The sequence below is a fragment of the Arvicanthis niloticus genome, chromosome 4, assembly GCF_011762505.2.
Source record: "Arvicanthis niloticus isolate mArvNil1 chromosome 4, mArvNil1.pat.X, whole genome shotgun sequence".
Lineage (NCBI taxonomy): Eukaryota > Metazoa > Chordata > Mammalia > Rodentia > Muridae > Arvicanthis > Arvicanthis niloticus.
In genome coordinates this window covers 102,057,462-102,129,550 of record NC_047661.1, presented here as the reverse complement: position 1 = coordinate 102,129,550, position 72,089 = coordinate 102,057,462, and the positions used below count along the sequence as shown (strand labels likewise).

The following is a 72,089-nucleotide window of genomic DNA, read 5'->3' as shown; positions in this document are numbered from 1 at the left end:
ACAGTCAAGGCAATTCAGCGGCTGATCGACATTGCCTGGAACCAACTAGGCCAAAAGAAATGGTAAAATGGAAAGATGTTTTGACTGGTCTATGGAAAGGCCCGGATCCTATTTTAATAAGATCCCGGGGAGCGGTCTGTGTGTTTCCACAGGGGGAAGACAATCCATTTTGGCTGCCAGAGCGACTGACGCGGCGACTCGCGGTTCCTGAAAAGGACCCCCCGAAGGATTCATCTGCAGACGCTCTCAGCTCCCATTTGGACTCTCCAAAATCGGGTTCCTAGTATATACAGTAAATTTAGATGGTTAACCTATCTGCTTCTCAAAAACCTATGCCCTTGCCTTCTTAAAAGGCGTTGCTGCTGCTAACTTGTACCAATGTAACTCGCTTTATATTACAGTGCTGGTCTGCTTTTCTATAAGCAGGTCTAATAGCCAGTTTACCACTCTGATCCCTATCCCCGTTCAGACGTCTGAGACCTTGATTTTGTCCTGACAAGAAAGGAGATTCTAATATAACTGCAGCCCTTATCGCTGCTATTACCATCCCTACAAATTGCAGCTGTAACAGCTGACTCAGACATGGTTAATCAAATCACAGCAGCTACTGTTGCTAATCAATTTTCAGAAAAAACCTCTGAGGCTTTTGACCCTCCCACAGAAAGTGGATGTGTTGGTCAATCAGAGAGTTTATTCGCTCCAAGCACACTTGATACAGCTCGCAGATATGGCTCAAATGAGCTGTGTCTCAATGACCCCATATCCAGGTATTTCACCTCTGAGATTTGTGAATGATACATTTATTTAAAGCCATAATCTTTCTGCTTACTTAAAAGGAAAGTGGAATGGGAAGTTGGACCAGATACAGCCGTGATTACAAGCTCGGATTTCCAGCGGATGAAACCTGCTGCCCGTGGAGATTTTACTTCTTAAAAAATTTCTTCTGCCTTTTCTTTCCTTCTTTCTTTCTTTCCAAAGAGCCGGAATAGGCCTGCGTGATACACTTCTAGGATGTGAACTAGTATTCATAGATGGATGGTTTGTAAGCTCAAGCCCAGCAAAAACGTGACAAGGTAGCTCTAAGCCTAAGCACGCGCAGCCCTTGGGGCAAACATCCTCCCTGAAATTTGATGATCTAGGCTAGAAATAGCCTATGACAGAGACATTCTCAGTCTATGCACCCCAAGAGCTCGGCTCATTTGCACTGGGTAGATGAGAAGTCTTGTCCAGTCAGCTCTTGCCTAAATAATTGTGATACCAGATAATAGGTTGACAGCCCTTGCACTCCTGGGAGCTATATATATATACTCCATTGCACAGGGATGGGTGTCAATTCTCTTTATATTTCCTTAGCCCATGCACCCAGAGGACTCGTTTCCATGGCACCTGGAAGGGTAAGGAAAAAATCTTCGGGCTATAAGCTCTTGATCGCTTACTCCCCCCCAAGATGGAGTTTGCTTGATCGGGTTTGAGTTCGAATCTTATTTGGTACTACATTTAATAGGCAAAAGGCTGTTTCATATTAATAATTTAAACAGGGAGAGATGTAGTGAGCCGCTGTGGCTGCACACGTGCGTTTTTCCATCATGGCGCTGGCCACATGTTTCCCCAGCAATAAACAATCATTCTGCGCAGCTGCTAGGCAGAAAGAGCGCCAAACCACTGGCCTATCCCGAGGCGTAATACTGGGTAGTGAGCAAGCAGCCATTCAGAAGTGAATACGTCACTCTAGGGTGTATTTAAGGGACCCTCTTCCGGTTTCTTGGGTCTTTCCGCTTTATCGTGTGCGGTAGTAAAAAGTTCCTCGTGGCAGTAAACCCGTATCGCCTCCTGTCCTTATTCGCGGGCGAAAAGGGATTTTGGGGGCGCGCGTTACAAAGTTGCAGTAAGACTGGGCACATTTTCTATTGAGGCTAGACAAGGGAGCCAAGTTAGGGGAAAGGGATCCAAAGGCAGGCAACAGAATCAGAGACAACCTGACTGATTTTGCTGTTAGGAGTCCCACCTGAAGACTAAACCGTATAATTGTTATATATGGGTGGAGGGCCTAGGTCTATCCCATGCATGCTTTCCTGTTGGAGATTCAGTCTCTGTGACCACCAATGGACCAATGGACCCAGGTTAGTTGATTTTATAGGTTTTCTTGTGGTGTCCTTGAATTCTCTGGCTCCTTCAATGTTGTGGCTAGCTCTGGTCTTGTATTTTGATGCTAATTCTGCTTTTCCCAGGAAGTGCTGCAGATGAGGAGTGAATCAGTATACAGATGACTTCTTGTGAACCTTCTGCCCACCTTCATTTGTAAAATAAAGGCTAGAGCCGGTGATTGGGCAGTAGCAGGGGAGGTAGAGAGGAAAGTTTGAAGAAGAGAGAGAGAGAGGAAGGAGGAAGAGAGAAAAGAAGAAGAAGCCAGAGAGATGGAGGCAGACCTACGTGTCTCTAGAAGTCTCAGGTAGTTATTCATATCAAGGTTAGGTAGTTGGATTAACAATTCTAATTGTGTGGGCATTTTGTGTATTGAGTATTTGCTGATATGTAAATCTATTGGATAATCTTTAAGCATTTAGAGTCTTCTTTCTACCAGGTACTGCGAGGATGGCAGTTATTGTCTGGGGTTGAGCTGAGCACTATGAGGGTGGTGGAGTTGCACTAGGGCCTAGGTCTAGAATCATGGAAGCCACTGAGCTGACCAGCGAAGGCAGTAGCCACTCCAGTGTTTCATGGGTCCTGGGATGGTGGCACTGGCCAGCTGGCCGCCAATAGTGCAGGAACTCAGAGCAGGAACATGATGGTGGCCAGGAACTAGCCGGACCAGCCGCATTTTCTAACACCTCCTGCAACACTTCAATTCCTTCTCATCATCATCAACAGGATTCTCCAGGCTCTGTCTAATGCTTGACTGTAGGTGTCTGCATCTGTTTCCATCAGCTAGGTAAAGACTCTGATGAGAGTTTCTGTCTCCAAATATAGAAGAATATCATTAATAATTTTAGGAATGTGTCTTAGTTAGGGTTTTAGTGCTGTGAACAGACACCATGACCAAGGCAACTCTTATAAGGACAAAATTTAATTGAGGCTGGCTTACAGGTTCAGAGGTTCAGTTCATTTTAATCAAGTTGGGAACATGGCAATATCCAGGCAGGCATGGTGCAAGTGGAGCTGAGAGTTCCACATTTTCATCTAAAGGCTATTACCAGAATACTGAGTTCAGGCAGCTAAGATGATGGTCTTAAAGCCCACACCCATAGTGACACACACTTACTCCAACAGAGCCACACCTTCTAAGAGTGCTACTTTCTGGGCTGAGCATATACAAACCATGACAGAATGGCATCCATCCCTCTTATCACATATCAAGTTGGGTAATCACTGGTTGGACATTCTGTCAATTTCTGCTTCATCTTTTACCCTGCATATCCCTTTATTTATTATACCCTTGTAGGCATAATAAATTGTGGGTCAAAGGTTTTGTATCTCAGTCAATACTCTAATTCTTCCATTGGAAGTCTTGCCTGGTTATAGGAGATGGCAATTTCAGGTTTCATATCCCTTATTGCTAGAAGTCTTACCTGGGAGTTTCCATTGTCCTATGTTTCTAGCTTGTTCTAGAGATGCCTCCTGATTCCTGTTATCTTCCCCAGTACTCTCTTCCTCTGTTCACCCCTACTTGATCACTCCTGATCCTATCTCCACTCCCAATCCCCAGTCAACTGTTCTGGCTCAATCTCCCCTCCAAGAGGACTGATTCAGTTTGACTTCTCTCAGCTTTTCACTGAGTTGCTCTTCTTGGCCTCAAACTAACTCTGACAGTCTGTACTAATCTTCTAGCTCCTTTTAATTCTCTGGCTCTTTTTATTTTCACTTGTGTCTAGTTTGTTCTCTCTGCAACCTGTCCCTGTAAAACCTCCCTCTGGAGTCTATGATCTGAACTCCCATGAATGCCACTCCACTGCAACTCACTGACTCAACCAAACTGAAGGACTAGAACTTAGAGATCTGCGTACCTCTGTCTCTTCAGTATTGAGATTAAAGGCCTGTACTACCACACCTGTATCTAAACTTTTCTTTACCTAAAACATGTTCTATACCAGGCTGGTTTTGAACCCAGAGATCTGCTTGCCTGTTTTCTGTAATTAAAGCTATATCTGTATTCCAGCTGGATCACATAGACCTAGAAGGTCATTGGATATGATCCCTTGACAGAGCAGCCATGTTGCTAGATTAAAGTTTCTCTAAACTAACCACTCATCAAAGTAGCCACTTTTTAAAAGCAAGTGGAGAACATAAGGAAAAAAACAAAACAAGTCTGTACACAACGAAGGGAACTCATGGGGCATGTTGTGTTTCCTAAAAAGAAAGAGAATACCAAAGACATGTTTGGTGGATGCGTGGTATGTTGTGGGAAAAGGAGGTGCCTCTGCAGGCTCATGCTGAGGCATCCCTTCCCTACTGAAATACCAGCCATACAATGGTATAGTATAGAAGAGAAAGAGAGAGAGAGAGAGAGAGAGAGAGAGAGAGAGAGAGAGAGAGAGAGAGAAGAAAGAAGAGAGAAGAGAGAAGAAGAGGGAGAGGGGAAAGTAGAGACTGGCCATGAGCAAATTGAGAGAGAGTGGGGAGGAGAATGGAGACAGAGGGTAAGGGAACAGTTGTAAAAGGAGAAGAGAAAAGAGCAAGAGCAAGAAAGCAAGAGAGTGAAGAGGGGGCAAGCAGTCCCTTTTATAGTGAGTCAGGCATACCTGGTTGTTACCAGGTAACTGTGGGCAGAGCCTAGACTAAGTGCCAACAGGAAGCCTAGCTCTGATATATACAATGTATTTTCTTTCTCTCTTTTCTTTTCTCGTCTCTTTTTCCTTTGTTTCTTTTGTTTTTACTTACTTTCTTCTTTCTTCCTCAATTTTCTTTTCTTTTTAAAACATGATTTTATGTAAACCATGATGACTTCAACTTCTCTGTGTAGCAGAGTCTTGAATAGCTGATCCTCCTCCTCCTTTTATGTCCCCAGTGATGAGGTTATAAGCATGAACCACACATCTAGCTGCAATGCATTGCTAGCAATACTTCAACCACCCCAAGTAAGATCTTTCCAGTCAAATAGTAATACTTTATTTACCATACAAGTGACTGAACAGAGTATGATGATCTAAACTCTGCATGAGAATCTGATCCAGATGGGGTCATTGTTGAATGTGGTCAGCTAAATGCAAGTTCTATTTTGAAAGAAAATCACTCAGTGAATTCTTGTTATGTATTGACTTTTCTTCCTTATGTGTTTATGACTGTATGATGGTCTTAGCCTAACAGTAGACATGATATCAATGTTAAGATATATCTCATATTTTTGCTAGCATCAAATGCAGTGCAACCACTAGGATCATTTTTTATCCACAGGAGGCATATAAAATAGTTACAAACAATATTGTTAGAAATCTGTATATTCAGATAATTTAGAGTTAATAACATTCATGTTATCTGTTTCTTAGTTTGTGGTATGTGTGTGTATGTGTGTGGAGGGGGTGAGTATGCGTGTGTGTGCGCGTATGAATAACAGGGGAAGAAGAAACAAGAGACCATATGTACACAAAATAAGTAATGCTTTCTCAATTTGAATCTGCATAATTGATAATATAAATTAAATAATGACTCATGTTACCTAGATTAACAAAAATTAATTTATTAGATCAATGCAGATGAAAGTAGAATGTCTATTAATATCATTTTTAAAGTTAAAAAAATACTTTCTAGACCAGTTTCTGAATTATAGAGAAATTGAGTCTGTAGTGTTGAAAGCATTTGCACACTCCTTTCACTTATGTAATTGTCCCTAAGCTTAATGTTTGAGCTACTTTTATGCTACCTTTACTACTAATGAACCCACATAGACAGATTCAACTGACTTCAGTATGTAACTAAGGTTTAGTGTCTTGCAGGCTTGTGTTTGTGCCATACAGGATGCTGTATCTACCCCACTGCTGTATCACCAGGCAGTTTCACCTTCTTGTCTCCTTCTGAACTCTTGGGGACCGTATCTGCACAGATCTGATTACTGTCTCCATAGCTTTGTTCACCTTCTCCATAAATGAAAATCTCCTGGAAAGTGACAGCTTTAATCATCCATATGTATTGAATTTGTCACTTTCCCCTGCTACATTCAGGTTTGATGACTTATGTCTGAAATCTTATCGCTTGGGAGGTTGAGGGAGGAGGTTCAGGAGTTCCAGGTCACCCTCCATGACCTACCCGGTTTAACAGCAGCCTGAGATAAATAAGACCATGTCTCTAAAAGCATAACTGTTTTCTTTCTGAAGATGTTGGCATTTCCTCTTGCCTTTTTTTCTTAAATAGTACCTCAAATGCATTTAGTGTAAACAGGATGAATAGTGATCACTACTTTTTTATTTCTTATACTTAAAATTTTGTTCCTTTAGTGATTTTACTTGCACGTCACAGTTAAAAGTCTCTTTCCTCTGATTTTACTTGGATGACTGTACTTGGCATCTGGCCAGGTCAGAAGTTATTCCCTGAGATTCATAGTCACTTGAAGAACAGGCTTATCAAAGATAGTCTCCATTTTCATCTCAGAGATTATCCAGATTTTTTGAGTTTTGACTAATTCTCAAATTTTCTATCTAAACACTTATACTCCCTGTCTTATATTTTGTTTATATTTCAATTAGAGCCCTAGTCTCCTAAGCTGAGATTACCAGGTACATTGGTTAGGCATGCTGACTTCTCTGAAAGGAAGGACACTAAGATGTCCTATAAACCAGAAATCTCTCTTTTCCTCTGTCTCCCTTTTTTAAATTACCACAGTCAGTAAAACTTAAGAATTCTTCTTTAAAGTCCACCAGAGAAATCAGAGCCCCTATATCCCAGAGCCTGCCATGAAACCTAGAAATATTACATTAACTTTCTCTGTCTTACTTTTCTATGAAGCAGCAGGTAATAATGAAATTGTCTGAGCTATCTTGTCAGATATATTAAAAAAAAAAAAAGTCTCATTGCAAAAGCAGGCCATACTCAAGAGGAAATACCACATCAGGATGCCAGGAACAATCAGACCAGGCAGTCCTAGCCATTTCTCTAGAGCCTAAGGCACGCCCTGTGTTGTTCAATCTTAATTTCATACACTGTCCAGTTGCTTCTTCCCCAGTGTCTTTGGCTCTTGACTTATGCTAGCTGCTGGCTCTTATGTTATACAAATTCTGATTAAATACATCTATTTTGATTCTTTTTTCCCCACTGTCTGCCTAACTATGGCTACAGAAGTGTCAATGATGACCCTTGCAATGAGGAGGACAGGTTACATATTTTTCTACTATAATATATTGGGTTTTTCTTTATCTTAAAATTTGGAATATCTATGTCATGTCTGAGCTTGACCTGATGCATATTTTGTGTCTTTAGGCTTCATCCCTTTTACTTTTGTTTGCTATTATGTCAACAAATTATTTAGTGTTGAAAGTTAAATATGATGTTTATGCAATGGGGACTGAAGAAATCAAGAGTTTCCAGGGAAGTTTTGAGCTACTTTGTTTAAGACTTGTACTGTTAACGCTTCCTACAGCTTTCCTGCTAAATATTCCAGTTTTGTGTCACTTCCATTTTGTTTCATTTTGTGCATTTCCTAAAAACATCTTGAATGGCCCCTGTTTGCCACCAACTGGAGCTCTGTTAAAATCCTGGGGAGGAAAAGCCTTGTGTATGCCTCAAATTAAATCCCGGTCTGCTTACCTGGCATACACTCCCGATATTAATTCTTAACTCATTTCTCCACAAAGCATTGCTAGAAAGAAGAGACCGTAGCTAGCAATACTTTTTCTAGGTCAGATAAAATTCTTGGATGTAGCTTCCTTTGATGAGATGCCCTCTTTATTGAGAACACCTTTTGACATTTCAAATTGCTTCTTTCCTGAGCTTTCTGCTGGAGTGCACATGTTTTTTGTTTTTTTTTTTTTTTTTCTTCCCCTCTCTTATCCATAAGAACCTTGGGAAGTTCTAGTAATACCCATGCAGTTTCAAGACTTTATGTAAGAGTGACCCCAAGATCTTGAGACAATGGGCATTCAGCCCCAGCAATCGCTCATTTCTGCTTTAATTTAAATGTTCCTGCCAGCCACGGCCCCTATGCTTCTGCTGTGGCTGCGCTGATCTCAGTGATGATGCTGAATTTGCTCACCTTTCAATTGTCAGGAGGCTGGATTTTTCCTATGACCTCAGTTATCTGGTAAACTTAAGAAAGGAACATGGACCCTAACTGGACATATGCCTGTTTTTCTTTGAACTCAGTAAACATTGAATTCCATTTTTTTTTAACTACGTTTAAGTAGAAATCACACAGGTCACAGTTTTCTTGCTACAGATCTTAAGCAATAGAATATTTATGTAGAAGACTTCAATATATTTTTCATGTTATATTCATTAATTGTAACTTATTAAGCAAGTAATTTTATGCACCTTAGTATAACTAATATACACTTATAAAATTTAGTATTTTAAAGCATAATAACATTGTTTTGTTTTTAAAATACTGTTAGTCATAAAGCTGAATATAAGATTTGTTATTTTCAGTACAGTAAAAATAATGCCTGCTTTTATATCCTTTAACTTCCTATATTCTACTAAAGACACTCACCCCTTTGTGCATTAAAGATATTGCTTTCATACTTACCTTCTGTAGGGAAAAAAATAAGGCTGGGGATCCCAGGGTTCCTCCCACCATGCTGTAGGTAGTTGGCTGGGAAAGCTCTGGGTTCCTCCAGCTGGAAGTTGGGCCCGGCTGCTCATTAACTAAAAGCCTCTCCCTGGCTCCTCACAGTTCCTCATGGCATTGCGGCCCCAACACACGAGGAAGTCCTTGGGTTTCCAAAACCGGTTTATTCACATGGCGGATGGTGGATGGATCTGATGCATACCCCCTAAAACCCAGGATTGACCTGAGTTAAATAGGAAAGGGGAGAGGGGGGGAGGAGCTGGGAAGGCCACCTCTGGCCTTCAGGTACCTCATTAGTATGTAAATCTCTCTAGGGCCTGTTCATCACACCCTCCACCTGTGTATGTGACTGAAGGGAGAAGGTGGAATGGTGATTAGACTTAGTGTTAGGCCCGACAACCTTCCTCTGTTGTCTTTTTTATTTATTTTAGGGGATACTAATCAGTTTCACACAATGTGCTACGGTACTCTAAACGACTATAAAGAAATGCTTTGACAAATAGGTACATTAAATTGAAATAAGTCAAACATGCCATTGTATTTATGAGTAAATTTATAATTCTGAAATAAGTGAGAATATTATTCTAACGAATAGATATGTTTGCTTTAATGTTACAAGATATGGCATTTGGGGACAATAGATTGATCCTCGCAAACTGTCTGATGTGTTCTTATATTCAGCAAGATTACTGCAAAGTTCACTGAGCTGTATTAATTTTCATATCCCTTTCAAAGCCCTTCCTCTCCCCAGCTGGACTGTACTGCCTCCTGAGTCTCTTCTCTTTCCCATCACCTTCCCTCCCCACGACCCAACTGCTTCTCAAAAGCTGCCATTGTTACCACAGCTCACATAAGACTGCCCCATGTCTCATCCTACATTATTCAAAGCTTACATATGTGTAAGTGACTTGTTAGAAATGATAGTCTAGCATAGATTTTTCTTACTTTTCAAATGTATTTGTCCCTGTTTCATTAATTCACATGGATCATCTTTTTCAATTTGTTTAGAACATTCAATTCGAGGCCCAGACTTGAAATGTCTTCTGTTTCCCCCCAGAACTGTAGCATTATATATTAGATTTTTAAGTTTATGGTTTTAGAAGGTTTGGACCATGACTACTTGGCCCAGGGCTCTCCGGAAGAACCTCAGGCTGGCAGAAGTACATGAGAGAAGAGAGCTATTCGTTTCATGACATGGAGAAGCCGACAGAGTGGAGGTGAAGGATGGGGGATTGTCCACTGAATGATGCCAGCCTGTTGACCTAGGTCTTTCAGTTCTGTTCCATCTCCTAAGATAGATTTTATAACTTCTCAAAGCATTCACAGTCGTATGGGACCAGGCACTCAAAGCATGAGGTTTGAGGAACAAATGTTCTCCAAGCAATAACACAATGACTTCTTTTGTACAGTTTATTAATTACATGTTTACTATCCAATAATTAGTCTAAAAGTTAATGATGCAAAAGTACTGGCACTTACTTCTTACAAAGCTGCAGCTTTACCCAGAGGTCTCTTTGGTCTTTATCTTCTTCGGAGGCTCTCAGTTTTCTCCCAAGGATTCAACTATACTTGCCTGTTTTTTACCAACACAGCTGACATGTCTGTGATGCCCGTCCTCCAGCCTGAATGTCTTTTATCTTTCATGGGATTAACTAGAGGTTTCCATACAGTGGACAATGTCCATACCAAAAGCTCCCCCACACAGTTTTCAATTTTTTGTGTGTGGTCATCCAAGCTATCCTTAAGTAAAAAGCTAATTTCTCCCCTTGGCACATATAAGCAAAAATAGGAACCAAACACACATAAAAAAATGGAAATCAAACCCATGCTTCAGTAAAAGTGGTAGGAAATTCAAAACACAAAAGGAATTTGAGAAATTATTTCACACTTTTGAAAATAATCTTCCTCATAAGATTATAATCTCACTTCAATTCCTTGTCCTTGAGAAAGGATGTCATAAAATCGTTCAGTTCATCTATAAGCTTTGTATGGTTTTGAACCTTCATAGAATATGTCATGTTCCCCACTATCATTGATTATATGCTAATTATGCACAATTACTATACTATATCCACTTATGGATTATATTTATAATTATCTTAAATTAGAATTAATTTATTTTCATGCTTATAGCAGTATAATCAATAGCTACTGCTGTACTTACTGAACTGACTAAGCTTGTTTATATAAATGAATGACTAAAGGTTATCTGGAGGAGGCACATATATTTTTGTGGGATTAAAAATCTCTAAAATGTTAAAAAGCAAATGTTATTATTATCTAGATATAAAATGAACATTGACATAGTGTTCACAAGCAAAATTTCGGTTCCTCGTAAGTTATACAATAACATATAAGATAACATTTAATTTTTGTAGGAGAAATAGAATGCATTAAATTTGAAAGTAATGTACATAAAAAGATGACTAAATAAAATTATTTTGAACTAGGAAACGGGATGTGTCTTTTAGACTCTTATTTTATTTGTGGCATAATGTGCTTACTCTTCGATAAAAAAAAAAAACAAAAAACAAAAAAAAAAAAACAAAAACCAGGAGGACTGTGAGCTATTATGTGTTATCTCTCTGTGCCTTAAAACCAAGCAGTATAGGAACCACAAGTCTTCCCGGCTGTGAACTCTGTCACTGTCCTGACAAAATATGCCCACTGGTGCAATAATGGTGCAAACACCATGGGGTTAATTAACCACTCCCTGATTGGATTTAAGGTCCGTATCATAAGGTGAAAGCCATATCTGCCCTGTTATACCGACCAAGAGCCCTGAACAGCAGCCCTAGGGTAGAATCGACAATTGTGATTTTAGCAAATGGCATACTATTGAACTCGTTCCTAACGATTTGCTATAGTATGCGTATATCAGACCATCTTTTCCACTCTCATTCTTTCTGCAGTAGATGTGGACACCGAGACCCGCAACTGATCAAGGAGACTGTAAGATGCCCAGCCCGACATTGGCCGTCCACAGTAAACTTCCTCCTCCCGAGTTTCAGTGATTATCGTGGAAGCAAGCGTGCAGTGATTGTAGCGATTGAGGCAGCTGGTTGTCCACAAGGAAACTTTTCTGGACGCAGCGTGACATTTGTATGTATAAATTCACCACAGTTGAGAATGCGTTGGTGAAGCTTGCATAGGGAAGAAAGACTAGACTAAATGCTAGCCGATGAGTGACATAGGCAAGAAATTACTCCTGGAGCAGCAACAGGACGGAGCTATTGGTAATTCATAGTAACCGGGAGGTGGAAAGTTAGTTTTTTGTTTGTTTGTTTGTTTGTTTGTTTGTTTTAAGGATGAAGGGCATACATTCAAGAGTATATATTGCCAACATACACTGTACTTGATAGGTTTATAGAAAAAGAGGACATGAATGTATCTGTGAGAAATGACAGGAGAGGTGGATATGATCAAAACACTTTGCAGGACCATTGGACTGAGCACGGGGTCCTCAGGGGAGGAGTTAGCGAAAGCACTGAAGGAGCTGAAGGGGTTTGCAACTTCATAGGAAGAACAACAATATCAACCAACTAGACCCCCCAACGCCCTTCAGGAGAGCTCCCAGTGACTAAACTACCAATCAAAGAGTATATATGGAGGGACCCATGGCCCCAGCAGCATATGTAGCAGAGGATGGCCTTGTCAGGCATTAATGGGAGGAGAGGCCCTTGGTCCTGTGAAGGTTCGATTCCCCAGTGTAGGATAATGCCTGGGCAGAGATGTGGCAGTGCGTGGGAGGGTGGAGGAGCACCCTCATAGAAATAGGAGGAGTGGAGATGGGATAGGGGGGTTCTGGAGGGGAAACCTGGAAAGGGGATAGATAACATTTGAAATGTAAATACAGAAGATATCCAATAAAATAAATAAATAGATAAATAAGAAGAAAAATGAGAAGAAACAAATAAATAACATGTCTTTGGTTCCTTCTAAATAATAACACAATTTACAATGTCTGCTGAGTAATTCAAATGTTTCATCGTTTCATTGAAAGACAATCGATCATTATATAAGCCATGGTACAATTAACGCAATCCAGTATTAGTTCTTGACAAGTGTCTTTAGCAACACTGTTACAGCTTTCAGGACTGGTTCCTCAGCACCTTAAACAATATTAGCTGCCTGGTTGACATATAATTATTAAAAAAAAAAAAAAAAACCTCAAGTTGGTGAATCTGCTGTCAGTCATCTACTCGTTTTATCGCATGTTTGTAACCATGGTTGATTACACGTATTTTTGAGTTCCTCTTCTGAAATACTCACTTTGTTGAGTGATCTTTGTAGAAATACAAACTAAGTCCATCCAAAGAGAGTAATACTAAAAAAAATTATTGTAATACTGTGAAGATAGTGGATAGACGGTTACAGGGAAACACGGAAGGGTTTCTGAGAGGAACAATGGTCCACACTGGGAAACAACATCTGCCATCAGGACTTAAAATAAAATCTTAGAGCAATATCTGATCTTGAAAAGTTAATGTTTACAAAAAAAAAAAAAAAAAAAAAAAAAGTTTCTTAAGTAGTTCAGTTCCAAATAAAAAAAGGACCCAAAGTTTAGGTATATGTATGTCATTAAGGCTGAGAATACATGTTATAAATGTCTGTAAGTCAACTCAAGAAATTAAATAACTATACATTCGATTAGTTGTAGTATTTATAATGAAATAAATTTTAGATAATTTCACATTACTAAAGTTGAAATTTTAATATCAAAGCTTGTGCAAAGTAACAAATCTATCTATAAAGGAGCAAATATATAAGATATAATAAATATTGCCAATGTGTCATTATTTTCTCTAAGAAAAACAGTCTTCATGAATACAAAGTGCAAATTTGCATGACACTTAATCTAATTACTTAATAGTTATTATTATGTTTAAGCACACAATTAGCTTTTCTTTTTATTATTTCTTCATCACAGGATTGTTAAATATTTAATTATATTTTCAGTAGCCTGAGGCTTACATCAAATAGAAAATAATTGTCACAACAGCTTTGTGAAGAGATTACCAAGACGTGAACTGCCTTGTTATATTAGGCATGGTCCAGCAGATGGCGATCTTACAACAGGTATTCTCTGATTTTGTATCTACATAGGAAAAAAAAATGAATATGTAAAATCCTTTGTGTTGTTGGAGCCAAAGAGACACCGCCACCTTATCTATATTCCTTTCCTCAATCTCCAACGAGGAATCTTCACATCTCTGTAATTAGTTGCTTCCTTATACAAGAATTCTGGTGAATTCCTGTCTGCAGCCAAAATATATATACAAGCAATCTTTTACTGAAATCTTATTTTGCCTTAGATTCCTATATGACTCTGGTAGTTTGCTTATTCTCGGCAAAATAAAGCACAATTTATATAGTTGATTCCTTGATTTCTTAATTTTCATTTGATTATGTGCTTTTATGTCAGTGTTTTTTTCTGATGTTTCAGAAATGTTCGTAATGCTCCTGAAATATGAATTACCAATTACACTCAGGGAGGTGTCATTAGTTATGTAGGTTGTTTGCTCTTTTAAACAGTTTCATATTTATTTATATATAAAGTTGGTGACTTTATGTTTAGTATTTAAAGTTGTGTTTGATCTTAAAATGTAGCAGTTATAATCAATATTGTCACCTCATATTTTTTTTATTTTCTTTCTTATTATGGCAAACTCTTAAACCAACCCTTTTCTTTAATTCATGTCTGCTCCTAAACTCATTCATATACTAATCAATGAATTTATCAGTCTATTAATGGTTTTATTCTATATTTGTTCCATGAATTCATATGGATTTGAAAATAGATTACAATGAACTGAGACTTATAAACTGGACAGACTGGATTCTTTCTTTTATTAAATATCTTATTTATTTACATTTCAATTGTTATTCCCTTTCCCAGTTTCCCCTCCAGAAACCCCCTATCCCATCCCCTTCTCCCCTTATTTTTATGAGGGTGCTTCTCCATCCTCCCACACACTGCCACACCACTGTCCTGGCATTCCCCTACACTGGGGCATAGAGCCTTCACAGGATCAAGGGCCTCTCCTCCCATTGATGCCCAAAAAGGCCATCCTCTGCTACATATGCAGCTGGAGCCATGGGTCCCTCCATGTGTACTCCTTAGTTGGGGTTTAGTCCCTGGGAGCTCTGACGGGTCTGGTTGGTTGATACTGTCATTCTTCCTATGGGGTTGCAAACCCCTTCAGCTCCTTCAGTCCTTTTTTTAACTCCTCTATTGGGGACCCCATGTTCAGTCCAATGGTTGGCTGTGAGCATATGCCTCTGTATTTCTCAGGCTCTGGCAGAGCCTCTCAGGAGACAGCTTTATCAGGCTCCTGTCAGCAAGCACTTTTTGGCATCAGCAATAGTGTCTGGGTTTGGTGACTGTATATGGGATGGATCCCCAGGTGGGGCAGTCTCTGGATGACCTTTCCTTCAGTCTCTGCTCTAGACTTTCCCCTGCATTTCCTTTAGACAGGAGCAATTTTGTGCTAATTAGGTGGCCCCATCCCTCAACCAGGGGCCTTGCCTAACCTCTGGATGTGGTCTTCACAGATTCTCCCTCCCCTTTTGGGGGTATTTTAGCTAATGTTTTCCCCTTCAGTCCTGGGAGCCTCTTGCTTTCTTGGCATTTGGAACTTTCTAGTGGATAACCCCAGCTTCCCAACCCCCATTGCTACACACCTCTGTTCAGTTTCCTGACCCTCTGCTTATCGTCCTCATCTCCTCCCATAGCTGGTCCTGTCTCCCTTTCCCCTCTCCCCTTCCTCCCAAGTCCCTCGCACCCTCTACCTTTTTTTGAGTATGTTGTCCCCACACTGAAGCATCCACACTTTGGCCTTCCTTCTTCCTGACCTTCATATTGTCTGTGAGTTGTATCATGGGTATTCCAAGCTTTTTTCTTAATATCCACTTATCAGTGAGTACATACCATGTGTGTTCTTTCTAACTGAATTACCTCACTCAGGATATTTTCAAGTTCCATCCATTTGCCTAAGAATTTCATGAAGTCGTTGTTTTTAATAGCCGTGTAGTGCTCCATTTTCTTATCCATTCCTCTGTTGAGGGGCATCTGGGTTGTTTCCAGCTTCTGGCTATTATAAACAAGGCTGCTAAGAACATGGTGGAGCATGTGTCCTTGTTGTATGATAGAGCATCTTCTGGGTATATGCCCAGGAGTGGTATAGCTGGGTCCTCAGGTAATGCTATGTCCAATTTTCTAAGGAACCTCCAGACTGAATTCCAGAGACATTGTAACAGAGAAAAAAATTAGGGAAATGACACACTTCACAATACTCACAAATAATATAAAATATCTTGATGTGACTCTAACAAAGCAAATGAAAGATCTGTATGACAAGAACAGACTGTATTCTTGGTGTCAGTTGGTTTAAATTATAACTGTGCTTACCCTAAGTGAGTGAGCTTCATGGGAGATAGCCAATAATGTCATGAAATATATACGAGGATCTCCAGGAGGACATTGGAATGTCAAGTCTGGTTAATCTGGCAAGCAGATGATGGAGGAAATCACTTGTCTCAGAAGTAAAGGAAGTTAGAGAGACTGAATAGGAAAGATGTCCAGAGTCCATTTTGGAGGCTTCCACCATTATTGAGGCTGTTTTTCTCCCAGTTCGAGTAAAGGCAGAGGGTCAGAAGTACAAATCAAGGCAAAAGGAAGGACTAGGAAAATTTATATTACACTTCCCGTGATGAGAAATTTTTAAAATACTTATTTGAAATCATGGGTATTTGTGTATGTGATGTGAGGGTAATTACGGCCACATGTGAGGGCATGTGCCCATATTGTCCAGCAGAGGGCGTCAGACTTCTATTTCACGGATTTCAGCCCACATTTGACTATTGCTTCTCATTAACTCTCGTTGTGTATTATTTCTTCCTGTTGTTTTAGAGCCTGCAGGAATTTCATTAAATTACTAATATGAAATGTCTACAGTTATTTTTTTTTTGATGTAAGGGGATTAGTGTTAAGAACTTGTCTTTTAAAACTGCCTTCTGTATGCTCTATAGGTTTGGGTATGGTGTGTGTTTAATTGTATTGAATTCTTGAAAAATGTTAAGCTTCTTCTTGATTTCTGTCTTGACATAATTTTCATTCAGTAGTGAGGTGTTCGATTTCTGTTGAGTTTGTAAAGTTCCTGCTTCTTCTGTTGTTGTTGTTTTCTGGCTTTACTCCATATAGGTCTGGTAGAATTCAGGGTGCTGTTTCAGTTTCACTGTACATGTTGAGACTTGTCTATCGTCCTTATGTGTGGGCATTTTGGGAAAAGTTCTATGATCTGATGGAAATTAAGTATATTCTTGAGTGTTTGTGTTTTATATTTTACATGTCTGTTTGGCCCGTTAAATAAATTTATGGTGTTATTGACCTCGGCTTACTTTTTGTTTAGAGGAACTCTTTATTGAAAATAGAGGAGTATCGAGGTTACAAATTATTACTATATAATTATCAATATGTGATTTAAGCTGTAAACCATTTCCTTTATGAACATAGGTGCCCTTGTGTTTGGGTCAAATTTTTTTTTTACAATTGCAGTATCTTACTGGTGGATTTTCCCTTTAGTAAGTATTTAATGTCCTTCTCTATATCTTCTGGCTGTTTTTCATTTTCTTTCTTTTCTCTTTTTGAAGTCTATTTAGGCAGATATTAAAATGGCTATACCTACTGGCTTCTTATGTTCATTTGAAAAATATCTTTTCTACTTTTAGCTTAAGGCAACGTGTATTATTTATGTTGAGGTGTGGTTTTGTTTGTTTGTTTGTTTGTTTTGGGTTTTTTTTTTTTTTTTGGTCCAGAAGAAATATAGATCATGGGTTATTTTCTTGTTTGTTTGGTTGTTTGGTTGGTTGTTTTCTTTTAAAGGCAAGACAAAGTTTTACTTTTAAATGATTATAAGCGCACCAAATAACATGTAACAAGTTGAGTCCTAGCATCTAGTGATTTGGGTTAGGATACACTAACAGCAGCCTGAACAAGCATATTCACTGTTCTAAATTATCCCGGATAGAGTGCTATAAGGCTGGCTGCTTCTTCACAGGAGTTACAAATAGCTAGTTACTACTTTTTAATAACTAATGCTCCTGACCTTTAAGAAAGGAGAGGGTACAATTTATTACCTTTTTTTCTTCAAAGAATTTTTTTTTCTACTAGACTAATAAAAGAAAAGTCAACATTGATACTTGCACGAACACACAGGAAAACAGGTGTCATATACTCCTTAAAGACACACAAAGTAAGAAGATGAAACTTCAGGTGTGAAGTAAGTCTGTACAAAAGCTAGATTTGACACTCCCAAAGAGTGAAGGGTCCCACAACAACGTAGAAAAATAATTGAATGCCTTCCAGAACAGAACTTGTGCTCTGTGGAGGTTTCCTATTCTATGAGGGCAGATCTCATGCCAACCCACAGACAGGCACTTCGGCCTCCTATCTGTTTATGTGGTAGTTTTCATGGATTTCTAGCAGGATGTCACACACAAAAGCCAAGAGGTTATCCAGGACTTCATCCCTGTTCTGCTCGAAGTAGTTCTGGAGGATGGTCATCTTCTCCTGGGTCTCCTTCTCCACCTCACTGCTACCACTGCCATGGGACCCCACTGCCGCAGCTACCTTGGCCTTCAATTCCTTCTCCCTCTGTAGGCTGCACTGTTCAATTTCAGTCTGGGCTGTGTCTTGGGCCTGCTTCAGCCTCAGGTTCTTTCGCTTGTAGGCCTCAGACACTGCTGGATGCCCTGGGACTGACTGGCCATTGCTGCGGGGACTCTGGGCCCAGAGAATGGCCCAAGTCGAGGCCTAAACATACTCCATGGTTTTGTTTTTTAACTCAGTCTCTTTATCTTTTTATTGAGGGAACAGAGGCCATTAATATTGAGCTATTGATGAGCTGTGTTGTTGTGGTTTGATTTCTCTTTTGATTTACTATTCTGTTATTATTTATTATCTGTGTATTCTTGGCTGAGACTGACCTCTTCAGACTGAAATCTTTCTTCTAGTGCTTTCTAAGACCTGGATTGGTAGATAGAAATAGCCTAAATTTGTATTTTTGTGGAATGTGATTCTTTCTCTGTTGTCTGAGATTGATGGTTTTGTTAAGTAGAGTACCTTCTATGACATCTGTGGTCTGTCAGGTTTTTAGAAAATCTCTCAGGCCCTTCTGGATTCAAGGTTTCCACTGGGAAGACAGCTGTCGTCCTAGTAGTACATCATTTAGTATTCCTTCTATTTCCTTCACCTTGTCTTCAAGACACAGAACTCTGTCTTCCACATCCTTTAATTTGTTGGTGAGACTTAACCCAGATGTTTGGTTTAACTCCCCTAAGCTTTTCCTTTGTAGTTTTCTTTTGGGTTGTGTTCTCTTTAGTTACTCTATTTCTTTGTTAAATTCTGCTGTCATGTCTTAGAATGCTTTCACTGTTTCATTCATTCATTCATTCATTCATTCATCTGTTGCATTATCGCCCTCTTCCTTGAGGCATTTATTTACATCCTCTTTGAGATCCTTGAGCATATTCGTGCTTCCTTGTCTTGTGCTTCAGCTAAATTGCTTTTGTCAGAGCCTTTAGTAATGGGCTTGCTTGCTTCTGGAAGAAGCCTATTGTCTAGGCTGTTCATGTTTGTATTTTGGTGCAGGAATTTGTGTTTCTGCAGTCATAATGTTTGAGGGTTTTTGGTTTTTTTTATGTAGTTGTGCGTGCTTGTCCTTGTTGCATGGGTGTTCTTTTGATATTGATGTGGCAGGGACACAGGTAAGTGATAGACTGAATTATTATAGAAAATGTTCTTTTTTACTGAGTGCTGCCATCATAATTAAGCCTCACTGTAAAAGGACAATTGCCATCCATAAACATGTCACACATGGAAGTGTAATGCCCATGAAGCCTTTGTCTGCCTTGTTTGAGTTAGGCACTTGGACAGCTCCTGTTTTCCTTCACTTTCATCTATGAGGTATATTGTTTCTATTCACTGCTCCCGTGTTTTAAAAAGATCACGTTAAGATTTCAAAAATTATTTCTAATTCTATTATCTCTACTCTAAAATTTGCTTCATATTGTAATACCCTTATTGCCTGTCACAATTTAACACCATTATTAGATGTTTATACGAGAATCGCATTTAGCGTCACTATTTTGAAAACAAGTGCGGCCTGATCATTCACAGAAAAAAAATGACATGCTCACCACTCATTAAAGTTCACCATTCTGAGTATAAACTTTTAGAGAATAATGCAAGATCCTGGCCTTTCTAAAATCAAAGTCTTATAGGGAGAGAAAAGTACAAGCCAAAAATCTGGTAGTAGCTTTATAGACTCACTTTATTATTGTCTTTGTTATATCATTATAAACAACTTCCTGCAATCTAGCTGTATGCTGACTCAGAAAAGAGATGGAGCTTTACTGCCATCCCAGGCAGTACAGTACAGGACTGATTTCATTATTTGACAAAGCGTCTAGTGAGGGCTGATATGAAAGGCCACTCCCTAAAGCTCTCTGGAAGCTCCACATTCAAAGGTGGAGAGATCATCACAACACTTGAGAGAAGCAATCAAGTTCCACTGGGAAGGGTATTGAAACAGGGGTAGGCAAAAACCTAGACTTCAAACCGAGAGTCAAGTGTGTACACCTAAGATTTCAGGAAAGGTAAAAAGGGAAGGGAAAAATACAACACAGAATGACCTTGACATTAAATTTATTTTATTCTTTGGAAATATGTATGATAAGTTTCATATGAAACAGTGACATCTAAGAAATATTAAATGCATTTTTTGATTATAAATGAGAGTAATAAAAGATTGAGCCCATGGAAGACACTTCACAAACTAGCAATTAAACTCAGGGCTATTGATTCCAAGGGAACACAGATGAGAGCTGGAAGACCTGTAGAGTCTAATGGCCAGTAAATGATACACATTCAAGTAAGTATTCAATGTGACTGAAGGAAATCTGTCTTGGTCTTGGGGTAAATTTCAGTCTTGCTCCATTTAGTATACTAGGCTGAGAGGTAAGCCAGTCATGAGAACATGCACTGCAATTAGAGCAAAGATATGTTTGTCCTTAAGGTGCATGCGTTAGGGAAGGACCTCATCCCTGAAGAAACCAGAGAATCAGGAATGGGATCTTCATAAATCAGGAATGGGATCTTCATGCAAAGCTCCAGTCTTGTGACTCTGGTCCAGCATTTCTCAACCTGGCGGATGAATGACCCGTTCACAGGGGTTGCCTAAGACCATGGGAAAGACAGATATTTTTACACTACAATTCATAACAGTATCAAAATTACAGTATGAAGGAGGAATGGGAATAATTTTATGGTTGGGGGTCACCACAGCAGGAGGAACTGTGTTACAGGGTCACAGCCTTAGAAAGGTAGAGAATCCCTGCTGTAGTGGAGAAATGCTTGAGGTGTCTTTGCAGGAAGAAGGGCTGAATGGAGAGACAAGGAGGATGCTGGAGCTTCTACAGCACTCCACAGCCAAGCCTTCTCTGCCCTTTTCAGTGATGAGTGTACAACCACAACATGTATAATAGTTTGTATATGCTCAGCCCAGAAAGTAGAACTCTTAAGAGGTGTGGCCTTGTTGGAGTAGGTGAGTCTCTGTGGGGATGGGCTAAAATACTCTTAACATAGCTGCCTGGAAGCAAGTCTTCCACTGGCAGCCTTCAGATCAAGATGTAGAACTGTCAACTCTGTCTGCATCATGCCTGCCTGGATGCTGCCATATTCCTTGCTTGATGATAATGGACTGAACCTCTGAACCTGTAAGCCATCCCCAATTAAACTTTGTCCTTTATAAGACTTGTCTTGATCATGGTGTCTGTTCACAGTAGTAAAACCCTAACTAAGACACCATGAGAAGCTGTTAGTACTGCAGTGGCTCTGGAACCTAATACTGTGTGAACTGGAATCTGCAATTCATCCAGCTTGCCAGGATGGAACAGTCTGTGGCAAAGCACTCTAGCGTTTTGCACTGAAGCTTTGTAATGTCCACCAGACCAAGCTGAAGCTGCATGTGAAGGGAAAAGGTTGGTCAGATGCAGGTGGCAGCTGCTTGAAGTGCCAATAGTATGACTTGTTGGCTTTAAAAAGGCTCAGGGCCAGGACATTTTAACCCGTCCTGGTCCAAGTTATAGGTTTCCATAAGCCTTTGCCACAGCTGCTTCTCAAGCTTGCTCAAAAAAGTCCAGGGTATTTTGTGCTAGGCCAGCCATTAGGCTATCTAAAGGGTAGATACTTACATAGAAGCAAGCCACTGAGCCCCTTCAAAGAGTATATATCCAAGAGAAAGAAGGCTGGGACCAGGTACAATAACCAATGGGCCATATAGTGCTAACACAATGTGGTGTCTTCCTGTAGTTTCTAATATGTCCAGAGGTCTGAAGTAGGGCCAGAGGAAAGCTCAGAGACAAGAGAAAATGGGCACCAAGTCTTGTTTGACCCTGAAAATTCCTCTTGCTATCCATTTTCACTTAAGACATTTTTTCTCACATTCTCAGTTCTTTTGAAACAAATCAGTAGATAAAATATGAAATATTAATACATAAAGGAAAAGCTGTTATCATGTACACACTGGTAATCATCCTCAGTGGGGTAAATGTTACAAAATCAAACACCCATGGCATTTTAAAGATCAGGGCAACCTCTAAACAAATTATTCTAATAACTATATTTACAATATCACCAAACTGGGGGCAACCACAATAATTTCAATAGTGAAATTATTAAACAAAGAATAATATCGAGGAATATGTGTTACATGGGCATGACGTATATGTGATACCCTATAACTGAAACTTCAGTGATACACAGTAATATAAATCACTGAGTGAACACCCAATTATATTGATTGAGAAAAATTACAAAAAGGTCTAGTATGACCTTTGTTACTGACATACTGCGTTCTTGAAAAGACAGTGCTAGAGAAAGAGAATTAACATGTGATGACAATTGAAAGGGTGGTCAACATTAAATGTCATTTGTTATGATTGTACAAAAATAGAGCATTTTCTTTGTAGTGGGAGCATCCTAATCTTATTTGTATCAGTATTAAAATCCTGGGCCTATAATCAGGATATGTTTTGGTCCCATGGGCTCATGTGATAAAATTTAGGACCCCATGTGGCTATATTGAAGGATGGTGGCACTTGGGAGTGTGGCCTTTTGAATGTTTTTTCTAGAACCCATCTCAAACTTTACATAGAGGTTATTTTTCATAAAGACTTGTCTCTCCTACTCTGCCTAGATTCCTGTCTCATCAGGTGGTCACCCATTCCATGGTGACAGTTCACTCTGATGTGACCATATCAAAACTGCTCTTATTAGATGTCAAATTATTTAATCAAATATCACTTACCATTCCAGCCATCCAACAGGAATTAACACACTATAATATGTACCAGGTTATGAGAGTGCACTAGTGTTTGGGGATAAGGTTTACTATTGATCACTATAAATACTGGGAGATTCTGTGTTACTCCTTACAACTAATGTGAATCTCAAATTTTCTCAGACATAATTTTTATCAAGCTAAAATTGAACAGAAATGAAATAATTGTGACACTTTGTCAGTTACAACATGAAGCTTAGAACTATGACATCACTTTGGTCTGTCACCCTGACTACTGCAGAATTCTCACACGTTAGCAGCTGGTTTAGCCATCTTTGGTATTCAGTGCCAAAGAAAGAGATAAGAGTTTCAAGTCCTTTGAAAAGTTATCTATTCCAGGATCCCCCGTGAAGGTATTCTTTTACTACCCATTTTCAACCTCAAGAAAAACTGGTAGTTTCAGGAAGTGTTTTTGTTTTCTTCAGAGCATGCAAACTAATTCTTAACATAACCACTAGCCTGATAAAATGTAACGTTTGTTAATGATGTTCAGTGCTGTTCAGCTCAAGAAAGCTACCTGTATACTGTTGGGTGGGTTGGGACATGCTCAGGGCTACAAGTCAGTTAAATATCTAGGGAGACATCTGAGTTACGAGAGAGGTTTTATGTTCTGTTCGATCTAGTAGTTTTACCTATTGTGACAAAAGACTCTTGTTAGAAAAAGATGGGATTTCAAGAAATATATTAAGATTTCTTTTGTTTCCAGCAACATTTTGATGTTTCCAATGTTACTTGATTTTCTTTCCAGCTATTTCCAAAACCTTGGTGTTGTTTTACTTAAGATATAATTGAAATTCCAGTAATTCTCACTTATCTGTGTTGCCAAATAACCTGAAACCAAATTAGAACTATTTCTCAATTGTCCTATCAAAGTCTCACATGTGTATAGACAGTGACTGTCTTATGGCCCCCTTTACTGTTTTAGTTTCACTGGTTATTCAAAACTTAACTTATAAAAACTGCTGCATCTATTTATGTCTCCTTTGAAGGTGTGGCTTGTGATTGGGCAAAGTAAACCTTTTCTCATGTAAATATTGATTTTAGCAATACAAATTAGAAAAAAATCCAAAATGTGGATTTTATTTCCTTTAAAGCTTCTTAAGACAATATACAAAGTAATGGATTTCACTGTAGTATTTTTGATATATAGAACTTATTTTGTTATTTAACCTTATCCAACATATCACACCATTTAAGTAAGAATTAATTCAAAGGCTGTCTTTATGTAGAATTTAGTAGATATTCCTATTTTTGTTAATTTAAATATTAACATATCAGTAAACACACATAGTTTTCAGACATCAAAATCTACTGTATCTCCATCACCAGGATGTAGACATTTAAAGACATACTTTATAAACAGAGACAACTTCTCAGTAATGAGTTTCATTATGGTATTTTGATACATTGATCTAATTTTATTTTATTTCTATTCACCTCCATTCAACACACACACACACACACACTTAACAATTGAGATTATGTTTTAATTATATGTAAACCTTTAAATTTACCATGTAAAATGTATCCCATAAATTATCTACTGACTATCTGTTCTGTTAGTGTTTAACCTGTACCAGGAAAGACCTTTCTCCTGCCGTGGAGAGACCCTTGGTGAGAAATCGATGTTGTTGGATGGCATGCGTGAGTTCTTTGTGGTCCAAGGCCCTGTGGCTCTCAAAAGAGGCTGGAGAAGGAAGAAGCACCATCTCTTCTTGTGCAATGATATTTTGGTTATATCTAATAATATGTACGTACTTATATAATCATTTTCTCATTAGAAAAGGCTACTACTTCACCAGTCCTTAAATGTACAAAAATATAAAGTTTCCCCCCTTTTTTGGCAAGCAATTTGTCCCCACTTACTAAATAAGAATTAGTGAAAGATCTGTTCTTGCTGTCTACTCCTGTGGAGAACAAAATCAAGAATGAAGAAAAAGAACCAGGCATGCTGGTATATGCCAATAATTCGATCACATTCCTGGCTGATTGAGGGAGATTGCAAGTTTCAGGAACTCAATACTTATATAAAAATTATTTTCCTCAAATTTAAATATTGCTAAATATGACTGTCAAGGTCCCTCTTGATGCATGTGTTTGAATATAAATGTACATTGCACAGACATAAAGGTTGTATGTTACTTCACTGGTAATAAAGCCATGTAATTTCTTCCTTTGCTCTCAAAATAAAAACTAAATCCAGTATAAAAGGTAACAGCTCTGACAAGGAAAGAGAAACAAGTAGAGAAAGACTGGAGAATTTCTCCACAGAATTCATGCCCATAGAAGCTACTGGAAGTGGGTGAGAAACTTTGGGCCCCAGCTTTTCTGAGCTGTGGTTGGCTGTTGGGCTGCCTAGGTTATGATCCAGACCATTGCTCTCACTTAGTAACTGTTTTTAGAGTTGCCTCAACTACAAAGTAGATCTAGAACAGCTTAGTTTATGCAATTATTTGAGGAATGCACAAAACAGTGACCTTAGAATATATGAAATATTTCTTAGCATGTGGCTGTTGCTCTGAAGTATTATGAGATGGGACAACTCTCTCATGCTTTTATATAACTTTCCTGGCTTGGATTTTAAGGAAGGAGGGCATCTTAGACCTGCAGTAAATAATGGGAAGAATTTCTGAAATGGAGTTTCTAGCCTTACATATGTGGAGTCTAAAAACTTTGCATTTTAAAAATACATAGTACTACAGTAATATTAAACCCTTTCAAGTAATAAAATACCAGATAGTCTCTAGCTTTTTATGAATGGAAAGAGTGTATTTAGTTTGGATTCAATACTAATTTTCCTTGCTGCAAGCTTTGCTGAGACCCATCCACCATGGGACATTCTGTATCTAGATGAAAGAAATGGAGGAGCCGTCCTCTGCTCTGAAGAGAAGAACAGGGGTTTGCTATGAGCATTTTCACCTACATTGAAAAACAAACTAGCAGACTTGTTTGATTCCCTTCCTAGACATAAGAAGAAATTTAAGATAAAAAAAGTCATCCTACTGAGTTACCTCTGGATGAGTGACTATGCAGACCTTTCGAGAGGACACAACAGTACCGCCTGCAAGTCCATCATTCTTTTTTGGCCCAAAGAAAATTTTGTGTTCACCTTCTGGTAAGACCTAACACTTAGACCTGCATTAACAAGCTGCAGGCTTCTGGAAATCCAGTGTCAGCTTCATACTGTCTACTACACAAGGAAAATATAGACTTCTTAGACATTTAAAAAAAGAATCTATTTTAACGTGATTGCATATAGGCTGTTGACTTGAATTTTTCTGTCATGTGTTGACACTTGTTTCCCCTGTACCCTTTACCACCTATATCTTTTTTTTTTTAATTCTGTAAGAGTTTTAATAGTCAGAATATGATTTATTTTCATGAATAATCCATGAGCAACTGTAGAAAACGCCATACATATCTTAGATTTGAGTTCAGATCCTGAATCTCTTGACTTTTGTGTACAAGTTTTGGCATGCCAAACACATGTCATTATCCTACTATCTTTTAGAGACCTCTTTTGGTTGATAGTCATTTCATTCAGAAACTGAGTCCATTCTCAATGCAAATATACTTGGTGAAAGACCAAATTTAATATCATCTTGTAAGACAGTAAAGTCTCTAGTGATTTTTAAAACATAATCAGTTTTTTTTTTCCTTTGGTAGAACATCATGGCACATGATAATAGGTATTTTCCTGTTATTCTGAACATGGTAATTTGAGTTTGACAAATGACGCAGAGTAAGCATTGAGATTAGTATCAATTAACAATAGAAAGAATGGAGAGCTTTAGTCAAATTTGTAACCTATTTTTTATTTATATCTTAATGTATGTAAATGGATCAACAGTGGGTAGACTGAAAGAAGTTTCTTATATTTTGATCAGTGGGGTTTGAACACAGTTGGACAATGCACTTGGTGTGGAAAGTAGGGACAGTTATGGTTCTGTAAAGGTTGTGGGCTGCATGGATTTAATCCGCACACCATGGTCCTCATCACACAATGGTCTGCTCTTACGTGAACTCTAAAGCTACATGAATTTCATCTTTTTTTTCCCCAGTGATGTTGGGGAGTCTAATTTAGTTTTACAAATTTATCTTTATACCCAAATGGAGTTTATAAGGAATAGTATTGAATTAAGCAAATAATTATATCACCAAGTGCTCAGACTCTTGAATGTCTGCATGGCAGCTTATCAGGTTTGGTGTCATCAGACAGGATCAGAGCTGGTCTTTGTTGTACAGTTCGGTTTTTCTACATGCATTCTTAGGTGGCATAATGAAAGGGGTTCTGGCTGGGCATCCTAAATCTCTTGAGTGGATCTTTTGAGTGCAAACTGGTTAGATAGCTATACCCAACTCTGTGCTTCAAGCATATACCAGCCTTTATCGTTGTTATTTACATAGAGTTCTTTATGTGCACCTGGTACTCTCCTCTCCTCATACCTCCACCTACAGCATCACCACAGAACTGAATGTGCTAGCAAAGATATCTCTGTGTTTAGTGAACTTTGTGTATTTTTTTGACTCTGCAAATGACATAGGGCATCCATTTCCATAGTATTTCAAAAAGAAGTTCATACTTATGTCATTCTCTTTCTAAAAATGTATTGGTTAACTCATTGGAAATAACCCATTATTACCACTTGTCACTGGCTGCACATGGGAGGGAGTATTTTTGGTTAAGAAAATATAAAATATTTCCTGAGAACATTTTTATGAATTTTTTTAATGAAGGAGGTAAAATTTGAAATTATTCCTATACAATTTAGAATATAGTTAGCATTCAGTTAAATATGCCCTAAAATTTTTCAATTTTTCAATGCATACCACCAAATGTCTTTGAGGTTTCTGCTATGTCATTTTTACAGTTTCATGATATTAAATGTGCTACCCAGGTCCATATGTAGGTTGGGCCCATAGTCATTGTCAACACTTCTGATATAGCTGCTTGCAAACAGATTATAGGTAGGAAGCATGGGAACTGTTTGTGGTAGAAACATGAAATGTGCCACTCCTTGGGGAAGAAGCTATCCATGATCCTGTGGGGAAGTTACAAAGGATTTCCATGTGACTCTGTAGCCCAGTCCTGGGTGTAGAACCACAAAAAAAAAAAAAAAAAAAAAAAAAAAAAAAAAAAAAAAAAAAAAAAAAATGGATTTAAAAAAATCTGTGCATGAATGTTGTTAGAAGCATGAATCGTAATTTTTTTTTAAAAAGTGGAAACATCTCAAATATTGAAACAATGAATACAAAGAAAGAAACAAACAAACAAAGAAACAAAGAAAGAAAGAAACAAAGAAAAAAAGAAAAGCATTGCCAGGGTGTGAACTAGGACAATGAGAGGAGTAGTGAATGGGGTTAGGGTTTGCTGTTTGAATAAGAAAAGCATTCTTCAATGAAACAGTGCTGATGCTTAGGTGACACTGTGAATGTGACCAATGTCACTGATGGAAACATTCATGCTACTTGTAATTAAGTTTCAGAAATGATGGTAAAATTTTAGCTTTTTAAATTACAGTTCTAAATGCTAAATGAAAAGGCAGAGGGCTTACTAGGAGTTAGCACCAAATGACTTCCTCATGACGAGACTCACGGAAATGAAAGACTGGTTTTGTAGAAGGTAATGTCACATATTACAATTCTGTAATTTGTATAAGAAAATAAGTCATGAGTCTTTTTTTTTCTTTATTGGTCTCCTTTAAGGGCTACCTGTGCTCTCTCCAAATATCAATTGCTTTACATGTGACTTAATGTGAATAATGACATCATTCTCTATAAACTCAACCTTAGGCTGATTGGACACTGTAAGCCTTAATTACATTTATATGAATTACATTTATACATAGAAAACTAAAGCTTAGTGCAGTTGTTTGGTCCAGCCATGATCCCATAGCTCCTGTTTCATAGCTATAGTCAGGTCTTTAAATTCCCAATCAGCCTCCACATAGTAAACATCATGTTAGGTTACCAGTTAAAGAATCAGTCAATAAAAAGCTCAGTTTTGAAGAGGATACAACTTACATCGCTAACTCATTGGTAGAAACTGGCTTATAATATTTTTAGGAAAGACTATCTTAAAAGTCTTACCATAATAATTTTCCACATTCTAATTTTTTTTCTCACTTTTTAAATTACAGTACCAAGGAACAGAAAAATTGGTGGTGGTTTTTCCTCCAAAGGTATTTTCTGATGTTCATAATTAATTCTTTAGTGATAAGGTAATGACAGTCTCTGCAAACCAGTGACCCCAGAAAACTGCTCCCTTTCTTAATAAAACTATCAGATGTTCCCCCTGTGTGGCTTGACTAGGTATTTCCTGGTTGCTGCTATCAGTTCTTTAGGGTAAAATGTGCGTTTTGTTTATTTTTTGAGGCAGTTTTGTTTGCCAAGATCATTACTTTCTCCTCTTCAATCTACATATTGAGTAAACAGGTCTCCCCAGACACATATTAAATTCCTTTCAGTAGAGGCTACTCTATCACGCACACTCACAACATCTGATGCTTTTCATTCTAGAAAGTAAGAAGGCTTTTGGCTCTTTCCAAGAATGATGAACTTTTGGTGTTGGGATTTGTTTCTAAAGCTCCCATCTCATAGCAACGTACTGTCTTCTAAACCATGTCTTCTGTTGATATGTTTTCATTCACAAGATAACAGATGAAAATATTAGCAATGGTTCACTTGAGAATGGGCTACTAGTCACTGTACGTTTTTGTTGCTTTTGAGCAGATTCATTAATGAAGCCAAGAAGACACATGCTCTGCGGATGCTCATGGAAGGAGAGCCGGAGCTGCGCCAGCGCATGCGCTCATAAGACCAAGGAGGACATTGAGGATTCCTGCCTGAGAAAGCAAGATGGGATGTGTAAGAAAGGGAGAATAAAGAGGGCTGGAATAGGGGACAGAGGCAAAAGACGAGAAAGCAGGAGAAGAGGAGGAAGAGAGATTTTAGACACTACGCTGTGGAAAATGTATATGTCATCCATACATATGGAAAGTACTAGGCAGAATGAACAAAGAGAAAAAGTTGAGTTAGCTACAGTTCCTAAACTTAAAATAAGTAGTTCGTAGTAAATGACTATAAAATTTCTAAAGTTTCATTTCCAAAGAACAATATTTTCTGTTAAGCTTATTTTGTTTATTCAAGTATAGTTATAAATACAAAGGGAGGTACAGTGAGAATAACATATATTATCTTCACATATTTGCCTATTTGTTGACATTTTCCACTTTTATTTTGTCTTCTGCTATTTCTTGCTGCTCTTTGTGCACTGTACACAGGTCAGCTGCATGACCTTTATCCTCATTTCCTCTTAAGTAAAAGAATATCTTTTTATATAACTACCATTTGTGCGTGTGTGTGTGTGGTGTGTGTGTGTGTGTGTGTGTGTGTGTATACATGTCTGTGCCAAGGTATCTGTGGATATAAGAGGACACTTTGGATTGATCTTTCTGTCCAAATATGTTCTGGGATCTAACCTTAGTCATCAAGCTTGGTGAAGGATTCTGTACCTGCTAATCCCTGTCCTTGGCTTGAGAAACGTCTCTAACCACATTCTGAGCTTATGTCTAAAGCAGATGACTTACTGATTATTTTCACATAAGATATCACCTCTGCATTTGATTTTTTTTTCTTTTATTCTTAGATCACAGTTAGTAACGTGAAATCATTGTCAGGTGACATTTTTAGTAAAAGAGCATTATTTGCTGGGGACACTTCTTCTATAGAGATAATCCTCAGCACTAACACAGTGACACACACATGTACACGTGCACACACACACACACACACAGGAGGAGGAGGACACACAGAGACAGAGAAGCATAGAGGAAAGTACAGACAGACATACAGAGAGACAGAGACAAAGACTATCAATTTATCTTAACTTAGACTTTTCCTTTATCTCTCTTTAAAAAACACACCTACAGAGAGAGAAAGAGACACCTGCTGCTAATCTAGAGGAAGACCCCTACCACCTGTTCCCTCCAGGATAAATAAAACATTCTTTGTGCTGAGAATTTGCTGTCTGGTTGTGTTTTGTGCCAACTCTGGTAACCCAAAATTTGGTTCCATGACTCAGATTGTGAGAGGATCCCTGACCCAGTTTCCAGACCAACCAGTGTCTTCTCTCTTCATCCATCAGAGGCTTATTGGTGACTTTTCCCTTCCTAGCCATCCTAAGCATTCAGTAGAACATTGGTTGATGACCCTTGAGACTCTGATGTCCCGATCTTCATCGTGGAAATGAGAAGAACACAGCTGACCTTGGCTGACCTTGGCCTTCAGCAGCCCCCGTAGACTCCCTCAGAATCTAAGGAAATATTTTGCATTACATAAATGCAAACTTTAAAGATTTGAGGATGTAAAAACTTAAGTTGTGGGGACCTCAAAAGAGGTGTTAAGATATGTAAGTGCTTTAGGTGAATTATATAAATAGTATCCTTTATAATAAAACTGCAGCCCAGATCATTTTTTTGTGTTTACTAATTTATCCTTTGACAATCATACCTATACACAATGCATTCTGCTCATTGTCATCTCCTACTTATTTGTCAAGAAAAACAAAAGTATAAAATTGTCAAGTAAGTAGGTGGAACTAGAAACAATCATTCTGAGTGAAGAAACTAAAGAACCAACTAATTTTTCAATGATCTCAACTTCTGTTTTATCAATTTTAACTCAGCACAATGGAGGTATGTTAGGAGAAGGTCAAGGCCAGCAAGAAAGGGTTCTTACTTATTACTGTTCAGTGTAGTGTTTGAAGTCTTAGCTAGAGCAATAAGTCAACTGAAGGAGGTAAAAGGAAAACAAGTAAGGGTATGGTTCTATATGAGCAAGACCCTTAAAGACTCCACCAGAAAACTCCTATAGCTGACAAATGCATTGAGCTAAAATAATTTCTTATTAAATTCACTTTTAGAAATAATCCAGATGACAAAATTATGTGACACATTAAGCAATGGAATGCACTTTATACTTGGTATAACCATCAGTAATTTTAAATGAGTGCTTAGATACAGAGAATTTTTGAATTAATTCTTTGAAATTTTGACCCAATGTATTTCATCACACTGAATGCCACACTCCTAACTCTTCCAAAATCCATACCCATTTACCAACCAACCCAACTTATGTACTCTTTTTTTCCTTTAAAACATAAAAAGTCAAATCTAATTTTATTGCCCATATGCTTTTGGGTTTGGAGCCATCTCCTGGAGAGTGGTTCATCTATAAATAGTTATACCATTTAATTTTTGCAGCAGCTATCAATTTCCAATAGCTCTTCAATTAGGCAAGGAACTTCCTTACTACCTCCATCCTCCTTGAAGAGACTCTATCTGGAAATTTCAACTTATAAGATTATCACAGATGTGCCAACAATTGTTCAGAGTCCACATGTGCTAACTTCTGTATTGTCCATAAAAAAGTAATTTCCATTTATGGCTAGTACTCCAACGATTTATACTCTTTGTGCATTGATCTCTGGTAGGTCTCTGTGTTAATAACCATCTACTGCAAAAAGAAGCATCTCTGAGTGATGCAATGATCTGTGAGTATGGTTATCCATAATTAGGAGATATATGTGCATTTAGCAGATTAATAGTGCTGACTTTTTCACTTATGGCCTCTGATACATGTACCAAGAATGATGGATGTGGTATGGGTTTCACCTAGTCAATTGGACATTAAATGTATTTTGCAAAGTTATTGGTAAGCCCCATGTCACTTCTGCCACTGTTGCTGAACTTGTAATATCTTTCCAGGCCACACTTTACTGCAGTTCACAAGACTGTAGTTGTATAAGTCTGATTATTTTCTCCTCTGGTAGTATGGATACCACAGTCCAGCTCTGTTAATGACAGACATTAGGAATAAAGCTTCCAGGAGACTATGAGACTGATTTCTCTATTTCTGTGAGACAAGCATATGTCATCTCTAGCATTAGAGTCTAAACATTAAATACTGGATGGGAAGCAAAATCAATGCAATGACCTATTGTGGAGGGGGTGATGGGAACTCATAGTCCAACCACTCTTTAAGAGGTAGCCCGTTTCCAGCACTTAAGATTTTTATTTGTTATGTTGTCTAGTAGGAGTGTCCTTGGAAAATTACACTGTGATTCTATTTAACCTCATTTTTTTTTTTTTTGTATAGGTGAATGTTTATTTTAGGAAGCTTCTATGGAAATATGTTTCAAATGTGTTATTTTTCAAACTAGTTTTAGTATTAGTTCTGCTTTCCCATATTAACTCCTTAATTTTTCCCTTCCACCCCCTTTCCATTTAAACATTGTATGTGTGTGTGGGGGGGGGTGTATGTGATTATTTACTTTTCTTCCATTAAGCCACTTTGATCTATATATCCTTCCTTAAAATTCTCCCTGCAGTCCTTTTTTATTGTTCTGAGTCTACTTCATGCATGAAATACAGTTTGGCCTATGCTATTAAAAAGAAGTTATTAAATTATCAGTGGAAACACTGAATGTCCAACATCCTCACTATAAGAATACTTATATTGCATTGGAACAAATTTACCCTATCAGGTACAAGAATTATATTACAGCAAACCTTAAATACTTTATAAACATTGGCAGTAACCATTAAAGTTCTAACCTTATCTCTTCCAATTACATAAGTAAAAGCTTTAGTTTGATTGTTTATAGTACACAATCTTACATGGTAAATCACTGGCAGAATAGATTTTAGTTTCTATGACTTCGTGACAGTACCAGTTACATTCTACACAAAAAGCTGAAAAAATGAAGATGGTAGAAAAAACGAATGGCTCATACAGAATAATTTATTTAGAAAAAGATGATGAAGGCATATTGGATACTGGGTAGACCTCAACCAAACATCTATCAGCTTTGTGATTTTTCAAAGCATCCAAGATTTATTACTGTTAACATCAATTTCTCAAAATTTGAGCATAGCCTTAGTTAAGATGGGAATGGATTTTTGAAACATCCTGATTTACTTGCCTTTTTATGTAATATGTGCCAAATGCTTAGAAGGACACCCTCCCCTATGTCGGTTGTGAAAATGAAGGTTGTTACAGATGGACAGGGCCATTGATTGATTGATTGAGTCCCTCTGTTAGTGGCTTACAAGGTATGGTCTGGTTCTAGAACTTTTAAACCATTGGAAGGAGTGTTTCAGGTCAGAGATTGAATTTTCTGTGTTCTGTTTCTGATGTGGTTTCTTCAAGCATTAAGAGCTTACCTTCAACCTCTCGAGAGGCATGCAAGGGCTACAGCAACAGTCTGTTCTGAATTGGAGTCCTTTGGCTTACTCTGACAAACTGAACAGATGTTTCATTTTACTGATGTTGTGGATTTTGTGTGGTGTCCTATGACTCTTGGGCAAGCATTATACACCATAAGTGGTGCAACTTCACTTAAACTACACATGCATATGTAAGCACATGTACATGCATTGTATAATTTTAGTTACATATAAAATAACATGATTCCTTGGCGTAGAATTCACTAAGAATCAATACCAAGTTTAAATCACAGTTTTAAAGTGTTGAACTTTACCAGCACTGTTAGTGCTTGACCTATAGTAGAAAAAGTCTTGTCTTCTGAGATAGGAACTCTAAATCAGAAAGTCATAGGTGAGGAAATTAAAAATAAACCCATAATGTTCAATGGACAAGCAGAACTCAAAGGTACAGAAACAGTCAGAAGTGGCATCTCTACCTTCACAGATATTTCTTAATTGTGATGAATAACTGAAATGTATTTATTTCAGACTCCTTATTATCAAAGGCTGTGATATGCCAGCTATTATTGTAAGAAAATACAAGTGTCATTTTTTAAACATCCTTTTTATTTTTTTTATTTTTAAACAATATTTTTATTCTTTATTTATTCAGTATTTTCTCAAGGTCCTTTTTAGCTCAAGCCATGGTAGAGAATGAAATCAAGAATATACGGAAACAGCCATGTGTTGACAAACATATGAATAAGTCCAACATTTTGGGTTGTTATCAGCATGGCCAAATTGAACTTTTTTTATGATGGAAGAAACAGGTGTGTAAGTTGGAATCACAGTTTGAGAATAAAAGCTTATTGGGGTACATTTTGCATATTTTTTCTCATTAACTAATTTTATTTATTGATATCATGTCCCTATTGTAGCTTCTCCTTCCTCCTCTTCTCCCAGTCCCTCCTTCTCTCCCTTCCTCTCTGAGGTCTGTTCTCTCAGAGAAGGGGAGATCTCCCATACATGTCAAGTTTCAGTAGGTCTAGGCACATCTTCTATTGAGGCCAGACAAGGCCATCCAGTTCAGGGAAAGGGATCCAAAGGCAGACAACAGAGTCATAGACATCATAGACAGCCCCTGTTTCTCCTGTTAGAGGTCCTACATGAGGACCAAGCTGAAGATCTGTTACATGTGTGTAGGAGAACTAGGTCCATCACATGCATGGTCTTTGGTGGTTGGTTCAGTCTCTGTGAGCCCCTATGTGCCCAGGTTAATGATTCTGTAGGTTTTCTTGTGGTGTGCTTGACCCCTCTGATTCTAAATTTTTCCTCTTCCTCTTACACAAGATTCTTCAAGTCCACTTAATGTTTGCCTGTGGGTCTCTGCATCTGTTTTCATCAGCTGCTAGGTGAAGCCACTCAGATGACTGTTAGGCTAACCTCTATCTGTAAGTATAGCAGATATTATTAATAGTGTCAGAAGTGGCCTCTCTCTAATGGCATGGAACTCAAGTTGGGCCAGTCATTGAGTCATTGGCTGCACATTCCCTTACTTTCTGCTCCTTCTTGATCCCCGCTCCTCTTACAGGCTGAAAAAATTGTGGGCCAAAGGTTTTGTATCTGTGTTGGTATCTCCTTCCCTTTGCCTGGTTACAGGAGGTGAAAGTTTCATGTTCCATATTTCCTATTGCCAGGTGTCTTAGCTAGGGTCACACTCATAGATCCTGGGAGTTTCCATTGTCTTAGATTTCTAGCTTGCCCCAGAGATATCTCCACACACTGATTCTGGTTCTCTCTTCCAATTGTCTCTCCATCCATTCTTCCTACACTTGATCCCTCCTGTTCCCCGCCCCAACCCCTCTCCCATACAGTTCCACCATTCACCATAGATGTCTATTTTATTTTCCCTTCTCAGTGAGATTTAAGCATCCTCCCATGGCCCTTCATTGTTATTTAGCTTCTTTGGGTTGGTGGATTGTATCATGGTTGTCCTGTACTTTGTGGTTAATCTCCACTTATAAGTGAGGACATAACCATGTTTGTCATTCTGCTCATTTGCAGAGCTGTGCCAGGGATGATAAAGATAACTGTATCCTGCTCTACAGAGGAAAACCCAGCATTTTACTACAAGCACTGATTTCTCATTTAAAAAGCAAACCAACAAATTTTGTTTAATTATATTTTTATGTATAAAATAACCTTTAAGATAAAACATATCATCTTTTCAATTACTCTGTGGATTGCAAACTGTATGGTCACAAATTTCCTAGGCCCCAGTTAAGCCCAGAAATACACACCCCATGCCACCTTCTAGTAAAAGCTACAATTTGTTAACTTGTTGCCACTGGTTAGCTGTGGAAATAAACACTTAACTTCATATGATAAGGTACACATAGAAAATGTAAATATAAACAAATTTTGCCCATGACTTTAAACTATGCATCTGTATTAACCCAAATGTAAAACAACAAAAAAAAAAAAAAAAAAAAAAAAAAAAACACTGCCAAGTTTCTTTGTTACCTGCTCATTGGCATCTGCTTGCCATCTATTTTCCTAGAGAGGTTGAAACATGAAAATATGTACAAATAAATCAGAAGTAGAAATTACTAGAGCACTTTCTAAGGCAGTAATCTTTAGTTTCTCAGAAGAGTCCAATCTCTTCATGGAAGGCCAGAAAGAGGTGTTTAGCTTCTATGGAATAAATAGTGAGAGAAAGGCCATGGCTTCTTTTCTAACACCTTGGATGGAGATCAGGTGTTTTACATACCTACATGAATACATATTTTGTCTGCAATATTAAGTACTTCAGGCAGGGATTAAAATTTCTTTTATGACCCAAGATGAATAGGAATGTGTTGTGGTTTGAATATGTTTAGCTCAGGAAGTGGCGCTATTAGAAGGTATGGCCTTGTTAGAGTAGGTGTGGCCTCTGTCACTGTGGGGCGGGGATGGGCAATGAGACCCTCATCCTAACCACATGGGAGCAAGTCTTCTCTTAGAAGCCTTCAGATAAAGATGTAGAACTCTTAGTTTTTTTCTGTGCCATGCCAGTCTTGATGCTGCCATGCTCCCAGGAGCCTTGATGATAAAGAACCAAGCCTCTGAACATGTAAGCTAGCCCCAGTGAAGTGTTGTCCTTTAAAACTTGCTTTGGTCATGGTATCTGTTCAAAACAATAAAACCCTAACTAAGACAGAGTGTATTACACAAAATTATAATTATATCATGTGTCAAGATCATTGAGGGACTGTGTATTAGGTCTGCAGTTCTGATGTCTACAGATAAGAGAAGACAACTGGCATCATTAGACCCTCAGAGTTGATGGTAAGTTGTGGTGTGTACACATTCTCAGGATGGTGCATCAATGAGAATTTTCTGTTTGTACTAGGAGCTTTCAAATGGAACTTTTGGGCTCAGAGGAATCTTGTGGCCATACCTGCTGCTCTGTGCAAAAACCCAGCAATACTTAAACTAGTCTTCACATGAAGAATGTATCCCATGTATTCTGCACCCAACTTTACTCACTTCATTTTTCCACTTAGACCTCAGGCCTCATCACAGAGTTTCATCAGCTAACACGAATGCTTCAGTGTTTTGTAACCTTACTAAATGCCACCTCTGCTGTTGTCTTTAGGAGCACCTTTTCAGAGCTTCCTGGGAAGAAATCCATGTGTGTGTTATTCTCTGGATCTTTGCTACTTCACAGCTGATTTCTGTGGTATTACTTATCATTGCTTATGTTTCTTCAAGGTTGTACAGGATGTAAAGAAGCCAACTTAAACCACATAGAAGCTGAAGATGTTTGAAGTGTTTGATGAGAAATTTCTAGGAGGCATATTTATAATAAATTTTTGAAATATAGATCTCCTGTCTCTATGCTAGATTGGTTATGAAGACATGTAACTGAACATCACACATTTGTAACAATGTGTGTGACCCATTGCACTTCAACTTTTTCATTATTTCCCTTATATATTTTGTGAAAATTAAAGTGGTATCCACATACATATGAAGGTTCGGAGTCATATTGATGGCCAATTCTTCTAAGGACTGGGTCCCGACTATAATACGGATAAGATATGGAGGCAGTTAGTGACAAAAACAAGAAAGGCTTTATCACTTGGGAAAAGGGAAATGTAATAGTTTCACAAGAAGTCCAACAGCAATCCTATGTGACTCAGTAGCTCCAGTCCTAGTTACTGAGACAACACACAACCACACAAACGTCTGTGCATTTTTTTCAGTAGTGAAAATAATAACTGCCAAGGTGCAAAGAAACCAAATGCTCAGACATTTAATGGACAAAATAAATTAAATACTCTCAGCAGAGTATTCAATTTTAAGGTTCCAGGATGATCTAATGCAAGTAATAGCATTTTTGTTGTATTTAAAATGTCCTTTGATAGGTAAGGGCATTTTAAGGCTGCATTATCCCTTTTGCCTGTTGTGAAGATGAAGCTTGCAGTTGTTGCCTTGAATCACACAGCCACAGTCAATGATGTTCTACTCTGCAGTCTGCTTTCTATCACTGCATGGTCCCATGGCTACAATAGCAGGGCGATCAGAAGCCTGGGTATGTGGAGGATACTACTAACACCTGTCCCCACAGATCATGGGATTCTAATACTTTGGTCATGAAAGATACTTTCTTTCCCAATGCAAACTAAATATTTTATATGGTTTAATTTTTTTCAAGTTTTACCTTTCAGTTCTTCAGCCCCCAAAGGAGAGTGGTGGTGTTTCACTCCAAGGTATTTTGTGATTGACTGTTTTGTTTGACCAGTGATGAAAAAATGAGGGTTTGTGAAATCCAACCTCAGCCTGTCCCCTGTTTTTAAAAGAGCTTTGTAAATATCATCAGTCACTTTACAAAGATGATCCCTGGCTGCTACTGTAATTTCTACCTTCTCCAATTTTCAGGAAGTGGTAGCTGCCATTCTTATAATTCTCTACTCTCTAGACTTTATGTGGGAGCAATCAGTGAGGTTTCTGTCCTAATGCAAGCAGGAATGCTTGAGAGCTGAAACTTTTTCCTAAATGTCTCCGGACAACTCACCATTTTCTACAGTGTGACATGTTTTCTGAAAATATTTTCCTTTTTAATTTTCACTTTTGATCTGACATAGCATTTTGTACTGTAATGAGCCTCTTCATTTGCATTCAATTTTTTTTGTTGTTTTTTTGAGACAGGGTTTAGAATGTAGCCCTGGCTGTCCTGGAACTCACTCTGTAGACCAGGCTGACCTCGAACTCAGAAATTCACCTGCCTCTGCCTCCAAGTGCTGGGATTAAAGGCATGCGCTACCACTGCCTGGCTCAAATTTTTAACATTGAGACATTTGATTAATGGGAAAACAATCAGCTAGAAATTTATTTTATGTTTTTTTTTCTGTGTTCTTATAGACATTGACCAAATCTATTAATCAATCAAAGGAGAAGTCCCACAGGATGAGTACTGCACTGGAGACATTCATAGAGGACATCTCAAGCCTCAACACTGTATGTGGACATTAGACCAGAAATGTCACCATACTGTACTAACTGATATGGCAATGGAAGAGGAGAAAGGAGAAGTGGGCAGAAGTGTGAGGCAAAGAAGAGTGACAGGAGGGAGTGTGCACAATAGATGATCTTTCCATACACACTTTGTGATTTTTTTAAATTTATAATTCCTTGAGGACTCATTCTCAAATTGATAATTTTTTAATGATGGACTTGGTATGCAATTTTAATTAAAACATGTGACTAGGGCCATATGCTTTATATTCTGTTCCCAAGAATCTAATACATGATGCCTGAATTGACTGGTAAAAATGATAACTATGTTTGAAAATAGATTTAAACCACTTAATAGTTCATTCATTCACTCACTCACTCATCCATTCATTTTAATTTATTAGTGTTTAAGTGTGTATGTTTGTATGTATATGTAAGTGTGTATGCACACATGTATTTGAGGGTACACTGGCTAGTTCCATAAAGGCCATGATTTCAATGAATAATTAAAGCAATCAACTTATCACTTAAAAATAACACTTTTTGAAACATATTTTTATCTCCCCTGTGAAACTCTAACATAATTCAATAGATAGTAAATAGTTGACATTTGCGTGTTCCATATGGATCCCAGGGCTGTGGTGAATACTTTGGCTGTGGAAGTTGCTTTCTGCCTCTGGCCTGTTTTCCAGGTTATATATCTATCTACTCTGTCTTAGTTAGGGTTTTCACTACTGTGAAGAGACACTGTGACCAAGGCAATCCTTATAACAGCAAATATTTAATTGGGGCTGACTTACAGTTTCAGAGGTTCAGTCTGATATCATCACAATGGAAAGCATGACACTGTACAGGCAGACTTGGTGCTGGAGGAGCTGAGAGTTCTACATCTTGACCCAAAGGCAGCCAGGAGGAGACTAGCTTCTGCAGCTATCCAGGAGGAGGCTCTCTTCTGTACTGGGCAAGGCTTGAACACCAGGAGACCTCAAAGCCTACCTATACAGTGACACCATTCCACAAACAAGGCTACACCTCCTAATAGTGCCACATGTCATGAGCCATGCATATTCAAATCACCATCAACTCCCTCTGCAAAACATTGGTTCTCAGTGGTAAACAGACACAGATTTTATGCTTCAGTCTCCTCCATGTCTCCCTGGCTTTTGTCTCATTTTGCTCAGGGCTGCAGAGGTTACAAGGCCTTTCAAAGTTCATTTTGTCAAAGTAGAAGTGTGGCGGCTGAGGCAATACTTGTCTAGACAAGGACACATGATGGCAAAGGTTGATGTTCTTTAAAGAGTATAAGGAAGTGAGATCCAGGACAGCCAGAGCTGCACAGAGAAACCCTGTCTCAAACAATACAATACAAAACAAAGCAAACAAAACAAAACAAAACAAAACAAAAAAGCAAACAAAATAAAATAAAACAAAACAAACAAAAAACCCAACTAACTAACCAACCAAACAAAACACTGAAAAAAAAAATTACAGCATTTCCCTCCTGATCCTCAATTCTAACTTCCTTCTCATGTGTTACACCCCTCCCCCAAATTAAGGGCATCCTCTACTTTAACCATTTTTATTACATATAAAAATAAATGAATATGCATACATGAATTATGCTTAGTCACTTTAATGCTGCCTGCTTATATATGATTCTCTAGCTGATTGGTCGTATTTGATAACTAATCAGGGCCCTCAGCCCATTACAGAACTAATGCTCTCTTTTAGTTGCTGTTAGTTGCTTGTAGCTCGTTATCCAGGTGTGGAACATCGTAGGGGTTTTCTAGGGAGGGGAAATGGAGAAAGGGGATGGCATCTGAAATGTAAATAAAATATAAAATTAAAAAAAAGATTTCTCACAGCTGCATTAACATTTCAAAAATTGTTGGAATAACTCAAATTTTCTTAGGCAGTCATGTTGTGAATTCATGGCTACAGTTTAGATTTCATATATAGCAAAAAAAATCAGAGCAAAATTTCTAGTCTTATAATCTTTGCACCTCTTCTACAACTTTTATTGATTCTTATTTGTATGGACGGGTGCTAGGCAACACATGATTGGCTTTTCTCTACATTCTGATCAGCTGTGGTTTTCTGTAATGGTGTCATGCTGCAGAACGAAACCTTTCTTGTTGATGGGTGAGATCTGTACTTACCTGTGGGTGGAGAGATAAACATTTAGAATTCAGTTAGGAATTAATTTAGGGAAAAGGCAACATATGTCCTTCTTTAATATCCATGCCTCTAGCCACATGGAGTAGGCTAGGTGTACATTAACAGCAGTTTCCACCATGTATGCCAGGTCTTCATTCTGAATTTATGTTCATCCAACAGAATTATGAGAGTGGATACTATTCCAGGGGTTGCCACTGTTCTGTGTCTAGCTTCTCGGTATGATAACAGGGATAAATATACTTCTCATCTTATGGAAATAGCCTTGCATTAAAACACACTGTTCAATTACCCTCATTTATGTTTATGGCATTTTGTATCATTGAACGTATCTTGCTAGGCTAATCATCATGTAGCTTTTAACAGTTTACACTGGGTAAGACTAAGTATTTTGCTCATCCAGGAGTATGCATAGCACCCACCACGACTGTGAATGCTAGCCAGTGGGGGTAAGGTTTCCAGGTCCATAACAGCTTGGTTTCTCTATTTTCTGTGACTGAAGTATGTGTTGTCTTTAGAAACAGAATCTTGCCTTCAAGTTCTGAAATGTAGCAGGAGCATGAGTAATAGCCTGTCATGTTTGGGGATCTTTGAGACTTCACTGTCCAACAATTCCAAAAGATGTCACCCTCTTCTGAGACTATGTTTTTTATTTGTTAGTGTCTGGCATTTTGTAGGGATATTTGCTGATTAATAGATAGTGCTTTTCAGTTAGATAGCATGAATAATTTCTGGTGTCCTCTTGCTTGCAGAGTGGATGTAGTTAAAAATAATGTTTATCTTAAAGCAGGTAGACCAAAGGATATTGAATGCTGCAGACTAAGAAAACAGCAAGTGTTTCAGGCAATGATGTAGGCATTTGTCTTTATTTAATCAGAGCACACAGCACATATCTCCACCCAAACGTCACATTATTCTGAGCCAGTCTGTACAGTCATAACATATAAACTAAAACAGAACTTAAAAATAAGAAAGTAGTTTGAAGAATGAGCAAATTATGGATATATGCTTGCTAGAATTCATAAGTGGAGGCTGGAGAGATGGCTCCACAGTCTAATACTGTTGCCACATATTCTGGTTAGCTTTCCACGGTCACACTGACAATCCAGAATCACCTGGGAAGAGCATCCTGATGAGAGATTATCTGCATTAGTTTGAACCTCAGGCATGTCTTCGTGAGGGGATTCTTTATTAAATCAATGCTGTGAGAAGACATAACCCACTGCAGGTAACATCATTACTTAGGCAGGGAAAGTTCTAAACTTCCTGATAGTAAAGAAACTATAGCAATGACAAGCAAGAAGTATATATGTGCTTCTCTATTTGTGTCTGTCTGTCTCTCTCAGTCTTTTTTGTCTCTGTCTCTCTGTGTCTCTCTTTTTGTCTCTCTGTCTCTGTCTCTTTCTGTCTCTCTGTATCTCTTTGTCTCTGTCTCTCTGTTTCTCTCTGTCTCTGTCTCTCTATATCTCTCTGTCTCTCTGTCTCTGTCTCTCTCTCTCTGTGTATACTTTATTGTTATGTAACCAGTTCTATCTGAATCTACTGCTTCAATAACAGACTGTAACACAAACTCTTTCTCCCTTGCTTTGGTTTTCATCATATATTTCACCACAGAAAGACATTGAAGCTATAATGTCACAGAAGCCTGATGCCTGGAACCTATTGTGAAAAGACACATACAACATCTGGACTTGTCATTTAATTTTCACACGTAATTACTGTTCACACACACTCATGCACGCACACAAGCACACACACACTTAATAAATGAAATACTTCAAAGTTATTTTATTACTTTTTATTCTTCATGTTACAATTACATTTTTCCTTTCCCTTTATGCCTTCCAAACCTCCTTATGTACCCCTTCTTGATCCCTTCCAAATCCATGGCCTCATTTTCATTTAATTGTTATTACATGTATATATGTAAATGTATAAAAATATACATATTCCCAAATAGGACCTGCTAGTCTATATAATCAGACTTGCTTGTATATATGTTTTGAGAACTGACAATTTGGTAATAAATAACATATCAACATATCGGTATTCTCTTCCCTGGTATTCTCTTCTCTTGCTTTTCTTTATGAGTGTCAGAAGCTGCACTCATAGAACTAATTTTTAAATAAGTATAAAACTAAAGTTTGCCACAAACCACTTTATCTGTTCCCACTTAGACTTTAGTACTAAGAACTAAAAGAAACAGTAAAGAAACATTAGCTATTACATTATAATGCATTGTATATTGAAATGTCTGAATATGTAATTGAATTATACACACATGAAAAATAATACTGCTCTCTTATCCTTAAGTATTGTATTTTCTTTCACTATCTATCACTCTTACAATCAGCATTCCATCCAGTATTTTGTGCACTTAAATTAATTTTGTTATTAAACACAATATAATTAATATAACCGTACTGGGAGGAGACTACCTGGGTTGGCTGTCTGAATAACTTCCTAGTGGCCTCTGGTTTCCAACAAAGCAACAACCTCCCATGATAAGGGTCAACCATCTTAATCATTTGAAATGTTATTTTTGAGTGAAATGTGATGACTTTTCAATTTGAAAATTATCAGTAGGCTTTCTTTAAACTTAGTCAAATGTAAATCCACCTACTAAAATGAATTTTATAGGACTATATTTTTTTGCATGTGAAATTAAATGATAGTTTAAGTATTACCCTGTTGAAAGGCTCCTGACTACTTTCTGATGAAAATTATTTCAAGCATTACTGACCTAGCTTGCGCTGTTATCTTGATTCCCCTATAATTACTTACATATGAACAGTTTATTTTCAATGGCAAATTTAGGAAGATTAGAAAAGCAGTATAAACATTTAGAATGAGGCCTTTTAACATGTCAATTACTATGTATGAACACCCAACAACACTGAATAACCAACTTGAACATTTTCTGTTGAATTTTGGTACATTTTCATTTGTCAAGGAAATAGATACAACTGTAAACATGTGAAATGGCTTCTGCTCTCCTTCTGACTTCAAGCACAGAATATTATAATCTTGAAAAATAGCATAATAAATACACAACCAAGGAAATAAATCAATCTAGATTTAGGAAAAACCAAGGAAATTGTGGTTAAATAATTAAATCTACTTCAATGCTTTGTTACACATACATGTTATTTTTAAAATTACTAATTCTCTAAGTAAGAAATATAAATTCAGAAAAATAAATTGAATATACAGATAAAATATTCAGCTATGATAAATGTACTATTACATAGGAGACATTCTTAATATTATTAAAATGGCATAAATGTATTTAAATATAAAAGCGTTATGACTTGCCATTTATTGAAATATTTTATTAAGCACGTATGCAATAAGCACATGTATATTTTTATATGTATGTTGTATAAAATGTTATTAGTTGCTTAAGATTTTTCTATCTGCAAAACATCCTTAGGTAACTATGAGTATGCATTTATTTCTACCAATTAAGAGACTGTTTCATAGCCAAACAGTTTATTCCAAAGTTAAGCACTAGAAATATAAGCTAGCAAAAGAAAGTACTGCAAATATTTATGTTTTTAAAAAGATATATTTAAAGAGTAAACCTTACTATCCTAATAAACATCCCACTAATTTTTCTTATGGTTTGCCTTGGAAAGACATGAGATGAAATGTGCTTTCCCAGCAAAAATATACTCACATGCTATTTCATGCAGATGCTCACACAGATGGAAAGGAAGATTTATTGCGTGCTCTGGCCAAGCAGCACAGACATTACTGTCTTACAGATGAGTAAGCATCCATAACAAACAAGTTGCAGCCTTGTATTTCTGTGTAGCCAGTAATGAAAAACCATCTGTCCGCTCCAGTGATTTGTCAAGACGATACCCCAGCATGCTATTCCATTTTACAATGTCTAACAATGAAATGACAGTGTTACTTACAAGACTGCATTATTTGTCTGATGAGTTTGAAATAAAATACTGACACAAATACCTTAGTTATTTTGTGGTTAATTTTGGGGGGAAAAATGGTAAAAACATAAAGCCTCCTTTTGGTCCAAATGTAAATAAGGTAGGCTTAGATAAAGCCTTCTCATAATTCAACATATTTCCAGTGCAGTTTTTAAAAAGTTGTTTGTTTATGTCTATGTTAGTGTTTTTGAGTTTTTGCCAGTGTGTCTGTGGGGGGAGGGGGCACTGTCTCTGTGCATGTGAACTGTAAAGAGAGTGGCAGCTCTCTCATAGTGTTACAGACATTTCCAGGATGCCTTGGTTTATCATTTGGCTGCTGAGATGAGAGCATCAATCCGTTTGACTATGTAGCAAGTACTTTTACCTACTGGTCCATCTCTCCAGATGCCTTTCAGAGTGATTAAGTTCATTGAGCTAAAGGCACCACAAGTAGGAAGAATTCACATACATTCTCTATCACCCTTCCCTTAAAGTTCACTGTTCTAACTTCTTTTATTGCCATGATATGTCTGTTATAATTGATCCACAATTAGCATGTTCTTATACTTATCAACCATAACATGTATACTTTAATCTTATAAATATCTATCATCTATAAATACCTACAAAAGCATGTCATGTAGTTCCTAGTTTCTGTATCATACCATCACTGCGGTTTCTCAGTGGTCACTAGTGTATTTCATACCACTCTCCTGAATAGTCTCTACAAACTTTCTTCTCCTTAACTTTCAGATACCCATGGTAAACACTGAAATTTTTACTGCCTCTAAAGCTATGTGTTTTTCCAGAAAAGTACAAATTATGTGCATTAATTACTTCTCTATTTCAATGACAAAATTCCATGAATGAGGCAACTTATGGGAGCAAGTATTCATTCATAAGAAACATAAGAACATATGTTTTCAAAGGGAGGTTTCATAATACTCTGGGAGGCAAGGAAAAGTTGTTCAGAGCACGGTCCTGAGAGACCATATCTTCAATTACAATTTGGAAGTAGAATGAGACTATAAACAGGGAAAGCCCAAATTCAAAGACATGCTTCTTCCAGCAAGGAGGTACCATCTCCTCAACAGTATCATGTATTAGGGACCAATTTTTCAAAGGTCTAATCTTATGGAAGACAAATCACAGAAGAATGGGATGGTTTTATTGATAAGCTGAGTTGGAGAGATGATGCATAGTTCGAATCACAGAAATCATAAGCAACAATAATAAACAACAAAATCCTTTATCACATTTCTAAAACATTTTAAACCTTTCCTATCCTGGAATCTAAGCCCAAACTCAAGAAGCCTATTTCCTTGAACGTTGGCACAGGCATGCCTTTAGTTCACTATGCATTCCTACATACACAATGCACTCTTACTTAGTCAATACTCAGTGTAATAACATACACAAGAAGGTAGGGAAGGTACACATTTAGAATAAGAAACACAATGAACTTCTCTTTATTTTTTCTTTTCTTAAATCTTTATTTATTTTTTGTACAAGAATAATAGAGAATGAAGTTAGAAAGTCTACTGGTCTATGACCTCACCAGCCATGGGTAGTTGGTTTATACGTTTATAGGACTGGGCATAAATTTCCTCCTAGAAAGGAACCCTTAAGTCCAATTAGATGGCTGTTGGTTAAAGATATTAGTGCCTCTATTGAACCTTTACAGATATCTTAATGTCCTGGACATTGTTGTGCTTTCAAAGCTATATAGAGTTAATTTTGGTTTTGTTTGCTGTTTGTTTATTTATGGTTTGGCTTTTATGACATCTAACTAGAGATGCAATATTCTTCTGATGTTTTTTCCCTTCTCAAAGTATATTGTTAGTTTTTTGAGAATTTCTGAATTTATTGTTTTATTGGATTTTTAATTTACATTTCAGATGTCATCCTCTCCCCATTTCTCCTCCCTAGAAACCCCCATTCTATCCCCCCTCCTCCTTTTTGCTTTTATACCATTTTAATTACAAGCAAGTATTAAGGTCAGATCTAGGGTGAGGAACTAGCAATACAATAGATCCAAATAGTCAAGGAACAAGCAAGGCAATAAACAAAGTTCTGTGAACAATCCCATGATCACTGTTTCTAAGGGCTTATCAGGATGACCAAAATATCTGAGTCAACTTCCCTGTCCTAGCCCAATGTCATTTTCATGTCTGAAGCCTACTTCTTTGTTCTAGCCTAAGATATAGATTTCTGCCTGAAATCTGAAATCTTCTTTGTTCTAGTCTAATGTCAAATTCCTGCCTGAAGCCTACTTCCTTGTCCTTGTCCAATGTCATATTCCTGCCAAGCAGCCCATTTCCTTGTCTTTGGCCCATGTCAGATTCTTGTCCCAAAGGCTCTCTGCTTCTCTCCCTTTTTTAATTTCATAAACAACACTGAGTCTGTGTTAGGTCATTCTGTCAAGAATGCCTTTTTTACCCATTGTGGAATATGCATTATCCAAAGCAATGCACTTCTGTCTTAGGTTGGTAAGGCTCTGCTCAGAATCTTACCCATCCTTGGCTTGCCTGTTAATTTAATAACTGTCTGGGGATCCATTTTCAGTTTCAAGCCATGTACTTTGGCATTTCATAGACTGTGTTTCACTATATCTGTCCCCTCTCACACCTTTTTCCAATTGCAAAACCTATTTTCTACCTATTTAAAATTGTGTCTTTTTGGTGTTTTGTGGTCCATTTATAAGAAACTATAGTTTTAAACAAAACTGACTCTTCCTCTTTCAGAAGCATCGATTGCCAGTACCTTCTCCAGTAGGATGAAGAGTACTTCCTTCTGTGAGACATCAATGGGAGGAGAGGCCCTTGGTTCTGGGAAGGCTTGATGCCCCAGTGTAGAGGAATGTCAGAGCAGGGAAGCATGAGTGTGTGGGTGGGAGAGTACCCTCATAGAAGCAGGAAAAGAGAGGATGGGATAGGGGGTTTCTGAAGGGAAAACCAGGATAAGATTTGAAGTGTCAAAAGATAAAATATCCAATTTAAAAGAAAAGATACTTGCTCCATTCCTTCTGCATGCTAAGATGGTCTAGGTTCAGCTTGCGCAGGACTTATGCATACTGTTACATCTGCTATGAGTTCATACGTTCAGCATCACTGCCATGTCAAGTAAATCCACAGACTCTGGCTGTCACCTTCTTTCTGTCACTTCTTTTATGGTATGTTGTATTTAGGCTTATCTCTAGTTATGTCTAAACATTTCTGGGATTCTAAGATGTCACTATATTCTTAAGCTTTGAAATTTTCTTCTATAATTTGAAAAATGCTTTGTGTCCTTATTTGGCCATTGCTTCATCTTCTGTCCATGCCTTCTTAGTCTTGTTAGCTTATGATTGTTCCAAATGTATTAGAAGCTTGTTCTCAGCCTGTTGTTCATTGAATCCATTAGATCTTATGGTCAGGTGTTTACCACTGCTTCATTTTAGGTTTTGCTGTTGTTGTACTGCTTTTTGACAAGGTGTCTCAGACTGTAGCCCAGGCTGACCTTGAATTCACTTTGTTGCATATGATAACTTCAAAGTCAAAGGGATCCTTGTCCCTCAGCCTCCCGTTTGCTTGAATCACAGCTTCAAGCCATCTTATCTGAATTTCTGCCTTGTTTTTTTGTTTTTATATACTTGGCTTTTTCCACTGGAAGAATTTATGCTTTGTTTATTTTCAATTTTTTTGATAAATTTTTCCTCCATATTCTTGACTTTGTCCTTTACATGTGTTGCAAAAGCACACACTTTAGCTAGTGTTCTCCCTTAGACAGTGGTTTTCTATGCTCTCTGAGTACCTGTGTAGTTGCTTATCCTTTTTAAAAATGTAACTCTGAAAACTTTGTCTTTCATTGTAGGTTGCTTGTCACCTTTGTTTTCAGGAGCAGGGTCTTATGAAGACAAAGAGCTATCCAAATGGTGTATTTTTTCATTTTTGTGTATTTCATTGTGTTTTATTGGATATGAGAGCCATACAATTTTAAATATTTTTTCTTCTATTCTTTGTATTTGCTTTATTTTAAATGAGTGAAGTTGGTGAGTCATTATATATATATATATGTATATATATATATATATATATATATATATATATATATATATATATTATAGATAGAAGTTTAAGTTTACTTATGTGACAGATACAATCATTTTATGGAAGCTCTGCTATTATTTTTTGCTTGTTGTCTCTTGATAGTATCTTCCTGCCTGTATAATTGTTACATGCTGCAGGCCAAGTTCAGTAACATAATTTCTTGGGCTGACATTTGAGCTTAGAACCCATTTTATTTTTTAAAATTATTAAATGTAAGAAGAACTTCTAATGTATTAGAACACTAATTAATAGGTTTGGTTTGTTGTTCAACAAATCTGCTGTGTATATGCCTATGTACTAGTTGTATTCCTATATATCTAGTCTTAGCTGATAACCACTACGACGCTTTGATCTTGACAATGAAAAGTTAATGTGTCATACACAAAGCTATAGGTTTTTAATCCTTTATTCTTTCTTTTAAATTTATATGCCAGATGGGTGTCAATGCAAACATACATCAGAAAGTGCATATTGATCAGTTAAAACTTCCATCAACCTCCATTTCTGAATGGCCTAATGAGATATTACAGAAATAAACACCCATTAAGCTATTTTTAGCAGCAAATAATAATGTGTATAAATTACAAAGATGTTTTCTGTTTCGTGTGTAAATGAGTGTCATAAGAATAAAATTCCTAATCTGTAAGAAATAGCCAATTGAAAATTATTTTCTCACAAAATGTGCTTACTGTGGTTTGAACAAGCTCTGAATCCTGTTTCATCTTATAATGTATCATATCTCTATTAAAAAAGTACACAGAGAGTCTCCATCTTTATCTCGCGGAACATATATTAATTGTCTTTTCATTTTGTATATTATGTTTTATATGTTTTATAATAAAAGATTAATCATAAGTATGTGACTTCTGATATTTTGTGTTTATAATGAGTTACCACAGCTCAGGGACCACATAATTTATAGGCAATATATGTGTTAGTAGTTCAGGCTTACTGAGACACCCACCCAAAACTCTCAGCCAGCACATAAATCTAGGCAAGTGCTGTGGACGTACTACTTATTTTACTTGTGGATTCTGGACTGACATGTTGTTGGTACATGCATTTCTTTGCAGAAGTATATATTAAAAAATTTAATAATCCTAAGATTTGAATATTGAAAGAGTGGACAATGGAAGAAAGAGTTAAGCAAAATGAAGAGGATTTGATAAAGCCATTGGAAAAACTTACCTTCTTATAACCTAGTTAAAAAGCTTTAAAGCAAGCTTGAAGGGACACACACTATATAGCTAGATAATCACATATAATGGGTCACTACACATAAACCTCAGTAATATACCTCAGAAGGAACTGTTGGTTACAGGCCTCTTAAACAACATAGGCTATTGCTAATCCTCATAGTTACCTACTAGGATTCAATGATGTTAGATTTTTGTTGCCATGATAAAACACTCACAGAAGAAAGCCTTTATTTTATTACAGGTTACATTCATCATGCAGAGAAGCCAGGTCAAAGAGTATCTTAAACACATTCAAATTGGACTGGAAGCTTGAGATCCAGCTTTGGTCTCCACTCTTGCCTCTGTAGAGCACTGGTGTGTGATGACCCACCTCCTGGAAGACTTTACCTCAGTGATGTTTGTCACATGCCAATCACAGGGGTCTTTCAGCCTTAGCTAATGAGTATTTATTGTTCCAGTAAAGGATGGGTATAATGCAAAGGATTCGCTTTGTGGATTATGGTCTCTTTCTTTTTAAATTATTTATTTATTTATCTACACTCCAGATTTTATTCTCCCACACCCTGTCTACCCTCCGACTGTTCCACATCCCATACCTCCTCCCCATGCCCTTGTCTCCAAGAGGATGTTCCCACCCCCCAGCCAGGGGATTTTGGGTTTTGCAGGTAAATGGATGGAACTAAAAAAATATTATCCTGAGTGAGATAACAGAACAAAAAGGACATGCATGGTATGTGCTCACTAATAAGTGGATATTAGCCTAAAAATTAAATTAAAATAAATTAAAAGAAAAAGAGAGAGAGAGAGAGAGAGAGAGAGAGAGAGAGAGAGAGAGAAAGAGAAAGAGAAAGAGAAAGAGAAAGAGAAAGAGAAAGAGAAAGAGAAAGAGAAAGAGAAAGAGAAAGAAAGAAAGAAAGAAAGAAAGAAAGAAAGAAAGAAAGAAAGAAAGAAAGAAAAGTACATGGGCTGGAGAGATGCTCAGTAGTTAAGAGCACTGACTTCTCTTCCAGAGGACCTGAGTTCAATTCACAGAAACTACATGGTGTCTCACAACCATCTGTAATGGAATCTGGTGTGTCTGAAGACAGCTACAGTGTACTCATATACATAAAATAAATAAATCTTTAAAAAAGAAAAAGAAAAGTACAGAATACCCAAGATACAGTCCGCAGAACTAAAAAAGGTCAACAAGCTTAAGGGCTCAAGTGAGGATGCCTCAGTCCCACTTGGGAGGGAGAAGAAAGCAACCACAAGTAGGGAGGGAGAGACCTGTCAGGGGAAGGGGACACATGGTGGGGGAGGATGGTGATGGTAGGGAAAGAGGCAAACCTGATCTGGTATTAGGTGAGGGAAAAGGACTGAAGTCCTGAGAGCCAGCAGAAAGAATGGAAACAGATAACTTGGGGAAGTAAGAGGTTTGTGTGTGTGTGTGTGGGGGGGGGTACCCTGAAGGATGCATCAGAGACCTGGAAAGTGAGAGATTCTCAGAACTCAAAGGGCAGGACCTTGGATGAAGTGCCGGAACAGTAGGGAGAGGGAACTTATAGGGCCCACATCCAGCAGGATTATGGCCTCTTAAAAATCACAACTGACATCTCAGCTCTCATTGACCAGAAACCACCGATTCTCAATTCAAAATACCATATGAACATCCCCAGCCTCACCTGTTTGCTATTAAAACTTCACAAGCCAGGCCTTAATCCTCTGTGTTTCTCTCAACACCCATGCAGAACACAGAACAAGCCCTCACAGCAAACCTTGAATAAGAATGGTTTTTCCAGCACCAAGTTTCAAATACTTTTACAATTCTCCCTAAAATCCAGTCAGTTCTGCCATAGCAATAACCCATTCCCCGCCACCACTTTCCGTTCTACTTTGCTTTCTATTGCTGTAATAAACATGTGGATGAAAAGCAATATGGGAAGAAAAGTTTATTCAATCTTATATTTTACAGTCCATCATTGGGTGAAACCCAGATACTCAATCAGGGCACTCAAAGGCTGGAACCAAAGCATGTCATCTGACCTAGTGGAGCAGACTCTAACTTTTCCTTTTCATTTCATTAATAAAAAATTGAAAAGATTAAATATTTTATAGATGAAACTTTGAAAAATATGGTTTATGAATAAATAACAAAATAAAAGCCAGAAATAAAGTGTCAAAGATTCATTTGTCAGAAAGAAATAAGATCCACTTGTCTGCTGTCATTGTAAGGATTTTTGGGGCGGGGGGGATGGCAGAGAAACTATGTGTAAGGACATTTTCAAAAAATTAGTTTTGGTTTTGAAGCAAAGTTCAGCTACAATAACATGGGTAGTAAATAAAGCAAGTCCTCATTTTTCCAAATCGTGATTCTTTTGCAAACTGAGAGCTCACATTAGAAGGCAACTGTCCCAGGCTGTTTATATAACATCTCAACAAATGAATGCAAAGGTGCACTCACTGAGGAGCCCCACCTTTCTCACAGACTCACGATGGATTCCAATTTCTCTGAGACCCTCGACTGTTCCCTTCCACCATTTTTCTTTTGTTCAACTAAAAAAAAATTAACACCTCATTCATTAAAATGTCTTAGATGGTTTCCACTTTTATTTCTATGTAGAATATAAAAAAGTTCAAACTGTTTCCTTTCAATCTCTGTGACCATATTTAAGAATTGTAAAGAAAGTAAATAACCTGGGTTATAGAGAACTGAATATAATAAAAGATGATCTTTTCTAAAGGGTGAAAGCATGACAAATGTTATCTACAAATAAGTTATTACACCAAAAGGCACAATATACTGTGCTAAATGGCAAGTAAAAGATCATTGAAAAGTAGGCTGGCCATGTCCTGATCTGTTTCTCACATTGGCTCAGAATGCTGAATAAAAAGCTAAGCATTTGGCTTCACTAGATCTTTTCCTGGATGAACTCAGATTTTCTTTTCTGCATTGACATATGCCTATATACCCTAACAGAAAAGGATCAATACTTTAAGATTGCCCGTTTTTAAAGTGGAAGAGCCTTGGAAAGTAACACAGGAGTAAATCACCAGACAATAAATACATAATGGCTATTCATTACCATAAGAATTTAAACTATAAAGCATTAACCTTACAATATTCATAAACGTATATTGATCCTTTAAATTAAATGTCTAACTTGCTTCAAGGGGACCATAAATAAAGTGATTTTAAAGCCTTACTCTATCAGTATTTGTTTAGTTATACTGATTAGTTGTCACTGTATAGTTCTTAACACAAGTTAGCATACTTGATATTATATTTCAGTTGAAAGTATAAATTTACCTTTGTGCTAATTTGAAGAATTGTCTTTATAGTATACAGAACAATGCCTATATACGTCCTAAGGTAATTACAATGTATGTGTTTTTCATATCTAAATGATGATGTAAATATCACATGTATCATGAGAACTAATTTTCAGTGTGTTATATTGATATTTAATCTACTTAAATTATTCCACACAATGCATATTTTTATGGTTGGATACTACAAGGCATGAAGAAATTACCATGCTTTATATGATCAAATAGCCTAAGCATACCATATGGATAGTTGTGTGGATTGTGAGTCTATTTCTGAAGATCATTGTCATCTGTTATTCTGATTATTCTGATTCTATTGAGAGAATGATTTTCAATCTCCAACTGAAGAGCACTTTCAGCTAAGATTAAGAACTCTGTCCTAATATGGCCACTTAAGCCTTGGTCTTTCTCTTTTCTTCTTCTTCTTTTTCTTCTTCTTTCTTCTTCTTCTTCTTCTTCTTCTTCTTCTTCTTCTTCTTCTTCTTCTTCTTCTTCTTCTTCTTCTTCTTCTTATTTCTCCTTCTCCTTCTCCTTCTCCTTCTCCTTCTCCTCCTTCCTTCTCCTTCTCCTCCTCCTCCTCCTCCTCCTCCTCCTCCTCCTCCTCCTCCTTCCTTCCTTCTTCTCCTTCTCCTTCTCCTTCTCCTTCTCCTTCTCCTTCTCCTTCTCCTTCTCCTTCTCCTTCTCCTTCTCCTTCTCCTTCTCCTTCTCCTTCTCCTTCTCCTTCTCCTCCTCCTCCTCCTCCTCCTCCTCCTCCTCCTCCTCCTCCTCCTCCTTCTTCTTCTTCTTCTTCTTCTTCTTCTTCTTTTCAGGAAAATAGTCTGGTGTTTTAGTTGCATTGATTTTCTATTATGTAATCAGCTGTGTTGTCCTTTGCTAGATTCTGAGAGGTTAATAAAAGAGATATGTGGCCCATTCTCAACCTAAGATAAAATGGAAATTTGCTAGACCAAGACTATGAAAGACCTTGACAATAAGTCTAATATCACATTTTATAATTGCATAAGAGATTTACAGGCTATAATCCATACAATTATAGAGGTTAGGTATATAATAAGGGTCTGGGCTTGGGGCAGAGGATGTGTCTCCCTAAGAAATGGAAAAATAATAGATAGTTACAGATTGATAGGGTTAAGGGAGGATTGGATTGGGAAGATCAAATAGGAAGCAGGGGAAAGAGTGAGGCAAAGAGAGACTATGATAGAAAGATAAAACTAAAAGCCATTTGATTGGTTATGTGTAATACAGAGAACCATACTAAAATATATATGAAGGTGATCTACATGGACTCACCAAATGATAGGAAAGATGGAACCCCAACTGAACCGTTCTTATCTCCAAATGAAAACCAAAGTTCCTAAAAATGGGTTCCATATAATCAAGTTGTTGGCCAAAAGGGTTCCATGAACCCCCCCCCTCAAAAAAAAGGTGTATTGATTGTTCTCCATAAACTGATGACAAAGCAGTACAGCTGAAGAAAACATCTACACAAGTCACTGAACATGAAGAAGTCGAGCTGGTGCTTTTGTGGAGACTTGACTCATACAGACTAGTGTTCATGGTACTGGAAGAGATACTGCATGTACCAAAGGAGAAAAGTAACAACAACACAATTACAAATACTTCCATCTCCAATGATGTCCTGTCAGCAAATATGTGTAGTGCAGTAGTGACACAAAGTTTGTGAGAGTAATCAGTATCAGATTGATTTTAAAACTGATTCCATGGGATGCAACCTATCCCTGACAGGGCTTGAATGGCCATCGGCTTGAGAGCACTTGGGACCAGATACCCTAAAGAACTAGGGAAATTGAGGATCACTTCCAGAATTAAATTTGGCTGACTTTTTTCTTGTGATTAATCATGAATGAGTCTGCTGTCATCTGTCTTTTTTTTGTTAAGACATGCCTTTTATCTTGCTAAGTTCCTCTGCTTACACATACATCCTTGAAAGATTGTCTAAGCCTGAAGAAAATGGCCTTGGTCAAACATAGACACTGTGTATCATAAATTCAACACATAAGCATTTGTGGTCATTCAACATTCTGGAATTGGTAACACTTTCTATTCCTTGTCTTTAAAAGACACTGAGAAAATAGTCTCACCTCTTGCATGGTATTAACTAGAGGCCCTCCCATATCTGTCTCTTGCATCTTCACTCTGCCTTTCCTATAATCATCCTCACTCCCAAAGTCGTGGTTTGTGTATTGACTGACTAGTAGGCTCTGACAGCCAACCAAGTACTACTGTTATTCTAAAGAAATACAGCAATAAAATTACTTGTAAGGCTATTCTGCTATACTCATAGGTCATTGTCAGCCATCATTAGAGAATCTTTTCCTCTGCAGTAGATACTGAGACCCATACTGGACAACGTGCAAAGAATGAGAAACCTTAGAAAGCTCAGTCTTACAAGGTATTTCTCCATTATCCTTCCCTTCAGGGCCCTGCAGTGCACAGGATATTCTACAAAGGGGGAAACTGAAAGACTATCAGAGTAGTATTTGGTTTTCCCTAGGTCCCAGGCTTATCTAGGCTCAGTTTCTTTTAAATTTTATCTAATTCTGTATACTGATCTGGAGAAACTATCTTGCATTTCTCAGTTGAATCTACAGAGTTCCTGAGTATCTGATTAAATGCAGGCAGATAGTGTGGTAGTGATGGATAAGGAGGGGAGGAATGAAGCTACTTCCTAGACAGAGAGAAAGATGAACTTTACAGGCTAGAAAAAGGCAATAAATAGTTTCCCTGCTAGAAATTTCATTATGACACACATAAATGAGAAGACATATTAGTCTTCTCTCTTACCAAACTGTAAGGGATTTAACTGTTATAATTCATAAATTTTGGAGTGATTTGTTACAGCCAAAATACAGTTTGAAAATTCTTTCAATATTAATACATTGAGCTAAAAGTTCCTATTTTAACCAAACAAATAAGTACAGAAAAAGAAAGAGGCAAGGCTGTAACACTGTACCTTATCAAGTCTTTCCTTGGTGGAAACAAACAATAATGGGTTTGCAGCATGGTCAGTGATTGCCTTTCCTGTATCAAGAAGTATGTTTTTGGTAACTCCTAATGATATCCTGCTATAGACTGGAGCCTACATAGCATAATTGTTATCCAGCAGAGCCTTCATTCAGCACCTAATGAGAGCAGCCAGACTGTAGGTAGAACTCAGAGAATCCTGCAGAAGATCAGGGATTGTAGGAGCCAGAACGGTGGAAGACACCAGAAGAACATGGCTCACAGAACCAACTACTCAGGGCTCATAGAGGCTCACAAAGCCTAAAGCAACAGTCAGAGACCCTATGTGGGTCTGAGATAGGGTCTCTGCATACATGTTGTGGTTATATAGACTTGTGCTCTTACTGGACTCCTAACAATTGGAATGGAAGCTGTATACAACTATTTTGCTTGTTTTGAGAACCCTTTTCCTTCAACTTGTCCGGTCCTGCCTTTATATGATGCTTTGTGCTTAATTTTATTGTAACTTGTTATGCCTTGTTTGGTTGATATTCCTGCCAGGCCTGCTCTTTTGCAAAGGGAAACTGAAGAAGAAATTTCTGTTTGTGTCATGCGATGCAGACTCACGTGGTGTTTTGTTGAAGCAGATTCATATGTTTTGCAGAAGCAAGACCATGAGAGAACATGTGATGTTCGGAGAGAGCGTAGCACATAACAGGCAGTGAAGGTGTGCTTGGATTGCTAGCCATGCAGCACTTTGTCGTCTCATTTTGTTGTTGCTTCACTGAGAGAGGGACGGCAGAGAACTTTTTGAATTTCAGCTGGTTCCGGTTGCTCCTGCTGATTGCTCTTGCTGACTCCTGAAGAATCAGCAGAGACCTGGCTATTTCTGTTGGAACATACCACCACTGTTGATTCATGTTTAGTGACACTTCTGAACTGCACTGTTGGTATCTTGACACTACTGAACTGGACTGCTGGTATCCTAACAACAAAGACTGGAATTGTCCCCAAAGAATTACTTTTAAACAGGTCCACATCCCCTTGTTCTATTTACCATCGTTTCTTCCCTACCTTTGTACAGTGGGCTAGAAAGGAGGGAGGTCAAAGGATTTGAGAACCTTTATTAAAGTAGGTTTTGAAAAATCTAAGCCACAGGAAATAGAAGAGAAAGAGATCTGGAGGACAGGGGAGGAAGGGGAAAGACTGGGAGGAGTGCAGAGGGGAAACTAGTCAGAATGGAATACCTAAGAGTAACCATTAAAGTAAATCAAGATTATGTGTATTTGTGGTAATAATATACTATTCTGATTTGAAATTTATATTTAAGGCAGAGCCATGTAAACTTTGAACCGTAATAGATGAATTTCTGCATGACTCCATAATTTATTGCTGTAAACTGAACCTGTGTCTTTTTCATGAAAGCAGACACTGGCTTGCTATTGGCCATAAATCTTTTAAGTCCTCTTGTGCATTAGTATTTTATGGCTATAATTAATTTTTGTTTGGGATTGTGTGTATATCTATAAGAATAGTTGATTTTACCTGCCACAAAATCTTATAAAATCAAGTGAATGGATTTACATGAAGGTGGGTTCGACAACCACTTATGAGTAACAGATGGACTAAGAATTAACTGTCTGCCATCATATTCCCAACAGAAAACGTTCTGCCAAATTTAAAGTAAATTGATGAAACTTGTTCAGTGAAGGGAGACAGTGTCATTAAAGTTTGGCTGGTGTTATTTGTCACCCACTGAAGGGTATATTTAGAAGTTTAGTTTGCTGTCACATGCCATCTTTAGGGAAAATATAACCAAGACAATAACAAAAATGCTTTTATTCATACTTCTATCAAAATATCTTTTAAAAATTATTCTTTAATCTTTTTTATTTTATAGTCCAGGCTTTATCTCCCTTCTGGTCCACCCTCAGACTGTTCCACATCCCACACCTCCTTTCCTAATCTCCAAGAGGATATCCCCACCCCACCTCCACCCTACCAGACCTTCCCACCCCCTGGGCCTCCAAGACTCTCAAGGATTAGGTGCATATTCTCTGACTGAGTCCAGACCCACTAGTTCTCTGCTGTATATCTGTTGGGGGCCTCATATCAGCTGATGTTTGCTGTCTGGTTGGTGGCTCAGTGTCTGAGAGATCTCGGGGGTCCTGGATAAATTGGACTGTTGGTTTCCTCTAGGGACACCCTCTTTCTCATCAAAATATCTTTGTTTTGTAGATTATTGCTCTTCCATGCCTGAACATGCACACTGAAGTTTGTATGTGTTTAAGACTCAAATATAAGAAATTTGTCCATTCAATGATGTATTTGTTTTCTGCATTTTAAAGATATTATATCTCACTGATTAAAAATTAAGTAACTGTGCAAATGAAACTGCAGTTTAGAATGTTAGGGTTTAATACTCATGGCACATGCAAGTACAGGTTGATGTCAGGCTGCTTCCTCAGTAAGTCTCCGTCATGTTTTCAGACAAAAAGTTTCTCGTTGTATTTATAGTTAATCACATCATCTACACGAGCTCATTTGCATATTCCAGGGATCCTCCACCTCTGTTTCTTTTGTATTAGGAGCATGTGACAATAATTTTTGCCTGGAAATTAGGCATCAAAAACTGGGAACAAAATTCAGGTTCTCATACTAATGAGGTTAATTTAAAAATTGAGCCATCTGTTCAATCTGTATGAACAATGTTCGTTTAACAAATTCATTTATGATGTATAAGAGTTTTTGCTATATTATTTTAAGAATACTTATTAAAGTTAATTTTCAGTAATAATGTTTTGAAAGGTTCTAAAACAAATTTTGTATTTCAAAATTCACAAAACATAGCTTCAGCTGTGTAAAAAGGAGAAAATTTGCATACAAATGTTGATCTCTAAAACTGTTTATTCAGAGAAGCAAATGGTACCCCTACCACTTATTTAATTTATAGTATAACTTGATAATTAACACATATTTTGTCCTGTTATTTTTTCATTAATTTATCATTTGACCAAGGTAAAAAAAAATTAAGACTAAACATGTAAAAGTCACAGGAAAATGTTCTAATAGCTAATAAGTAGTCAACTTGACTGACACTATTCTATTATATATTTATAACATATAATTATGTCTGTATATATAATTATGTAATTATATATAATTTAAAATTCTATATTATATTTACTAAATGTTTTATTTTATTGCAATCATTAATTTTAGACCAGAGACTTTAAAAGACAAATGTAAGATGTCTACAGTATATGAAAACCAAATTAACAGATTCTTGAAAGTAGTTCTTCAAGTAACTGCCAATCAATGATGTAAGCATTCACATCCAGTCATAGGTAAGTAAAGACAAAATAAAAACATTGCTTCTCAGAAAAGTTCTACAAACAGCAAAGTAAAGTTGTCACAAGACTTCCCAGAACCTCATCGAATGACTTCCCATTGATAGGATTAATTTCTATTTTAAAGTGAGTTTTTATTTTTTAATTTATGTTTTGTAATAACACATTTAAAGCAAGAAATTACTTTTCTTGGGGTGTTGCTATCCCATTTTTTTCACTCTTAAATAATTATTGGAGGTTTCTACCCAACTACAGTTGCAGAGATCCCTAGTAAAAGGCACAGAAACACTACAATTTATTATTACTAAGCTGTAGGCACTATGCTGGGTGGGTTTTGAGCTATTCTAATTGTCTCACCTTTTAAAATCCACAGAAATGCCAGTAACTTGCCAATATGGTATCTTTGGGGCTGCTTCTGCTCCAACAGCCTGTCCTCAAGGTGCACTTCTCTTGTCCATGTGCTCTGTCTGGTTCACACTGTGTGATGGCAGTCTCCTCTCTCAAATTTTTTTCTTCTCATGCTGTCTCTTGAGACACCCACCCACCCACTCAATTCTAAGTCTTGTCTTCCTATCCTTTCTGCCCAGCCATAAGCCCTAGTCTTTTATTGACCAATCAGGAATTAATAGGGAGCATTCTTTAAAGCACATTGGTTACTCAATGCAAACATGATGAACCCCAACGCACATTAACTACAATACTCAATTACTTTAGAGTTTGCCAGAGAGCTTCTTGCATAGACAAGGCAGCATCAGATGAGTTATAAAAGCATGGCATCCTGAAAACTGGAAGACACAAATAACTGCTTCATTAAAATATAGAAAATGTGTGTTTCAGGAAGCTAAATAGGAAAGATCACTGTTTTAATTTCATGACCAATCCTGCATGGGCTCATCTAGTGTAAATTTTTATTATCTAAGTCAAATTATGTCAATTCTCAAGATACAGCATGTTTTGTCTTTGCTGTTATATACAAAATATACTGCTAATTTATTCAAAAAGAGAATGTGTACAAGAATATTTTTAAGTACAGGGACCATGGTAAAGAGTCTTCATCCTTCTTTTTGATGTAATTAATCACCTTCAGCTTTTAAATAAATTGCATTGGTATTTCCCAAATGCAAAAGGACAGCTGCACCTATGAATTCATAGATTGTGACAGCATGCTTGAAGATGTTGCCATCCCTGACTGAACAATCAGCATAGAAGGTGAAATTGGAATTTGGGCACGGAATCCCACTAGTTGAGGGGTTATGGGCATTTAACAGTTCCTGGAATTAGAACAGTCAGTTTTCTTTAATGATGTGATCATTGATCCAGGAAAAATAAACTAGAAAAGATACATAAAGAGGAAGTCAAGGAGAAGGAGGAGGAGGAGGAGGAGGAGGAGGAGGAGGAGGAGGAGGAGGAGGAGGAGGGGAAGGGGAAGGGGAAGGGGAAGGGGAAGGGGAAGGGGAAGGGGAAGGGGAAGAAGGGGAAGGGGAAGGGGAAGGGGAAGGGGAAGGGGAGGGGGAAGGGGAAGGGGAAGGGGAAGAAGGGGAAGGGGAAGGGGAAGAAGGGGAAGGGGAAGGGGAAGAAGGGGAAGGGGAAGAAGGGGAAGGGGAAGGGGAAGAAGGGGAAGGGGAAGGGGAAGGGGAAGGGGAAGGGGAAGGGGAAGAAGGGGAAGGGGAAGGGGAAGGGGAAGAAGGGGAAGGGGAAGGGGAAGGGGAAGAAGGGGAAGGGGAAGGGGAAGGGGAAGAAGGGGAAGGGGAAGGGGAAGAAGGGGAAGGGGAAGGGGAAGAAGGGGAAGGGGAAGGGGAAGAAGGGGAAGGGGAAGGGGAAGGGGAAGAAGGGGAAGGGGAAGGGGAAGAAGGGGAAGGGGAAGAAGGGGAAGGGGAGGAAGGGGAAGGGGAAGGGGAAGAAGGGGAAGGGGAAGAAGGGGAAGAAGGGGAAGGGGAAGAAGGGGAAGAAGGGGAAGAAGGGGAAGGGGAAGAAGGGGAAGGGGAAGAAGGGGAAGGGGAAGAAGGGGAAGGGGAAGAAGGGGAAGGGGAAGAAGAAGGGGAAGGGGAAGGGGAAGGGGAAGGGGAAGGGGAAGAAGGGGAAGGGGAAGAAGGGGAAGGGGAAGGGGAAGGGGAAGGGGAAGGGGGGGAAGGGGAAGAAGGGGAAGGGGAAGGGGAAGAAGGGGAAGGGGAGGAAGGGGAAGGGGAAGGGGAAGAAGGGGAAGGGGAAGAAGGGGAAGAAGGGGAAGAAGGGGAAGGGGAAGAAGGGGAAGGGGAAGAAGGGGAAGGGGAAGAAGGGGAAGGGGAAGAAGAAGGGGAAGGGGAAGGTGAAGGGGAAGGGGAAGGGGAAGAAGGGGAAGGGGAAGAAGGGGAAGGGGAAGGGGAAGGGGAAGAAGGGGAAGGGGAAGGGGACGAAGGGGAAGGGGAAGAAGGGGAAGGGGAAGGGGAAGAAGGGGAAGGGGAAGAAGGGGAAGGGAAAAAAGGGGAAGAAAGGGAAGAAGGGGAAGGGGAAGAAGGGGAAGGGGAAGGAAGGGGAAGGGGAAGGGGAAGGGGAAGGAAGGGGAAGAAGGAGAAGGGGAAGAAGGCGAAGAAGGGGAAGGGGAAGGGGAGAAGGGGAAGAAGGGGAAGAAGGGGAAGGGGAAGGGGAGAAGGGGAAGGGGAAGGGGAAGGGGAAGAAGGGGAAGGGGAGGAAAGGGAAGGAGAGGAAGTGGAAGAAGGGGAAGGGGAAGAAGGGGAAGAAGGGGAAGGGGAGGAAGGGGAAGGAGAGGAAGGGGAAGAAGGGGAAGGGGAAGAAGGGGAAGGGGAAGAAGGGAAAGGAGGGGAAGGGGAAGAAGGGGAAGGGGAAGAAGGGGAAGGGGAAGAAGGGGACGAAGGGGAAGAAGGGGAAGAAGGGAAGGAGAAGAAGGGGAAGGGGAAGAAGGGGAGAAGGGGAAGGGGAAGAAGGGGAGAAGGGGAGAAGGGGAAGGGGAGAAGGGGAGAAAGGGAGAAGGGGAGAAGAGAAGGGGAGAAAGAAGGGGAGAAGGGGAAGGGGAGAAAGAGGAAGAAGAAGAAGAGGAGGAAGAAGAAGGAGAAGGAGAAGGAGAAGGAGAAGGAGAAGGAGAAGGAGAAGAGAAGGAGAAAAGAAGAAAAGAATGGAAACTTGCCAAGGGTGGGAGCAGAAGGAACTAGAAGATGGAGTACATGTGTTTAATATTATTTGTATGACATTCTCTTTTTTCTTTTTATTGAAATATATTTGAAATAGATTTTCACATCTAATATATCCTGATTATGATTTCATCTCTCTCTTCTCTTCCCAGTTACCCCACCCACCCTCCTCCCATCCAGATCTGCCTCACTTCTCTCTCTGCTTAGAAAACAAACAGGCTTCTCTGGGATAGTAAAAAAAAAAAAAAAAAAATAGAACAAAACATAATATAATAAGATAAAACAAAAAAATCAACATAGAAAAATAGGACTAAACAAAACAAATACATGGAAAAGAGTCCAAGAAAAAGCAGAAGAAATAGTTTTAAATGTAAAGACTCACTGGTTTTCACAGTCAGAAATTTTATAACACTAACTGGAAGCCATAATATGAAAAGAACTCTTGGGGAAAGAGAGGCAGAGAGAGAGAGAGAGAGAGAGAGAGAGAGAGAGAGAGAGAGAGAGAGAGAGAGAGAGAGAGAGAGAGAGAGTAAATAAAAACAAAAATAAGATAAAATTAGAAACAAACAAATACAAAACTACCCACACAACCTTATGAGACAAGCGACCTCCTAAGACATCCTTGAGACTTTTCTGTTGGCCCATCTACTGCTGACTATTCATCTTACTTTTAAGAATGGTTTGTTTCCCCCAGGGAAACTCCTTTTTGAAAAAAACTAAATTTTCATTTGCAAATGGTTATCAATTGGAGACTTTTGGGTTAGGGATGGGGCGTGTGTTCACGCCCTCTCTTAGCTGTAGGAAGGAGCTCATCTCATGCAGACCCATACAAGCCAGTGCAGGCTGACTCAACCTCTGTGAGTTCATACTGCCTAGATCCTGTTGATTTAGAGAATCTTGTTTTATTGCTTTCCTCCACCTCCACTGACTCTTACATTCTTACACTCTCTCTGCCACCTCTTCTGCAGAGTTCCCTGGTCCCTAAGGGAAGGGACTTGATGGAGGTATCAGTTTAGGGCTGAGTGTTCCAAGGTCTCTCACTCTCTGCATACTGTTTTTCTGTGGGTTTCTGCATTTTCCTAATCTGCTGCAGGAGGAAGCTTCTCTGATGATGTCTGAATGAGGCACTGATCTATGAGAATAATGGATGTCTTTAGAAGAGATTCTGTTGCTCTGCACGTTTTGTAGAACAATAGTGTTTGATTTTACCCTAGGTCTCTTGACTAGATAGTTTCAGGTTCTTGGTCACGAAAGCAGTGTCAGGTATGAGTTTCACTAAGAGTTAATAAACATATTCCTTAAAAGACCTCTATAGCCACACAATTTAACCTTGTAATAGATTGTAGTAACTATATATGACAGGAAATTTCATCCTAGTTAAACAATACTATTTATACTTTTATGAATGTATGAAAATAATACCCTGAAATATGGTTTACTGTGGGTTTAATTAAGAGGAAAGTGTTGGAGCCTCATTACCATGCAGGCTGAGAGCTACAAAGCCAGACTTCTCAGGACTATTTAGTAGCTCTACAACAGAGAGAATTATGAGTCTATGCTGCACTAGCAATTATTTACAACTCTTTATAAGCTCTATTTTAATTTCAGTAAATGGAAAAAATTAAAGTAAAAAATTTTAAAAGTATTGAAATTTCTAATTATTCTATTTTAAGTGAACTTGATGGAATCAGTTTATTAATGTATGCACATGATTTTATTCCTACATCCTTGAGATGTAGCAAAATGGGCAATAAATACTAATAAGATGAAGCAATAAAAATCATGTATTAACAGATATTTGAAATACTTACTTAGAAAACAAATATATAATTTAAAATGTTTAGATGAATATTTTATTTTCTAAGAAGTTTTATTTTGTATAATATGTTTTGGGTATATACACAGATAATTTATGCAATTAATTTAATTAGTGTATTAACATATATTTAATGTGACTTCAGTATCAGTTACAAAGATACCCCCACAGATACATATTTAGCATGTCAAAAATTGCAACATTTAAGAAGATAGAAAATAAAATAATATAAATGTTCTGGAAAATAAAAATAAATTAAATATGAATTTATTATATGAGTAGACTTTTGCATTTTCAAATGTTTTCATGGAGTAATAAAAAAATAGAATCATTAAAAAATAAAACAAAGCAAAACTGAAAACCCTACAGATAAAGGTAACCAGCATGTATATTAAGAAAGAAAAGCAAACCTCATTCAGAGAAGCCTTTTCTGAAACTTGAACCCTGAGCACACAGAAAGGAATCTGCCTACTCTAGGCGATGCTAGATGCTATGTTTACTAGTTTGGTAAGTCTTATTATGTGCAAACAATGCCCTGTTACATCTATGGATTATGCAGCTCCTTGGTTCTGAGGTTCCGAATAGCTAAGCTCAAGATACATTATCCTATTCTTCTCTTTCAACATTAGACCCACTCTTTTCCCCTGCAGACACTAACTTCCTCGTCCCTACAATGTGAATTTCAGCATCTCTCACATGCAGCCTTACCTTCCTGTGACTATAAATAAGAGCAGAAGCTACCCTAAGTATTTCCGGAGTCTCAGAACAGACCTGAAACATGATTCATTCAAACACTATCACTTTGCACTCAGAACAAGCTGACATCCTTCTAATAAAAGTTTCAATTATGAGGAGGACTGTATGCTATCCAGAGCACCCGTGATATTTCTAAGAAAGCCTTAATTTGAAACTATCTGCCTTACTGGAAGTGAAAAGTCATTTCCCGGAATACAATACTGCACTGCCCACATTCCTGTTTATAAATTCACTTAATGTACAGTATCTTCTGGTAAATAAATTCTGAATACAAACTTATTGTTTCTATAGTCTGTTAATTCCATTGTCTGAATGGCAATTGCTACCATGTTGACTCCACTTTTGTCCCTTATATATTGAAACTAAACATTGAAGTTGGAGTCTGAGATGGGCTTAATGCCCAATATTAGCTTTCATTATTCCATTTTCAAACAAAATTTAATTGATGATTATTTCCCCATCTTTATTTCTCTGATAGACTTTTACTGGCTTTAAATTTTATCTGAAATTTTATCTTCAAGAGATGGCTCTGCTCCAGGCCGTGGTGGCACACGCCTTTAATCCCAGAACTTGGGAGGCAGAGGCAGGCGGATTTCTGAGTTTGAGGCCAGCCTAGTCTACAGAGTGAGTTCCAGGACAGCCAGGACTACACAGAGAAACCCTGTCTCGAAAAACAAAAACAAAAAAAAACCAAACAAAACAAACAAAACAAACAAACAAACAAAAACCAAAAAAGATGGCTCTGCTGGTTAAAGTACTTGCCAGCAAGCCTACCTGACAAGCTGATTTCAGTGGTAGGTATCCACACAGAAGGAGAAAACCAACTTTTGAAAATTATCTTCTGACCTTCAGATACATGCTGACAATGCCTAAAATACAACAAAAATTATTAAAATATATATTGTAATTTCAAGCATAGCAGAGCTACACATTTAGTAAACTGTCATACTGACAGGGTTGCATCCTTCGGTTCTCACAACTACAAAGCTGTGTTTTGATATGATCTGCATATAACCTCAGTATCATCTCTTTGCATCTTGTTTCCAATCACCATCACGAGATCTATTCCTTGGTCTACTGTCCGCTACCACTTTTAGTTGGAAAGTTCAAAATCTTCAGCTTCCTACAAGGAGATAAGAATGGATCGATTTGCATTCTTTTACATGTTGACGCCCATTTGAACCAGCACCATTTGTTGAAAATGCTGTCCTTTTTCCACTGGCTGGTTTTAGTTTCTTTGTCAAAGATCAAGTGACCATAGGTGTATGGGTCCATTTCTGGATCTTCAATTCTATTCCATTGATCTTCCTGTCTATCTCTGTACCAATACCATGCAGTTTTTATCACTACTGCTCTGTAGTACAGCTTGAGGTCAGGGATGGTGATTCCCCCAGAAGTTCTTTTATTGTTGAGAATACTTCTCTCTATCCTGGATTATTTGTTATTCCAAATGAATTTGCAAATTGCTCTTTCCTTCACATAAAACCAGATACACTGAAACTAATAGAAAACCAGATACACTGATACTAATAGAAACTAATAGAAGAAACTAATGTTCAATATTCTTAGTCATCAGGGGAAGACACTTGAATACCTAGGCACAGGGGAAATGTTCCTGAACAGAACACCAATGGCTTATGCTCTAAGATCAAGAATTGACAAATGAAACCTCATAAAATTGCAAAGTTTCTGTAAGGCAAAGGACACTGTCAATAGGACAAAATGGCAACCAACAGATTGGGAAAAGATCTTTACCAATCTTACATCTGATAGAGGGCTAATATCCAATATATACAAAGAAGTCAAGAAGTTAGACTCCAGACAACCAAATAACCCTATTAAAAATGGGGTACAGAGCTAAACAAAGAATTCTCAATGGAGGAAACTCAAATGGCTGAGAAGCACCTAAAGAAATGTTCAATATCTTTAGTCATCAAGGAAATGCAAATCAAAACAACCCTGAGATTTTACCTCACAATAGTCAGAATGGCTAAGATCAAAAACTCAGGTGATAGCAGATGCTGGTGAGGATGTGGCGAAAGAGGAACACTCCTCCATTGTTGGTGGGATTGCAAGCTAGTACAACCACTCTGGAAATCAATCTGGTGGTTCCTCAGAAAATTGGGCATAGCATTACCTGAGGACCCAGCTATACCACTCCTGGGCATATACAAGGTTCTCCAACATGTAACAAGGACATATGCTCCACTATGTTCATAGCAGCCTTATTTATAATAGCCAGAAACTGGAAAGAACCCAGATGTCCTTCAACAGAGGAATGGACACAGAAAATGTGGTAGATTTACAAAATGGAATATTACTTATCTATTAAAAACAATGAATTCAAGAAATTCTTAGGCAAATGAATGGAACTAGAAAATATCATGCTGAGTGAGGTAACCCAATCACAAAAGAACACACATGGTATGCACTTACTGATAATTGGATATTAGCCCAAAAGCTCAAAATATCCAAGATACAATTCACAGACCACATGAAGCTCATGAAAAAGAAAGACAAAAGTATGTGTTCTTCAGTCCTTCTTAGAAGGAGTAACAAAATACTTATGGGAACAAATATGGAGACAAAGTGTGGGACAGAAACTGAAGAAGGGGCTGTCAGGAGACTGCTTCACCTGGGTATTCATCCCTTGTGCAGTCACCAAAGGTAGATGCTGATGTAGATGTCAGAAGTGCATGCTGACAAGAGCCTGTCTCCTTAGAGGTCTGACAGAGCCTGAAATATACAGAGGTAGATACTCACAGCTAAGCATTGAATTGATCATGGGGTTCCCAATGGAATTCGTGGGTGGTGAGGTGGGATTGGAAAGTAGGTAGGGGCACATCCTCATAGAATCAGGAGGGGGGATGGGATAAGGTGTGCATTGGTCTGAAATGTAAATAAAATATCCAATAAAAAAATAAACAAAAAATTTCCAAAGAAAAATTTCAACTTCAAAGTGTCTTCCTTATCCCCTTCATCCTCAGTACCTTGTTTTCCCCAGTCATCTTCCTTCTCTTTAAATGTGAATAAAAATTAAAAGATGGAGTCTCATGTGGGCTCAGTCCTGTGCTGCTTCTGTCTCTCTTCCTTTCTATCCACATTTGGGTGGACTTCATCTGCATGTATCCATGCAAGTCCATCATTTCCCACCTTTATTTGTGTTTGGCCTTTTGGGCTATGGCTAGTGTGTTCATCACTACAGCACCATTATCAAAAACTAAAACCTCAGTCTAGTTTCCCTATTGTCCACTTTTGCAACGTTTCAAAAAAAAACAAAAACAAAAAAAACCAAAACAAAAAACAACTCAAATAGGGAAGCCCCATAGGTATATTTTTTCTCTCACCATATGAAACTGCAGGTGCTGATACAGTAAGTCACACAATCTTCAGATTGGTGACACCATAAAATTTAGGTGTTCAGCTTTATCTCTGCCCTCAATATTGTAGGGCAATCTTCCACTTCCTCCATCAGCAATCTTTCTTATTTTTTTCCCAATGACTGTTTTAAAAGTTTCCTATCATTTTAAAGTTCTTACTTTACAAACTTTTCTCTAACACTCAGTTAATATTTTCTGCTATTAAGCTTAAAATATATTCTTATTGACATGGGTATATCATCTTCTGATACCTATCTTTCATATATCCTCATCCTTTTTCTACCAATGGAAAGAATTGAATCTGTTAAATGTTCCACTTATTTCTCTGATGGAAGGAATTCTACTTCTTATAACTTTGAGTACAAACTCAAATTTTCTCCAACAAAACTAAACACAATGCATGGGTTCAATCTTGATTTTGAAAATGACATAACCACATTGTTAAAACTGGTAAATTTGCCAGAGGGCTATATATAACTTAGTGTCAATTTATCACTGACAAATTCAAAGATGAATGTATTTGGTTTTAATTAAAGACATGTGAATGACTATTGAATCTAGATGAAAATGTGATTATGTTCTTTTTATTTTGATTTTTAATTCATATATTTAACATTTTTCAAATGTGATCTAGAAATTAGTCACTCTTGACATACATTACCTATTCTGTTCTACCTCCTTTTTTTTTAACACAGACAGAATTGTTCATATGTCATATGTTTATATTTAATATACTACTACTTCCTATCTTTGTCATAGAAATTAAATTCCTAAGGACATTGAAACAATACATTTAAATTCTATAATTTAGAATCTGACTTTAAGAGAAGCAAGTATTGAAAATATCATTTTACAATATCCATGGGAAATCATGTGCATCTATTGCCATAGTAACATTTATTTGAAGTTTGTATTGTTTCTTTAGATTAACAAATTCCAGAAGTGTGTATGTCTCTCTCTCTCTCTCTCTCTCTCTCTCTCTCTCTCTGCCTCTGTCTCTCTCTCTCATACACACACACACACACACACACACAGAGAGAGAGAGAGAGAGAGAGAGAGAGAGAGAGAGAGAGAGAGAGACTGAATGCCAAAGAGATTATAGGAAGTACGAAATTTAACATCTTAGAGCCATGAATGAAGGTTTAAGTGTCAAGGCTACAAACAGTCCGGAGACAAAACTCCTTAGTCTTCTGTGGAAGTTGTTCCTTTATTCTTACAGTCTACTATTTAGTGACTAAGAACATGAGATACACACAGTTTATGAAAACCACTTGCTTTGCTTGAGTACACTATGCAGGCATTGAACATATCTAAAAGATACCTTCTAGTAGCATTTAAAATGGCCTTTTAATAAACATTAAAAATACATATCCTAAACAAGATTACAGATAAGATTGCCTAACATAAATGCTCGGTTTTGCCATAAAATTGTTGTAATTGTGTAGATTCGAAGGGACAAGAGGACTTTGCATTATGTGTGCACAATAAACTCTAAGGTGCTTAAAATTTCCAAGACAGTGTTTTCTTATTTCCTACATTTTATTCTCAGAAACAGAATTGCAACTTATATTTACTACCATAAGACAATATGCTTGTTCTCATTCTTATCAGCATATTTTATAAAAATTAAACTATTTGGTTGGATAGTCATCTATAATCCTAGATCCCAAATAACTTATTCAGGAAGACTGTGAATCCAAGACTGTTCTAGGTTGTACAGTGAGATTATCTCAGAAAACACACAAACAAATAAAATGGGAAGTATTTAATCTGCAAAGGTCATATTTAACTTTAAGTTTTCTAACTTACTCAACTACTTCTGTTTCTAAATGAGTTCCAGAAATCAAATTGTTCTAGCATGACATGAAACTGTGAATTTGGGTCTGACTTATATTTCTTTATATTTGAAATTTCATTTTAATCATTTCATATCACAGCCATAATAAAACCCGTTTTTGCTCCAGGCTGCCTGGTGAAATACTCATTTAAGCTGTTAGTAAGGTCTATCAACCACCAGAGAAACAAAATTAGCTTACGCTCATCAGCATGCTTTCTGAATGTGAACACTGATCTTAGCTAAACCCTTGGGGGTCTCCAGGCCCAAGTAGGAGACCTGTGGTCTCTGTCCTTGAGCTCCTAGATGCTGTTGGGTGCCACGGAAAAACTGAGACACGGGA

General features: G+C 37.9%; 1 protein-coding gene across 1 annotated transcript; it reads left to right on the top strand.

The window, feature by feature from the left end:
- The first annotated feature begins 23,342 nt into the window (after positions 1–23,342).
- On the top strand, positions 23,343–31,132 carry LOC117706635 (rho GTPase-activating protein 20-like). The gene is made up of 6 exons (XM_034499554.2): positions 23,343–23,465; positions 24,676–24,862; positions 26,078–26,227; positions 29,253–29,294; positions 29,845–29,979; positions 31,044–31,132. The coding sequence occupies exons 2-5, from the start codon at positions 24,738–24,740 to the stop codon at positions 29,927–29,929; spliced, it is 402 nt and encodes a 133-aa protein (XP_034355445.1). The 5' UTR covers positions 23,343–23,465; positions 24,676–24,737; the 3' UTR covers positions 29,930–29,979; positions 31,044–31,132.
- Positions 31,133–72,089: the final 40,957 nt, after the last annotated feature.

Bases quoted from the DNA above. Each gene is read 5' to 3' on its own strand.
- LOC117706635 (XM_034499554.2), top strand. From the start codon at position 24,738: ATGTTGTTGGATGGCATGCGTGAGTTCTTTGTGGTCCAAGGCCCTGTG. The intron at 24,863-26,077 runs GTACGTACTTAT...TTCCCTTCCTAG, and splicing joins TTGGTTATATCTAATAATAT to ACATAAGAAGAAATTTAAGA. The intron at 29,295-29,844 runs GTATTTTCTGAT...GCTTTTGAGCAG, and splicing joins TGGTGGTTTTTCCTCCAAAG to ATTCATTAATGAAGCCAAGA.